Below are 63,962 nucleotides of genomic sequence, written 5' to 3' on the forward strand. Positions count from 1 at the left end.
TGCAAAATATGTATGTGTTAAAAAAATGGTTAGACATGATGAAAAATTATCTTGAACAGGATTTAGCAGGAGTCCTTCCCTTTGGCTCAAAAATCTTCTCAGCTGCAGGTCTTTGACACTGTTTACCCTAATTAAATAAAGCAGTTGTTGTACTTCTAGGGATGAAATAAAAGTGTATTTCAAAACTGTTTATATGATTTAGAATATAAATTTGTATGGGGCTGCTAGATGCCCATTGATAAATTCCTTAAGCATTTTTTTCTAATCTCTGACCCCAGCTGACCACCTATTTTAAAAGTCTTTTTTTCTTCCCATCCTGGTTTGTGTTGAATCTTGTTCACTTCAAGATGTCAAAAATCAGTGAGAGGTAAGGGGATAAATAGCTTAAATTGTAAGACAACATTTAACTTGTGAAAGAACACTTTATCTTTAAAATCACCCTCTAGCTGTAGTGGATGTTGCAGTACCTACACTATTGCTTTGTTCTGAACTCCTCCTAGATTGATAAGCACTGCTTTTAATATTACTACAAGCACCACTGAATTAACCTTTCAGGTCTTCAAGAAGCCACTCAGGTGTTTACTCTAATACCGTACTCTCCCCTTCCCCCCCTTATTTTTTTTTGTTTTTTGCGAATATCCTATAATTTATCCACCATAGGTATCAAAGTATTCTTCCTAATAATAGGCTTGATTGTGCAAATCACTTAGATATGGTTGGCAGATTAGGTATTTAAACAGTGTTTAAATAGAGAGATTGCTCTGAGAAGAGCATAATGAATGTCTGCTTGGTTAGCATTAAAGTATGCAAACTTCTTATAGTCTGCTTCCCAACAAATCCTGCTAATATGTTGTCATCACATCAGGATTTTAAAGTTTAAAGAAGTATAGGCATTTTTTCTAAAATAAAATAGAGGCTTTTTTTATATAGCTTAGCGAGACAGGAAATCACTGTCAAGCAATTATTTCCTATTGCTAAAGGACTTTTCATATTTTCATTCTTCTGTTGCCAGCAATCTAACAACTGTTGTATTAACAGTTATTAAATTTCCAATAATATGTGCCAAACTAAGACTGAAATGAGGAACAATTATGCCATTTTTCAATTATACAGGAAATATTAGGTTATCAGCTTATTATCTACAGATATTTTTTTGAGACCAGGAAAACAACCAAAAAAATCAATAATTATTTGCAAAAAATTAATTTCTTTCTGCACGTTTTAAAAATTGGGGAGTAAAATTAACAGATTTTAAAGCAAGGAGTTATAAAGGACTAATTAATTTTTCCTGACAAAGAGGCATCTTGATGCTAAGCTCAGAACCTGAGACTTACAATGTGTGCCTTGAAACTCTACCTTGCTCTTATGTCTTGGATCTTTGCTTGGCTATGTGCCAGCCTTTGATGCAAATTGTTCAGTCCCCACAGTTCGATATGACCATACATGCCATGGGATTTCTGTATTCATCTTAGGCATTACTCCCAGACATAATAAAACAGTTTTGAGATATACCTCCAGTTTCATTTGTTCCTTTCATTAAGGACTTGCTTTTTCGTAAAGTTTTAGACATGTTTCAAGAAAGCACTATATGCTAAATAAAACTACCCATAAGGATATTTCCAGAACTACCATAATTGTTATTTTTTCAATAATTTCCAGACTAGTTTACAATGCAACACTCATACAACAATGCCAGAAAAGTTCTTAGAGCAGGAGCTGAGAAACAGCTTCAATTAGCTCCTATAAGGTTGAGTGTAAAACTGAGCAGCAACGGTCTTTAAGAAGCAGCTTCAGACTTTCGTAGGGTTCCTGGTCTTTTTCATGGTTACAGGAATTTTGCTGTGGATTAGAGGCAATGCAACAGGAAATACTTGCCACAACCACCAACCACTGGTTTCTATTGCAATGTAAGGATCAAGACTTAGCCAGCCTGGAGCTGATTATCACTGCCAACCTCACAAGATGATGCCCCTCTGCCTGCAAGCTCAGTCTGTCCCCCTGCTGTGAGAGCAGCAAGGGCCCCCCTCCCCGACTCTGGCTGGTGCAAGAGGATAGTTCAATCATTTAACATGCTACAATTTACAACACCCTGTCACTAACCACAGCTCCTAAATGGGCCACAGTCACCTCACACACAGGGGCCAGGTGGGATAATTTGGTGTTTGCTCAGGTCTTTCCAAAAACAGATGTTTGGTGGAATTTTGTTGAGGCAGAAAAATGCAAGGAGAAAACATCACAAGCTGTGACATACACGACAGGAGCATGGAAAACTTCTTGTGTTTACCTTTTTCTCCTACAACATAATTTGTGTTTGTTTATCTTTGCTGCAGCCACTAAAAGCTGAACAGCAAATTAAAATTGATTAAAACAGCAAATTAAAATCTCTGATGACTCCCTTCATAGATAAGGCCTGCAGACATGAAGCTGGTGTTAACTGCTCTTCTCCCTTGACATTTGGTTGGGCAGCTTAATTCAGTTACCGCGGGAGCTGGCAGCTGCCCTCGCTTCCTCAAAAGCTCCCTTGGTCCCTGTTGAAATGGCTGCAGTCAACTTGGAATTTGGGTTTGCAACCTCAGTAATCTCTGCTATTAATTTTTTGCACAATGATGTCTTTTGTCACAGATTTGTTAAAACGGTATTGGCTGCTATTTAACAACCGCGCCCCAAAGAGATCAAGCAGATGTGGATTTATGAAGGTTTAATATTGGGAATGTTTTGCCTCTTCCCCTAGCATTCAAGAGATTTATTCACATACAATTGAAGTATTCAGCACCAAAACTTTATCCTTTTGGGTTTTCCAGACTCTCCTGTCTAGAGCACTTGGACACCTTGTCAGTCAGCTGAAATGAGCTTACTTCTCACTTTTGGTTAATTATTTTCCATGCTGGTTAATTATTTTCCATGCCTAGCCTGAAGTACCTTAACTATTTGTACTGTCATAGAAAGAAATAACAAAATTTATGTCTCATGAATATTTGTACACAGAAGAGTAAAAATTAATGAATAGTTAATGGTTAATGAATGGACAACTTGGAATTTAGCTCCAGATGAAGAATATCTTTTCTTTCTATGGGAAAAAAAGATACCTTTTTGTCTGCAATGTAGTTATACATAATTGCCATTGAATCATCACTATACAATATGTACTATTCTAATATTTGAGTGGGTGACACTATGGACAAGAAATATTTCTATTTGACTTAAAATTAATCAAAAATATCTTTCTACATAGAAACCAAAGAAATGAAAAATGAAATCTTATTTGTAAAAAAAACCCCCAAAACCCTGTAAACTTTTAATTTATCTTTTTTTGTTTGTTTGTTTCTTTGTAGAGAGAACAGATTTACTTTCTTGCTGGTGTGACTGGAATGGAAAAAGAAAATATTTGAACTTACACACATGATTGCAGTACCTTTTCATTTTTATGAAAAAAAAAAAAAAAAAAAAAAGAGGGTCCTACTGCCACTTGTGCTAATTATTAAAGACACATTTACTGAAATAAAATGAAACCTAAACAATTTGACTCTGTCAGTTTTTATGAGAGTGTTAAAATTATTGCACAACCAGTATCCAATTTGCAACTTTCACATGACAAAACCCTTGAACATATAATAAGTCATCTGCTCAGCTGGACAGCTGTTTGAAATGCCACATTAATGGAATAAAGGAGATTTTTAATGTAGGCTCATGGGCTTAGTTCTCACAGTTTCTGTTGCCTTTCTCTTTCCTTTGTGACCAAGTGAAACATTAGTACAGAAATCCTCAAGACTGCACCTATGGAACCCCATTAGATGACAATAGGCACATGGAAGCAGCCCTGCAGTGACTCCCAGCATGCTGTGAGCTGCAGCAGTGCTACAAACCAGCAGTAACATTCATGCTGCATCTCAGCAATTATTTTTAATGGGAAGTTGTACTGACAGCTTGTTCTTGCAACTCAACTGAAATAGAAAGTAGAGCAACAACATTTCAACTGGGATCAAGATCACTTCCAAAGGAAGTTTTCATTCCACTGTAGCTATTTTTTAGAAAATATGGATTTTTGTCAGAAACTATGCAAGGGCCACTCCTTTCTGAGTACACTTACAGTTAAAATAAATGTGATGTAAACTCCTGAAGCCCTAGGAAATCAAATCCACCATCCCATTAGAACTGAAAGACTAAACCTAATGTCAACATACATAAATGTATATGGTATAAAAACTTAAAGAATTATGGATAATGAAATACTTGTAGTAGTTTTAAGCTTAGGCATACTTTGCAAGTCTCGATGCTACTCAACACTCACAGATCTATTACAGAAAGGAGGAATGACCCACATCTAGAGCCAGTCCCGTAGTCAGGGCTGTACTTACACACATGGGGTGAACTGCCTTTCCCCATGGACAGTCAGGGTGTGTACAAACACCTCTGTCTTACCAAACAAGCAGGGCTGAATTTAGTGGGAAAGACTGGGAAGTGACATTGTGGAGCCAGATGGTGCCAGTCCCAATAAAAGGCCCTGAAGGGCATCAAACATGGATTTCACCCCAACAACACTAGCCCTCTGAGCAGTGCCTGGCTTGGGGGCAGTGAGTCCAAAGTCACAGAATCAGAGAATATGCTGAGCCGGAAGGGACCCGCAAGGATTATCAAGTCCAACTCCTGACCCGGCACAGGACCATCCTCAACAGTCACACCAACTGCCTGAGTGCATTGTCTAAGGACTTCTCGAGCTCTGTCAGGCTTGGTGCTGTGATTACTTCCCTAGGAAGCCCGTTCCAGTGCCCAGCCACCCTCTGCGTGCGGAACCTTTTCCTGATATCCAATCTAAACCTCCCCTGATATAACTCCAGGCCATTTCCTCAAGTGCTGTCGCTGGTCGCTGCAGAGAAGAGATCAGTGCTTGCCTTTCCTCTTCTCTTCACGAGAAGTTGTAAACACGGGATGATGTCTCCCTTCAGTGTCCTCTTTTCCTGGCTGAAAAGACCATATCACCCCAAAGGAGTCGCAGTGTCTCCTGGGCGGGCGACGAAGCCGCCTGCTGCGCTGCGCCCCCGGTGTGCGGGCACTGGGCTCGGCTGATGCCTCGCATTGAGGGGGTTTCCACGGGCATCCCGCTGCCACCTACGGACGGGAGGGGAGCACTTCCTCGGGAAGGGGCAAAGAACAGCAGGCAGGGACGGAGGGAAGCCCCTTGCGATGGCGACCAGCGGCCCGCGGCGCTCTGGGTGCAAAGGCGCACCGGGGGCTGGCTGCCTGCCCCGGCAGCACCGGGAGAGGGATCCGCGCTCCCGCGCACACCTGCGGCACCGCCGCCGGGCTTCGGGGAAAGCCGCGCCGCCGCCTCCGCCCGGGCACCGGCCAGCGGAAACTTTCTCCGCGCTCCCTCGTAAACACGGCCCGGCGTCCTCCCCCGGACGCTATTTCGGAGCAGCGCCGTGTGCTCCGGCCCCGCACCGCCTCCCTGCCCTGCCCTGCCCGCTGGGAGGGCGGCCGCGCACCGCTCTCACCTGCAGGAAGGGGTCGGGAAGCGGGGGGCGGCCGAGCCGGGTGACCGAGCGAGGCGGGCAGGGCAGGGAAGGAGGGGAACATCCCGCTCCCTCCTCCACGCCGCTGCCGGCAGGGGAGCGGGGCCCGCCGGTGTCCGCGCTGCGGGCGGGGCGGGACCGGGCCGCCGGGATATTAATAGCCGTGTCCGGGCGGGCGGAGGGCAGAGCCGCGGGCACCATGCAGGGGAACGGGCAGCAAGCGGGGAAGGGCCACGAGGACCACCTGGACGGGGTCGGGGCGGCTGATGGCGGGCTGCAGACTGCGGCTGTGCCCATGCTGCCGGCCATGGAGGTGGCTGAGGAGCCGGAGAAGCCTCCGGGCGGCAAGAGCAAGGATCCCAACACCTACAAAGTGCTGTCCCTGGTAAGGGCCGGGCTGCCGCGGGGCCGGGCGGGCGGACCGACCTGGCTCTCACCTCGCCGGCGGGGGCGTGGGGAGCGGTGCGGCTGGCAGGTGTTTCGCCCATCTCCAAGCTTCGGGAGATGGGCACGAGCCCGTGGCGAAAGCTTAGAAGCCTCTCGGCGGGGTGGGAAGAGGGAGACTGCCTTCGGCAGCACGGGCTCCTCGGGATGCCCGGGACAGCAGTGCTACGGGACGGCTCCGCTTCAGGAGTCAGCCTCGGGCAGGAGTGTGGCACTTGCGAATAGACAGCGACCTGCCTCACAGAGGGATTCGTAACTCTTGATGTATTTTACTCTTTTGATGATAGTCAGCGTTGAATCTTTAAATTTTTTTTTTGTGGTGTCAGTGGTTGTCTTGTCTTCCATCATGTGGTTTTAGCTGTGTGCTGTAGGGGGGACACCAGAGAAGACAAAACCTGGTTAAAGTAGGAAAATATGGCTAGAAAACCTGAAAAGAGTTCAAAAACCGAAAGGACAGAGGAAATGTAAAAACTTGCCTTTCTCCGAATTTGAGCTACCGTGGGTTGAAAGTTTGTCTCCAAGTGCTGCTGGTAGGCACTTCTGGCCCTTGTTCAGAAGCCCCAGCAGCCAAAGCCATTGTTAGCAGGTAGGTCACTTTCCAGTTTTAGCCACGCTCCTGTATTATAATTATCCTCCCCACAGAGATGTGAAAATAAGACCTTCCAACAATCATTATGAGGCTAAAATCATTATCAAGGTGAAGGAATTGTGGTGTTCTTGGAAGGAAGCTTTAGTGGAATTGCAGCAGATGTCACTATGTGTATATATGCATAAGTAGTCCTTTTTCAATACATTGAAGCATAAATGTCAAGGTGCTTATCCAAATTTACTGATATCTTTGTAACCTGGCTACCATTTCAAATGATTCATCCACCCATATCATTGTGACTTCAGGTTGGTCATACTTTCTGACATAGCAGGAGATGAATTATGTTTCTAAGTTTGTCAGAATATTATAAGAAAAATATGTAAATTAATGCAAAGGTCTGTGGTAGTTTCCATGCAGAAGCTTTTTTAGCAACTTTTCTAATGAGTTGTCCCTGTAAATAAAGGTTGTGGTTAGTAGCTTGCTTCACTACTTCATTGTTTTCTGGGGAGGTTAAGGTTGTGCCATAAAAGCCGCTGCAGCTGGATGGTGAAAACAGCTCTTTTCAGGCTTAGAAATTAGATACTAGTAGTGGGAAATACTGTTATCCTATTCAAAACCTATTGAATAACATTGTTGTCTTGAGCTTTTTAGGCTCTAATGCAACAGAATTATTAGAGATGCATAGCCACTTAGAGACTGGACTTGAGCACAAGTTAGTGTTTGCAATTACTTATTCTTCTGAATTAAGTTCTTATTCTCCAAATGCCATTCATTGAGAACTGGCAAAAATTTCCTCCTGTGCTCATGAAAGTGTCAGAGGGAAATAGGTCATCTATATAGAAATAATTAAAAAATTCTAAATATTTTTGGCCATGCACTATTTTTTGGGTGACTGCAAACACGGATATAGTGTACGATATTCAGTGAGAACTTGGAAAACTTTCTAAGTACTGCAGGTGATACTGGATTGAGTGAAACAAGAATGTATTTAACCTAAACATGTCAGAAAGGGGCAAACTGGAGTTGGAAATGCTAGTTTATTCTTTCTCAGAAACCAATGTATTTATAAAGCATTGATAATATCCAAATATAATAAAGAAGTGAGTAGACTTACCTCCTTGGTGTTTGTAGTTTTTTAGTAATGTGAAACTATTAAAGTGTCCAGATGTAGGTAAATCTCATTTGCCTGCATTTATCCTAGCTGTATGTGCTATTGCTTCCTTTATTTATGTAGATAAAAAAAACCCACAAACAACTACTTTCAAGTGAGATTATGTTGAAATTTTATAAAAACTCATTAATGACTTTCTGCTGATTAAAGAATACTTGAATCAGTCTTCTTATTTTTCTGGAAAGCTCAAACTAGACTGCATTCTCCTTTTCCTTCACAAGAGCCACCTGCAGATGTCTGTGCAGTTTATGAACACAACCTCAACATTCCCAGCTCTTGTCCACGAGCCAATCTTACCCTATCACAGAGCAGATGTTGCTGCTACACAGGGAGGCTTCCACAAGTGGTGGAATTTACTAACCCACAGTGCTTTCCTAAGCATTTTAAGCCGCCTTTTTATTTACTGTCTTGCCACTTTTTTGAGCTCAAACTGCTGTCCCTCAAAGCCCACTAAACTGTCTGTCTGTAGTCTCTCCAAGCTGTTGTGTAAGTGAGCAGTATGCTGCTGCCCAAGAGCAGCATAACCTTTGCTTACGTTTGAGGTTTTCCCACTTGCCAGGAACTCAAGCATTGCATTTTGGTCTGATTCATTCATTCCATTAAAATAAATTTTTTCCATGCCAGTCTAACAGCTGAAACATTGAGAGAAATAAAAGAAATAATGTAAGAGAATGTTTCTTTCCAACAGCTTCAGGCTTTTTTTCAGAACTGGAAAACTCATTTAAACTGACACTTTTGTTAGAAAAATTCTAAAGGAGTTTTGCAGCTTGAGAAATCCTAAGTAGAAAAAAAAAGTCACAAAAAAAATCGAGGTAAGGTCCAGACAGAGACATTGAAAGTGTCTTAGTCTCATCGAAAGAGTAACTCAAGCATTTCAGAGTGCATGAAGATAATAAATTGTGAAGTTTAAAAAAAATGCTGTGAAATACACTTAATATTTTTATAGTGTGGGGTTTTTTTTCCCCCTTTTTTCATTAAGACTGTCCAGTCTTTTTTATTTGTTTGGGGTTGTTTTTGAGGCATGTCCCAAAAACGAACCAACTTCCAGCTTTGGGCAGGAGATTGAGCTGAAAACCTCTTCAGGTCTCTTCTAGCCTTATCATATCATAGAATGGTTTGAATCTGAAGAGATCCCTATAGATCAGTTTCAACTCCTCTGTCATGGGCAGGGACACCTTCGCTAGGCCAGGTTGCTCAAAGACCATCTAATCTGGCCTTGGACACTTACTGGGATTGGGTATCAACAGGTTTTTTGGGCAGTCTCTTCAAGTGTCTTGAGGCCCTTACAATAAATAATTTCTTCTTAATGTTTAATATAAACATACCTTCTTTCAGTTTAAGGCCATTTCCCCTTGTCCTATCACTACGTGCTCTGTACACAAGTTTCTCCAGCTTTTTCATTGGCCTCTTCAGGTACTGGAAGGTGCTATAATATCTTCTCAGGGCTTTCTTTTCTTTAGGTTGAATAGCCCCAAATCTCTCCACCTGTCTTCACTGAAGAGGCGGTCTATCTCTCTGCTTATCATTGTAGCCCTCCTCTGGAATTGCTTCAGGAAGCTTTAAGAATCCCTCTTATGCTGAGGGTGCCAGAGCGGGGTGTAGCACTCCAGGTGGGGTCTCACAAGGGAAGAGTAGAGGGGCAGAATCCCCTCCTTTGACCTGTTGGTCACACTTCTATGGATACAGCCTAGGAAGCAGTTGGCCTTCTAGGCTGTGAGTGCACATTGACAGCCTGTGCCCTGCTTTTCATTTACCAGCAGCCCCAAGTCCTTCTCTGCAGGGCTGTTCTTAAGGAGTCCTTCTCCCAGTCTGCACTCACCTCAGGGATTGCCCTTACCCACGTGTAGCACCTTGCACTTGTTGAACTTCATTAGGTTCTCATGGTCCCACTTCTCAAGCTTTTCCAGGTCCCTCTGGATGGCATTCCATTCTTCTGGTATGTCAACTGCACTACTCGGCTTTGTGTCATCTGCAGACCAGCTGGGGATGCTGGGTCACGCTGAGCTTCTCATCCGCTAACAGCCCCAAGTCTTTCTCCTCAGGGCTGCTCTCAAACCATTCTGTGCCCTGCCTTTGCTGGTACTGGGATTGTCATGCAGGACCACACACTTGGCGTTTGCACAGTCCCACCTCTCAAGCTTGCCCAGGCCCCTCTGGATGGCATCCCTTCCCTGTTGACTTCATTACACACCTTGGTGTCATTGGCAGAGTTAGGGTGCCTTGAGCCTGCTGCCCATGTGGCTGACAAAATGTCAAACAGTGCTGGTCCCTATGCTGACCCTGAGGAAGGCACTCCTCACTGGTTTCCACTGACACATCAAGCCCCTAAGCATAGTTCATGAGTGTGCCCATCCAGTCCACTAAGTGGTCCCCCTGTCAAATCCATGTCTCTCCAGTGTAGAGACCAGGATGTCATGTAGAACGTGCCAAATGCTTTGCACAAGTCCAGGTAGATGATTTCAGTTTTTATTCCTTCCTTCACCACTGCTGTAATCCCATTTTAGAAGGCCACCACATTTGTCAGGCACAATTGCCCCTTGGTGAAGCCACAATAGCTATCACCTATCACATTCTTATTTTCCATGTGCCTTAGCATAGTTTTCAGGAACATCTGCTCCCTGATTCTGTAAATCTGGTTTCAGTCATCTCAGTCATCCATTGGCTGCTAAGTTAAGCTTTTATGAATCATAACCCCCCGTTTATCATAAATAAATTAGACCATCTCTGCCCAAGGGAGAATTTCTGTTGCCAGTTCATATTTGCCATTGCTGCAGTCAGCAGAGAGTCTAAGTGTAGAAAAAAGGATCTATCGGATGTCAAGATATTCTGTAAGAGTCCGGAAAGGTTTTCACCACTTCATTTGAAAATAACCCATAGCTGCTGACTTTGTGCTCAGGCAGGGAAATATGGGTGTACTACGTCAGGATTTTGGAGACAACAGTAGGTCTGTCTGGTTTTGTTGTTTGGTTCTTTTTTTTCCTCCACATAGATGAAGATGTGGGAACAATCTTCTCTTACAAAGTTGTTGGGAAGATTGTATGCCTGTTTGGTTGTTTTCTGGCTGATGGTTTTCCTACTAAAGAAGTTTGAAGGTATCAAAATATTAGCATAGATTAGTACTTTAAAACAAAATTATAATGCATATCTATAGTCTATTTTTTCATAAAAAAGACAGAATAGGTATTTAATTACCCAAGCCTTGTGATTTGGACCATGGTTATTGACTTCAGCTGACTTCAGTGTGGGAATTTTTATGGGCATCAGTCAATTCTCAAGCATTGGATTGAAGGATGCTGTTGTCTGAATCCAAGAGGCCTGGGTGCCATGTTGAGTCTTTAATCTTTTTTTGGCCCTCAGCAAACCATTCTGTTTCAGCTTTTAAATTTTTAAACACAATGAGTAGCTAAAGAGAAAAGGAAGTAATAAGAAAGTGTAGTATTTGCATTTTTGAATAAACTCAGTGAGCATAGCCTTATCCCAGTTCTGCTGTGTAATGGCATATAGTCAAATCAACCTATATAAATGCTTTCTAATATGGTAATATGTGGATACAAGCGGTTGCTTTTGTTCCTAGAATAACAAGAAGCATAGTGTTGTTATAGCTACTTCCAAAAAATCCATAATCTAGCCTGGCCATGTATATTTCATTTCACTGTTTAATGCTGGTAAATGGGTCAGTTCTTGAACTTCCTTCTGGCTGAAATATGTTTCCATGTTGTGAGGTATCAAAATTTGGTAGTTTGCTTTTTGTTTTTTGAGGGGCTATATTCAAGAGGTGCCGAGGTAAATAATGGCCTCTTTATCAGCCCTGGTCTTTGTTTTGGGAAAATGGACAAAGGATTCAGGGCTGAAGATGAGGCTGTGATCGATATTGGTATACTTAGTAAAGACTTATAATGAATAGCTGAAATTGTTTTACTTGATCTTAAAGGTATTTTCCAGCCTAAATGATTGTATGAAACCTGATTTGTCCTACATTCTTCTCATACTGCTTGTGGTTCTGCAATTATTTGACACTCCTTATAATCTTGATGCTTTACAGGATTTCTTCACTTACTCTTTAAGGTCATTTTGTCTTTCTGTGCAAGTTAATATTGCTGTCATGGTGGCAGTTGTAACAGTATCTGCCAAAGAAAAATGGATGTGAGTATAGGTTTACTTGGTATGTTTTGTGGTATAATCAGTACCCTGTAGAAGCCACCCCCTCTGCACTCTGTTCTTGTCACAACTCTCATGACAGTAATCTGAACTGGAACAGCTTTGGCTTTATTCTAGAAAAGGGACTTCTGGAATAGGAAGAGCATGAAGATGGCTCAAGGCCGTATTTTCAGATTCAATTTTGCTTTTATTTATGAGTCAAGTGCAACTTGTTTGGAAAACAAATTTTAGTTGGCATAATTACTGACAGTTTCTTTCCTTTCTATGCAGTCACACATTCATATGTGGTTGCCACTAAAGCAGATGACGTGCGGTGGGCTTTGTTCTGTATTCTTAGTCTGCTGCGTTGAATAAAAGAATTGTGTTTGAAAGTACGTTTACTTTTTTCTCATAACATGAGTTTTCAGTCCTGTTTTCCTTACGTTTTTACAAAAATCTACTTGCTGATTAAATAGCAGAGTCAGCTGCTATCTGCTTTTTGTCAATTGAACTAGAAGTTTTATTTCCCTTTCTTTTTGGCTAGTATGTTGTTGCACTTTAATTTTTCTCTAAATTCTCCCACGATCTTAAGTGCAGTGAAAAAGGTAACAGCTGAGCTAAAGCTTTGATAACAACAGCTCAAGTGCTAATGACTTCCAGGAGAGAATGTACCTACACAGCAACAAATAAGAAAAATATTTTAGATTCCAGCTGACTAGGTGACAGATGCTAACTCTTCTGTCTTTTGGTATGTTTTTGTTAAAAACACATGCTTGAATAGTTTTGGAAGGTATTTAGAGAGCTATAGTATGATGATGTTTTCTGCTGAAAATTCTCTGCTGAGTGAAGAGTTATCACTCTCTGGTGAACTCTGTGAAGGCTTTTACAATACATTACAGTGGCTCAATCTACCTTTAAAACATTCTTGTCCTTTGAATTGGTTGCAATAGCACACAATAGCAGTCCTGAGGACATTCAATAGAAAGAATGAGAGTAGACCTCCTGTGAGCCTCTTTGAGAAGAAAAACAATAATGCCTATGCATTTTCCTAGTAAATCCTTTTACCTCTGGAAAAGTTTTGGGTGTTATTTACAGCATTTTCATCCACTGACTTCAGAATTATTTAGTCACCTCCAGTGATTTACAGCAGCCAGGACCTGAGAGCCCCAGCGATTCTCCGCCTGCTGGCCTCTGCAAGTGGAATGTAGATCAACAGAAGCAAGTCTTTGTAGACTGTAAAAATATTTACAAATGTGGAAAGAAGAGATGCCTGGTGCAAGGAGGTGGCTCACTTGGTTCAGTGCTGATTTACTTTTTTTTTTTAGGTGATTTACTAAAGTGTTACCTAAGTAGCTGTGCTGGTGTGAGTGAAGTATCTACCTCCTTTCAATTTATTAAATTTTATTAAGTAATGCCTGCTTTTGATTAAAACTGAGCTGTTGTCAAGGGGATTATGCTGGTTTAAAAATAATTTTTATAAGCATGAGTAAGTGTTCCGCTGCCCCTTGCAAGTGTAGATAAGTATAGGTTTTTTTTTTTCTTTGTACAGTATGCTGTCTGCATTTTTAACAGGGTCCTTTTAGAGTCATAAGGTGACAATATTCTTGATTAAAAATCGTAATTTATTATTGTGTTCTTTATATTTTTGCAGGTGAAATTCTTTCTCAAAGATATTTTAGTGTTAAGGTTCAGGTCAGTAATCATCTATTCTAGGTGCACAAAACAGTGAAAACATAGCATGCCTTTTGCAGATCCCAGTGGTTTTGGAAAATTCCATGGGTTTTCTTAATACTGGCATTACAGACCCTGTCTAGACATCATCCCTTCATGGATACGTATGACACAACTGTGAGAACCAATCGTGGAGATTAGGATGGAAAAACATTATTTTGCATGGTTTCCTTGATAATTGCATAGTTGATAATGGATGTGTCTTAAACCTTGGAGTGACAAGTTTTGTTGGCCATGGAATACCAGGGATGAAGGAAGGGAGATGAAAGGAATTGGGCACATGGCAGGCAAAGAGTGAGGAAGATCAACAGAAATGAATGTAATTCAGAATGATAATTCCTTAAAAGAATTATCAGTGCATTCTTTGCCAAAGAAAATACAGAATAGAGGGAGGAATGGGAGAGGTGGACGGAGCTAGAGAGGAATGAAGAGAAAGGGGCAGTAGCATTAACTGTGTAAAGGAGGACTAAAATATGATAGGAAAGGTGGCAGTATCTAAGGCCAGTGAGAGATTTCTTTTGTTTCAGTAGGACCTGTACTGCTGAGGAGTCTCTTTGGGATCAGGTGTATGTAGTCTGCATGCTTTGCCGACTCCAGCCCTTCCAGCAGCTCCCCAAAATTACTGCTGAGAAATTCTCTTCAGCTGCAGCTCTAGAGATGAGTGAGGGAAAGGATTCTCATCTCTAACCATGCTATCATATTTCCATTTACCCAGCTCAAAATGAAAGGCTTTTGAAATAAAAGGCTTTTGAAATGTTCTCAGGATTGCAGTTTTCCAGACTTTCAACCACCTATTCCCAACCATTATAATTGTTTACAAAACAAAGCTTTTATTGCTTCCTCCCACGTAAAGGAAGCAGTGATGGGACAGAGATTCATCCCTAGATGACAATGTTTTTGTGATTCCAAAACAAACATTCTAAAAATTATTTTTAAACCAAAAAAGGACACTTTCTTCTCTGCAGTTGTTACTGTGTTGCTTTAAAAACCTTTTCTCAGATGCTATATTAGAACTGAATCTGACAGTTTGTGCTAGTAGCCTCATAAGATACAGATCATAAAATGTTAATTTTCTACTTCTGTGTATTACAAGGCCAAGTTCTTTAATTTTACTTCTCTTCCTATTAAATGTTGGCTTCCCATATTCTTTCTTAATGGCACCTTATTCTCAATTCTTGCTTTCTTTTTTCAGTGGAAGAATACAGGTGAGAGAGAACAGGTAATGTTTCTTCCTATGGTTTAAAAAGGCAGATTAAAACTTCAAGGCAGTGTTCTGTTGACAGTGTGGTAGTAGTGAGAAAATTGAATTTGGTGCTTGCTGCAGGATGCTAAACAAGGTCCTTGCTAGTAAACAAGCATGCATGCAGCTACTTGTCTTTGTATGGATTAAAAAAAAAAAAATCTTTATGTAGCAGGCTGCAGTATCTCCAACCTGACCTACCTGTATGTAAAGCAGGCCAGGTAAAATTAGTAACCTGCTTTCTGTGGTGAGGTTTTCTTAACGAGTCAGAGAAAGGTTTGGGTTGGAAGGGATCTTAAACATCATCTAGTTCCAACCATCCTGCTGTGGACAGAGACACCTTCTACTAGGTCGCTCAAAGCCCTGGCCAACTTGACCTGGAACACTTCCAAAATGTCCAAAACCTCTCTTGACAGCAGAGATATGTTGCAATGTAGAAAGAAGCAAAGTAAACTGGTTCATCTTTAGGGTGCAGCCGTGAGATGCAGTGAGTATCTGGATCTTTAGAAATAGTTAGAATATTCTTCATCATCTATAGAGTTGATAATCTTAGGGCCTTTTCACCGACAATAGGTCAGCTACTCGTGTAACAACTCTTGCTGTGCCTAGTCAGGACTGCTGCTGCTGGCCAGTATTAGCTGCTCCTTGTTGTTCCAGCAGAACATTTTGCCATTTGTGTGGATAATATCCGTGTGACTGAAGTCATTCAGGCTCAAGATAAAGCTTCAATTCAAAGCCTTAAACACTGAGCTGCAATTGCATGAGGTTCCACTGTGTTAGATTTGGCTGTCCCAGAACACTGTCAAATGTTTAATGTGTAAACTTACTGCTTTTGTAAAAAGTCTTTATTAAGTGTTAAAGAAGGAAAGAAAGAATTAAAAAAAGGAGGGGGAAGCTTTAGTGTTTTGCAGTAAAATATTTTTAAGACAGAAATTTAAGCTAGTGGGACTAAGGTTAAGAAAACAAAGGATTAAATGTAGTGAGTTAAGAGTTTCAAGATCTTAGAATATAATTGCATTTAGTATTGCATTTTGTAGTATTTTGTACCCAAAAGAGTACTCATATGCCTCAGTGAACATAATCCTTTTGTTTTTGCTTATTGGAATTATGTTCATAGAAGCGTAAAACTGACAACCTGGAATATAAGAAAAAACTGTGATTTTATTACATTTGGTGCCAAAATCCCAGAAATTATTTGTGAAAATTTTAGTGAAGTTTTACCAGTTTTACATTGAGAAGTATTATAATGCTGTCACTTTTGAGTGGGTTTTATGTAGGTTTTATTTCTCATTAATTTGGTGTCATGATTAAATTCCTGTATTACCTACACTGAAGCTCCATAAGGGAATATTAACAGTCCATTTAGTGGCATTGCAATGTGTTTTCTGTACAGGGATGCCTTAGGTGGCTGAAGTCCCATAGGTCATAGGTCTAGGTAGCTATTTGAAGATATGGGGATAAAGCTGTTACAAGTAGAGTAGCTGTGGATTTTGCTTGTTTTAAAGCATGTTTGTACTTACATCTCAGAGGACATTCTACTCCTTGATCTTAATAGCAGGGCCTGGTGGGAGCAGAGGAGCAGTAAATCTTCACATTGAAATAAAATGTTCTCAACCTGGATTTTAAAGAAGAAATTAATCCATTTGTAATTTAATAGTAACAATAACAACAACAACAACAACAACAACAACAATAATAATAATAATAATAATAATAATAATAATAATGTTAAAAGGACAATAACAGATCTTGCCTTCTCCACTGGTTTTGCTGGGCTTTGACATCTTGTTTTTGAAGTGTCACCTACTTCCCTGTGCACAAGCTCTTATCTAGGTGATATTTTATATGAGGGATTTCAAAGGTCCAGAACAATTTATATAGAAGACAACATAGTTGATACTGATGTAACAGAAAGTGTTGATGCTGCACGTGTTAGTATTCTGATTGAAAAACAAAAAAGAATCCCAAAACCTCCCCCCCTCAAAAAAAACCAAAAAACAAAAGAGAAAAGAGAAAAGTACAAAGCTCTGTACTTGTGTTCATTCTTGATAGCTAGGTTTAATGGAGACTTGCATCTTTCTGTAAGTTTTTTCATATCCAGGTGACTAGATGATGCTAGATTTTTTCCCCCTCTTCAGTCTTTTAATATTTTCCTTCTTTCCCTATCAATTCAAAGACTGAAATTGAACTGAAAAAATGCTTATTTCTTTGCTACACCTGATGTTGAATAAGATTCCAGTGACTTGCCTGGTTCAGGATTCTAAGCCACAGCATTATCAGATCCAGTCTATTGTTCCATTTAAAAATAAATGGTATATATGAAATATTTTTTCTATTGATTAATTTGGTTTTTTAATAATTTTTAGTTCAAAAATTCAGAGTAGTATCTGAATTCCAATACTACACATTCAAGAAATTGCTTTCTTACTGTCTTTATTAGCTGCTTAGTGAAAAAAAATTGCAAAGTAAATTGTAGAGTTGTAAAAAGCAACGCAAATAGTTTTTAATTACGGAAGTGCTCATAGTACTTAAAAAATAATAAACTTGAGAAATAATTTGGTGCATTTTAAAATGGAAGGAATTTTTGCTGCATCGCCATATGATTCAGGTGTCCTACACAAGGCCGACTCAACAGATTTTGCTGATGGGAAAGGAGAAAAAAAGGGACAGAATTGTTGTAGCCATGTATGTGAAGTTATTAAGTATTGCTTCAATGTGATTTTTCTGCAGAAAACAGTGACTAGAAAGTTGATATGTACACATTTTCCCTACCCAGAGCTCCCCAAATCCTTTTGTGTAAGAAAGCCTGCAGTATCTTCTGTTTCAGGACTTCTGGCAAAGTATTTTATTACAATCTACACTTAAATAGAATAGCTGTTGTAACTGCATTCTTGGCTTCTCTTTAATTACTGTATAAGTGCTGATAGCATGCATACTTTTTCTAAAGAGTTTATGGAATAAATACAATACTTAATGAGGTTAAAAGAAATCTGTCTCTGCATTTGAGTAGGCATTAAATCCTGCTGTAACATGCTGGACAAGGACAATACAGTGTTTGTTTTGTAACTTCAGTGCATCCAGAATTCATAATGAACACAGCTGTAGTTTCTGGTCAGTGCAAGACCAGAATGTCTTATTGTGACATCCCACAGTCACTTACCATGGTGTGGACCCAGATCTAGTATGAACTGGATACTAGGAAGTGGGAAAAGGTTTTCCTGCCTAAGAAAATTATAGGTATCACTTAAGGGCTATACCTTCTGTCTATGGTTAATGGCAAAACTTCACCTTTTTATAGCAACATATGAGGAAGGAAGGAGTAGAGTAAAAAAAAATTCTATAAAATGTGTAAGAAATAGAAATATATCATCATGAAAGAATGATATAAAAGAAATCAAGAAAGACATGATGATATATGTCTATGTTAAACGACTTGAGGAGAAATTATATACATAGGCCCAGCTGTGACAAGCAAGTTTATACTCTGCTAATTAATTGCAAACATCATAATTACTTTTGGAAGTGAAAACTACTGGTGAAAAGAGTCAAATTATCATGTTTATGAGTTTCAGCACAATTATATAGCATTACAGAGAAAATGAGTGCTTTCATAATCATTCAGTGGTAATTTAATACTATTTCTTTTCCTTCCTGTCCAACAGGTACTCTGTGTCTGCATGTTAACAACAATCCTAGGATGTATATTTGGCCTGAAGCCTAGCTGTTCAAAAGATGGTAAATAGTATGTCTTTTATATAGTAATATTACTAAAAACTTCCTTTTTTTTCTTTTTGTGAATTAGTTTTCATACTATTAGAATGCTACCCTTCTTGCTGCAGCAGGAGGATTGAATGCATTGCTTGAAGTAGTATCAGTAAGAATGGAATAAAAATACCAGAAAATAAACCTCAGGTGTACTCAATAATTGTGTGTACTCACTTGAGAGGTAAAGTGATCCTGGTACTCAGTGTCTGATCTGGCAGCTTCCATGTATCCCGCCTGTCACTGTGGTGAATGGCTGGCTTTTTTCAGTTCACCATTAAAAAAACCAAAATGAAACAACAAAACACGACAACTTCTATTTCATGTTGTCCTAGAACATTTGTTTTTCATCTTTTCCAGTTGATTATGTAGAAAAAAAAAAAAGTTATTTTTTTTACTGGCTAGAATTGTAGCCTCAAAACATTCCTGGTGGAATTCCTATGTCTGTTTTCTGTTCTGAAAAATATGTGTTTTTTTCAATGGTGAAGTTTCTTCAGGTAGAAGGTTATGAAAGATTTTTTTTAAAAGAGATTAGGCTTATTTTGAGAACAAATATGAAGAGTAATTTATTTCAAAGCTGAACATAAAATGATTTTCAACAGAAGTTCAGTTTATAAAATTTCTGTTACAATATATATAGGTTTCTTTTCATTTTACTACAGCTCTGCAGTATTTTTTCATTAATACCTCATTTTCCTAATATCACACACTTCAAGATTCTTCAGAAGAGGAGCCATATTAGGGAGGATTTCCTTCACTTTCTTCTGCTTCTGGTGATTGCTCAGTGTGACCAAATCAAATTCTTAAGTTTTGTTAGGTTTGTTAATCCTTCACATCACCAGTTTCTGGTTGGATGGTGGTGGTGTTTTTTTTTTTTGTTGTTTTTTTTTTTTTTGTTTTTTTTTTTGTTTTTTTTTTTTTTGTTTTGTTTTTAATGATGATTCCCCTGGTCTCAGCAACCTCAATGTAGTGGAAGAATGCTTTGTCTTTTTTTTTTTTATATTGAACAAAAAATAATCAGTAAGCAGTATACTCAAGTTTATATCTCTTGTGTCTGCTTTGGAACAGTCATCCTTACGTCTTGAGGTCTTACATATTCTGAGGGACTGTACTCACATCTTCCTGTGGCACAAAAAGGCAAAGATAGTTACATCTAGGTTTTATTTCATTGGTTTCTGCCAATACTGAAACACTATGTTCTTGCTAAAATTGAACTGAACTGTTTGATCAATACGATGAAAAATTATTTTTGTTCGGCAAGAGGAAATAAGCATTTGGTTAGATCAGGACTTTCCTTTTCCTGTCATTGTTTTTGCAGCCATCCTGTACACTGTGGAATCACCAGCTGTGTCATTTCACACGCTGGGTGTATTAGTTACTTTTGCATGTTGACTGCTTTGGGCTCAGCCATTGATATCTAACACTATCCAATATTACAGTGAAAACCTGCAAAGGCCGTTGCTTTGAAAGGACCTTTGGAAGCTGCCGTTGTGATAAAGATTGTGTCAAGCTTGGAAACTGCTGCTTAGATTACCAGGAAACATGTATACAACCAGGTAAGGATGGAAGAAACTGAGGGAGCAATCTCTTTTGTGCTTTGACAGGGTCCAGCTCAGCATGTAAGAGTGCAGCTGTGGTCAGGGCTTATTTCAGATGGGCTGTGAGTGCAAAGTGGGGCTACTGAGAAGCAGAGGGGTTCTGATGCCACTTTTCTCTTTTTATGCTGTGTTGCATTCCTGGATGGAGTTACAGTGATAATGCTGGTACTGGATACTCCTGTGGAAACATCAGAGCTCTGGTACAGCTGCTGTTTCACACAAACAAAGGCTGTATTTCACCCAGCTGGACTACTTAGGAGCTGACAAAGCCAGTAGGCTGGCTTTCCCATAGCTCTCCTGTGAGAAGAGAGGCTGCAACAGACTGTGCAGCTGCCCTCCCCCTTGGAAGGAGAAGGAACAATGGCAACTCGAGGTCTTAGCCAGCTTTTTGTTTGCTGGTGGTGAGACAACAGTGACCCGCATTGTCCCTGGCATCAGGGATTACTCCTACGTTCTTGGGCAAGCCTGGAATAGAAGTGCATTCTGCATATTGCATTTGTCAGCGCCTGAGTGAAAAAGGAGGAGGACAGAGCAGCTCTGTGAAAGCTGCCATCTCTCCTTACCCAGCTGCTCAGGTCCTCAGCCTTGCTACTCCCCAGCCTGAGTGTGAAGCAAGGGTCATGAACATGATTCAAGGCAGCATGACAAAACAGATTGCACTGGTGAAGGATTGCGAAATGAGAAGCAGCTGCCATGATTTGCCAGAAGGCAAAGGTCAAATAGACAAATGTGTGAAAAACACCTTAGAGAAATTTTACAGGGAAAGATGTGTGTGTAGAACAAGGACAGCACTTGACTGTTTTCTCTACTTTGGTTTTTGCCTTTATGCTTCAAAAGCAGCATTCCTTTCAGATATTTTTTTTCTTATTATTCCTCTTTATATACATTTGATTCATTTCTCAGTGAGACCACACCAATACATTTAAAATTCCAATGTGGACTTTGAAAACCAAATAATTAAACTGAGCTCAAATCCTTGCTTCAATTGACTGCTATTGAAAGGTCAAGTTACACATATATAGTTGATATACCCAGGTATATAGTCACATGGGTTTTACTCTGTTTTATTATATCACTCTCTCTGCGTATAAAAGTTTTTTAAAAACAAGCTGGAGAGTCTGTCTTATTACTAGAAATATGAATGAATTCATTGGTGCTGTGTTTTTTTTTTTTTTTTTTAATTAGCCCTAACAGTGGAGAATTAAATTCTAATTTCCCAATAGTATCATGTAATTAGAACCATAATAGATTTTTTTCTCTCTCATGGCAGTAAAGATCTATTTGATACTAGTGGAATTATTGAAGTACAGTAACCGAAAATGAGATTCACTTCCTGACAATGCTTTTAGGGATTTCTAATTGCTAGTAATGTATGGAAATCCTTGAGTATCTTCTGCTCAAACATTTAGATTTGGCTTCCATGTCTCTGTTAAGATCTTCACTTAAGTATTCACTCTTAAGTATTCACTCTTAAGTATTCACTTAGCATTCACTCAGCTGGTAAATTCACTGGTTTTTATCCTCACTGAATGTAAGGGACTTATTTATGTTTATGACTGCTAACAAATCTTAGAATCACAGAATATGCCGAGTTGGAAGGGACCCATCAGGATAATGAAGTCCAGCTCCCGGCCCTGCACAGAATCATGCTAAGAGTCACATCCTGTGCCTGAGAGCATTATCCAAATGCTTTTTGAATTCTGTGAGGCTTGGTGCTGTGACTACTTCCCTGAGGAGCTTTTTCCAGTTCCCATCCACCATCTAGGTGAAAAATCTTTCCTGATACTTAACCTAAAGCTCATCTGACTCAACTTCATGCTCTTTCCTTGAGCCCTGCCACTGGTCATTAGAGCTTGGTACCTCTGTTTCCCCTTATGGGAATGTTGAAGACTATAATGGAGCTTTTCCTCAGTCTCGTCTCCCGGCTGGACAAACCAAGTGACCTCAGCTGCTCCTGTTAAGGTTTCCCCTCCAGACCCTTCACCATACTCATGGCCCTCCTTTGGGCACTCTCTAATAGTTTAATACTTTTCTTATATTGTGGCACCCAGAACTGCCCCCAGCACTTGATGTGAGCCCACCCCATGCAGAGCAGAGCAGGACAAGCCGTTCCCTTGCTCAGCTGGTGATGCTGTGCCTGATGCCCCCCAGGACACAGGCCCTCCTGACTATCAGGGCACTGCTAATTCATATTCAACCAGGACATCCAGGTCTTCAAAAGATACAATGTACTGGAATATGCCAGTCAGAGAAACCAACATTGTTCTTTATTAAGATCAGCAGTGGAGCTGAAGTGTGAGCTTATGTATAGAATCTTAAATAGTGGCAGTGATGCCTATGCCTAAGAGGTGCTGAAAGAGGCTGGACTGTCTGATGATGACTGGTAAAATCCAATGTGACTTCAAATACAATAAATAAATAAATTAATGCTGCTCAGTGTTTTCTAGGCATTCCAAATTCAGACTTTTTTTTTTTCTGGAGGAATTTTTGGGAACTTTTTTATAGTATGAGTGTACCAAATTAAACCCATATAAATTACCATATATCAGGAGATCTGTAAAATGGATTCTTTCTGATATGTGGTATTTATACCCATATGCTGCATAATTGTATTCAGATGACTATGTTCATGGCTATTTAGTCCTGGGTGTTTCTATTTCCTGAAGTGCCAAAGTTTGCAATAATATGCGTGTATGAGATAACTCATTATCTCTATTACATCTGTGGACTATTTCTCAGTGAGTAGAGATTTGAGACTGAACTTAACACTTGCTTTATTAGTTCTGTACTTACAGTAGTATTAATCATTATGTTCTCCTTCTCTGTCACCTGTTTTTTAGCCCACATATGGACCTGCAATAAATTCAGGTGTGGAGAAAAGAGGCGACTAGAATATCGTTGTTCCTGTTCAGATGATTGTGTGGAAAACAATGATTGCTGTGTTAATTATCAAGCTGTTTGTAAAGGTAAATATTATCAACAAATTACTATCCTCTTTCATATGTATCCATATTTGTATGTATATATTTCATATGTACTCATAAAAGGAGCAAGAACATAATATGACTTTAAAAGCATCTGGTAACATGAAAAAAACCTTGCATCTATCAGTAAGAATGTACTATCTTAAAAAATGAATTGCACTCATTTGTTTTAAGGAGAGGCAAGCTGGGTTGAAGAAGAGTGTGAGAACATTACTGAACCTCAGTGTCCGAAAGGGTGAGGAAATTTTATATTTGCATAGCTTTGCTCTTTGCTTGCGTTTCATTTTTGAGATTGTTTTCCCTGCTGTACCTTCCTGGGACCTGCTTGCCTTTTACACACACAGAGAAAGCAGCTGCCAGACAGAGATGAACACCTGTTCAGCCAGCATTTGGTGGTGCTTACCAAATGCATCAGGTTGCTCTATCTCAGCACTTGCTTGGCTTGCAAGATATGCCTATTCCTCAGCCCTGGTGTTTCTCCCAGATGTGTGTGGCCTGGGCAACTCAGCCTGGTTGCCAGTCATATTATTGACCTACATGTGCTACAATACTTACCATTCCAAATATTTTGGGACCCATCCAGCAATCTTAGACTCCTGTCTCCCTCCCTTGTCTCTTTAAAAGACCTTTCCAATACCTTGCACTTTCCAGCCTCAGGACTGCAAATTGTGGGCAGATGTGTGTTCCAGCTCCACTAGGAGTGGGACAACACTATTTGCAAGCTGTCTGAATTACTTTCTTTAAAAGGTGTAAAGTGCCATGGGATCCTTGTATTCTCTGGCTCAGCTCCACATTGGGCCTACTCCTGCAAGTTATGTATACAGTGTGTGAGGAATGACTCATGTGGTTTATGGCATCAGCACTCAGGCTTGAATAGTACAGCAAAGCTCCCAGCCAGGAGAAAAAGCTTGTATTACTTGAACTGTTTTTGCTGTGGGATCTTCTAAATAAGTTTACAGTTAAAGTTGGCTATAAACTATGATTGTATGTCTAAGCTGTCAATAGAAGTGACTTAAATTCTAGATTGATTTATGTGCCAGTAGTAAATACTTGCTAGACATATTATGGGACTTGTTATGCGACACCTATATTCTTGTCTGATAAGTATAAAAAAATACATACATACTTTATTTTCATTTTGACATTATAGTCCAATGGGATATTTCTAGTAAAGTAAAACCATTTTATTTTGTTCTTATGTCATTACTTTTTTGACTTAAGATATTTAAATCATGCTATATTTATTCATTGGAGTTATAATACTGTCAAACAAAATACAAAATATTTAAAATATTTTGTATTGAAATATTTAAAATATTTCATACCAGTTGAGTACTCTGATTCAGAGGACTAACTGTTGCTGACATACCAGAACCTTCATCAGGACAGAAACTGTAGCTTCTGTCCAGCTTGTAGTCCAAGTTCCCAGTAATAATCTATGTAGGAAGGTGATAGCCTGCTGGTTCATGAAGTTTTTGTTGTTGAATTTTGTTCTGAGTTCAGGAGCTATTTGGGACTTCTTGCTTGCAACTGAGTCTAGAATGATGATTTCTCTGACACAGGGTTAGGAAGTGTTGCCCCCAAGAGGTTGGTAGACAAAGAAGAGTCCTGTGCAGATCCACACTCAAAAGTTACTGACGCAAATGCCGTAGGGCAACTCCTGTTGGTTAACTTGTTTTTAGGGTTTTTTGTTTGTTTTTTTCTGTTCAGCTCATGAAAGGGATACATAGTTCCTCCTCTAAAATTGTTTTAATCCTGGTAAACCCCAAAATGTTGCAATAAAACCCAGCCCAGGAAAGGGTGATGTGTGGTCAAAGTTGAATCAAACAGTGTTGACTAAAGGTTCATCTTGGACTATTAGCGCACAAGCCTCTCCCAAAAGTAACAACTCTGTAAACAATCCACTTCTTCCTATGCTGTGTGGTAGGCAGGATTGCAGGTGAATTTAATTGCAGTGCTCATTTTGAGACTTCAGGATATCAATTCTGATTCTGTGCATATTAATACAGTGTATTTTGTGGGTTCAGATTGCTTTTTTTATTCTGTTTTAGTTTTAGTTGGGTTTTAGCTGTTCGTGTGGTGCAGAATAGACAAAAGATGACACAGCATTCAATGAGCTGCTTTATCTGAGAAATCCCACAGATTTCAGTGAGATCAACTGCTTACTGATTTCACTGATCGACTACTTAAAATTAAGTGCACAACTAAGTCTTTCCAGAACTGGGTTCTATATTGTTTAATAGGATTATAAAGTTAATAGGCTGTAAGTTCTCAGGAGTGATCTAGTCATTCCCACTGTTCTAGTAGTGAAATAATACTCAAACAATTCAAACCTACTTAAGCAGTTTATGCTAGTACTTACGTAGATGGCTTTACTGATGACTTTTTGCTGTCTTTTTGTCCTCATGTCTTTTTCTGTACTTCAGGTCTATCACTATTTGTCCTATCTTCATTAAGCTGTAAGAGCATCTGATTACTGTCCTCTTTGCTGATCTCTCTTTATATCTGGAGATTGCTCTTAGGCCTGCTGTTGAGGCTTTCTGTACATTTAGTGGAAAAGAAAGTTTTCCTTCCTGTGCTTTATGGCTGTATATGAGCAGTATGAATGTACGTGGGATAAGAAATCGTCTATGTATTATATTAGGCTTTTCAAGGGAGCTTTCTTTTCCTTCCTAGTTTGTTTTCTTTCTTTTAATTATGGTCTATCCTGCCTGCAGTGAGGGAGGTCAGCTTGGCAATGTGTTCCATGGTTCTGGCCTCTTGATCATCTAGACTTATGAACCTGCTAGACCACGGCAAGCCTGTGTTGCCTGCATAATGCCTCCATAGAACCCAGTTTATAGGAGGGGATAATTGCTACTGCATTTCCTTCAGTTTGGAATCAGGATGTGACTGTGGCATACCTATTTGTCCAAGAGCTGTGAAACACGCTTGTTTTACTGTTTGGATACAGCCAGCATGAATCACAACAGGACCAAAACTTGAGCCTCCCAAGCTTGCTTGCTCATGACAGCCCATTCATTAAGTAGCTAGTGCAGTCTTGGCTACTGACAGGAAAAATGTGTGGAAGTGGCTGATATACCTCAGAATGGAGCTTGGGTCAGTTTGTCCGGGGATTTTACTGGAGCTGTTCCAAAGAGAATGCAGTTTAACATGGTCTGTCATGCTTTGCTTCCCTGAACACTAGGGCAGTTCACTAAATAGATGAGTTTTGGCATGTGTAGAGTATACAAGACGTGAAATGGGCAATTGCCCTCATTGTGGCAATGGCATATTTTGCCAAGTTTAATTTTACATGTGCAAAGGGGTCAGTAGCTAGATTTGCAGACAACCAAAACATGTATTTAACAGTTGGTTTACTTGTAAATGCCAAACCAGAAACAGTTGCGTAAAGTCCCTTTCTAAGTGCTTGTTTTAAATTTGGTGGGGTTTTCTGGTTTTGGTTTGTTTTTTTTTTTTAAGTTAGACTAGTTGGTAGGTAATATTGAACAGCGTTTACCTCAAAGTTCACATTTTATTGCACAGAACTTTGCAGTGAATATTTTTAGACCTCTGCACTGAAGTGAATAAATTCATTGAGAAGGGACATGGAGAAGGTATTTGCAAAACTTGTAGAGATCAGAATCTGTGGTGCAAAAAATTACTTGTAATATGGGCAAAGGTAGTGCATAAAGTGAATTTCTTGTTCCCACCTGTGCCATATAAATTAAAAAGTAGGCTACAAACATTCATCTTAGAAATGCAGCTAAAGGTTTTATTCTGTGGGGTATAGGGTAGGCTATGTAATAATTCTGATTAGTTACATCCTTTTGGCTGAACTGTTGTCCAAATTGTTGATTAAAATTTTTTTAGGATGGACATGTTTTGATTGCCTGACTATTCCTTAGTTTAATATAGTTACATTTGTTTAATTGACACACAGCTTATAAATGTTTCATTTGCAACTGACTTCAGATTTTTTTTGTGGGATACATCACTAAAGAAATTGTCAACACTTTATAAATAATATTTGTCTTCTAGCCTCACTCTTTTATTTTTGGAAACTAAAGTATAACAAAGTTAAAAAAGGTAAACATAAAAAGGAAAAATGAGCTGGCAATAAACCAATATTTTAATACTATAAATATTAAACTGTTTTATGACAGTCCATATTTTTAATAGTTATTGCTGCACAGCAGTGTTTTGTTTTTTTTTAAGTCTCACGTGCCCTCATGTCTATAGGTCAAACACAGGATATGTTTTCTTCAAGAATGAAGTTACTGATATTATAGAAGTTACTATTCATGTCTGTGATGCAATGTTTTAAGTGCTTACAGTTGGAGAGAAATTGTTTGAACAGGACTGAATCTGGGAACAAGTCAAGACTAGAAAACATAGGTCCTGTGGAGACTGGAAAGGGAGATTTTGTTTTTATTGGTTCCAGTGAAATCAGTATCTGAATTTATCTGTCAAGTTCCTGGCAGAAATGCTGTTACAGTGTTTCCAGTCTCAGGGCCACATTTTTGAGTTTGGAGACTGCTAGGACTTCTGGAGCAGTAAGCAAGTTAGTTTTGGTTGTATAATCTTTGTAAAATGAGAGGATAAGTAAGTGTTTTAGTTGCTGATTTAACATACCCTGTGTATTAAACTTGCTGACAGGTCTGTGCACTGTACATATACATAAAAAAATCCTTTTTTATTAGGCTACAGGTTGTTCAGAAGGAAAGTGAATAAAGGAAAGTTTGGCTTTGCATTGCCTTATTTAATTCCCTGCTCTTTGCTTGGGGTGGGAGGACGGGTTTGGAGGGGCTGAGTGTCGCTTCAGTGGGACTGATTTCATGATAAGGAGTACCAAACCTACCAGATGGATCACTTGAGCATCTTGGCTTGTTCATCTTAAAGGTGTGTTTGAAATCAGACTGTCATGGCTTTCCTGTGCATGCCCTGCTGCAAACCTCAGCCTCTTTGGCCGCAGACTGCTCTGCCAACCTTTGAGCCGAGGGACTGCACAGCTCACCACCGTGCCAGCAAAAATTCTGCTGAGGAGGACTTCCTTGGCCTGGCTTGTAGCCCCATAATGAGCATTCCCACTGTCTGGGGAAACTTTCTTGAAATTGGTGATAGGAAACTGTTTCTCAGAGTCTGTCTTTTAATATTCAATTTCTGTTTGTTCAGATTTACCAAGTCTCCAGTGTTACTGTTTTCATTGGATGGCTTCAGAGCTGAATATTTGCAGACTTGGGGTGGACTTCTACCTGTTATTAGCAAATTACGTGAGTAGTTTCTTTGTCTAAGAACTATTATGACATCTTACCTGAAAAAAATCACAAATGCAGCTTCCCTCACTCTTTAAAATCATCACTCTTCCAAGAACTTTAGGTGTTGGAAAGTGGGCGGGCAAGAAAGAGAAGGCTTGAGGAAGGGGCCCTTTAGATTTTCAGTGAAATCTTATGAGTTATAGCCCCTGTTATATTTAGGAGGTGGATTTTTTTTTTTCTGTCAGATTATTTTATTTATTCAAAATAGAAGTAGATCCTTTTTAGTCTATAGTGTGAATAATCTTATATTTAGGTGGAATGGCATTGAAAAATGAAGAGCATTTGATTATATTTGGGAAAAGAAGACAGAGAAGGAATAGACTAAGAAGAGATGATATAGAAGGGCTGGTAGAAATGTAATGAATCCAAGAAAGCCTTAATTTAATGAACATTTCCAGAAGAAATATTCCCCAGCTTTTTTAGTGTCTTACTTGATTTGGAGGTGTCTAAATAATTTTAGTTACTTTTCCTGTTTCTGTTTTGGCTGTGGTCTGTTGAGAACTGATGGTATTTCTTGTCTGAAAAATATGCCAGTCTTCTTGACATTCATAAATTACTACCTGGGGTTCCTGGTTTCAGTTTGACTAAAAATAAATCAGTAAAAATACTTGCTTTTTTACACAGTGGTTGTTACAACTTGAAGCATTCCAGAGGATAACAATTCGCAGATGTATTTGAGGTTTTGGGTTCTTTTTAGTTTTGTTCCATGCTAGAATAAAATGAGACATTTGCAAAGTTTTTATTAGATGCAATTATAAAAAATTTAAACTGGAGATTTCTGGGACACTTCTAGGAGAGGCTGGCTAGTACAAATTATTCTAGCTCTGCCTGAGATACAAGATAGAAGTGTCACAAAGCATCTGTAGGGCTTCCAGTCTGTGACACTTACACATGTAAAATTTCTTTATTCTTTGGTGTGGATAGACTATAGTGTGACTTCTCTCATTTATTTCTATAATTGTACTTCTCTTTGCACTGAAGCCATGATTAATTCTGACCACTAGGAAATACAAATATATTTGTATTTTCATCGAAGTAATTTCACTTCTCCACAGCTACAAGGTTTTTGATGATCAGAATGTATGTACTTAAAAGATTCTAATGCCAGAATGCCTAATAATACATGTTTTATATCCAACAAAATACATGGCCCAGTGGGAGCAAGTATTAATTATGCATTATACTTGCAGTTCTAGAGTACTCTGGATAATTTTTTGGTAATATGGTAGAAGGGCTTTGCTATACAATATGCTACAGGATCTTCAGTTTTCTTCTCTTTTCCCTTATAGTAACAAATTGGTGAATTGCTCAAATAAACCAAATTTTCTTTAGTAAGACAAAAATATTCTCATTAATGAAACTTGGTGTCACTGAGGTGTATATCCACTCTGAGGGCCTGTGGCTTCAAATCTCTTATGTGCTTTATGTTCTGTGTGTCCAAAAATGGTGGAAGCAGTCATATTGTAAAAATAAACTTCTATATGGGTGAGTAAATACTCCTGCAGGACTTCACTTTTCAGAAAAGGACAATGAAATCTATTCCTCTGTGTAGACAGGTAACAATAGTGATGAATAAATTGCTTGACTATTGCTGTAAAATTGTATGAAATAATTTTGGAGTTCATAGTTGTCCATTTATAGGACTATTCAATTTTCAAAAAGAGTTTAAGAATGACAGCATTTACAAAGCAGTGAACATCTACTCTCATTCAGTAACTACCTGGTTCTGTGTTAAATTAGGACTGTGCTAGATGTCTGGATTTCATCTTTAAAGCATCTGATGACAAGTGCAGAATTCCAATAGATAAAAATATTGCCATTATTTGGTTCTGATATCTCCTTGGAGAAATCTGTCGGAGTAGATGCCTGTAAGACTGTCATAATTTCACTTTTACCATGTTTTGTTATACATTTGCTCTCCCTGTTATTTGAAAGGTGGACAATTCAGCATGGAGCTGAGAGATTTTAGTGAAGCCAGGCATAGTCTTGCTGTGCACATGTAGAGTTCAGAGAAGATATTTTCATATACAGTTATGCTGTGATATTTTAAGTTTTGGATAAATGATCCTTTTGTCTTAAAACATCTTTAGCTAAGCCAATGAGCCAAAAAGAATAAGAATAACTCTGATGGGAAGTCCTAGCAAAAACCCCCTAGGATTTTTGACAAAACTTTTAAGTGTATTTTGCTATTAGTTTAAAAAACAAAACAAAACAAAAACAACCTCCCCAGACACCCATACCAAAAAGCTAAGATTTTGTAAAACAGTCTAAACAACAGATTTGGAAGGAGTTGAAATGTGCTAGGTATTTTCAGTAATAAAAGAAGATACAAGTGATTATTAGTTACTTACAGAACACAAGTGTGGGAGAGGATGCTGGTGTGACTGGAGAGGATTTATTTTTCTGGCCTGGCTTCTTTTATCTTGATCAGCTCAAATTGATTATTTCAACTGAAATCTAATTGAAGCCCCAATCCAATTAGATCAAAGTGCCTTGATACAACACCTATGTTATGAAGCCTTTAATTTCTATTCTACTTATATTATATATAATTACCCAGACTCATAGTGAAGATGAAGCAGTGGTGTTCTTATAGGGTCATTAGTTTTGTTTCTTTAGCATCTTTTGAAGCAGTTTTGCCATTTTTAAAGTTGCCATGAAATATTTTTTTTTTCATTCTGAAAATTGGGACCAACACATTTACTGATGGAAATTTAGAACCCTTAAATAAGGTTTACCCAGTTGTTTTTCCCTTGCTAATGGCTCTTCATGCTAGCAAATACTGTACACTAATCTCCCTAAAGCCATATGAATTGTATATTGAGATAAAGAAAGCTTTGACATTCATCCTAGAATAAGAGCTTATTTTTTATATTTTAAAAGTCCCAAAAACAAGAAAGGAAGACTGCAAATTAAGCAATGATTTGACAGATGGCTTAGATAGCCAGGCACCACTGTGTCAGTAGCCACTTCACCTCTCCTCTGGGAGCACCCAGGGTTAAGTGTCTGGTTGGTCTCAAGCTGCAGACTGCATTTACTGCATACCAAGGCAACTTTGGAGGGTGTGATTTCTTTCATTTTCCTTCTTATCTGGACATGCTTTTCACAAAGTTTGTAAGCTTTGCTCATGTGACCATTGCAGTCAGCCAGTAGGCATATTTTGTGTTAGTAGGCTTTTAATCAGCTTGAAAATGAATATGGGAAGAACACTTAAGTATTAAGTCCACAATTTTGAAGAATGAAAACTTCCTGGAAATATATTCTGTTTTTTTAATAGCCATACATTGTCATCAGAGAAGCTTGCAAGATTTTTAATTCAGTAATTTTGATTACTTTCTTTGTTACTTCCTCTAGAGAAATGTGGAACATACACTTCCAGTATGAGACCAGTGTATCCATCAAAAACCTTTCCCAACCATTACTCCATTGTCACAGTAAGAATTCTTGTATATTATATGTGTCCCCTACTGTTCATTATTAAGTTTTCTCCAAGGGAATAGTATATTTTGATGCATTATTAAAATAATTTGATTTCCCTTCAGAATAGGAAAAATTATGTATTCTGTTTATGTAATTTAGGTTAACAGCTATTATATAACAGTGCAGCTAAGTGGCCAAGTCTAGTGTAAATAAATCCAGTCCTTCCAAGAGTAGCTGTGAAAAATCCCATATAGCCAAAAGTTCACATCACTTTACTACTCCTCAGTTGTGTATTTTGACTAAATTGCAGTTTCCTCTCTTAGAGTGGGAGCAGCCTGACTGCTTTAAGTTGCCAGCCTTATTCCACTTCATTAAGGTAGCCTGGCATGATGGAAAGGATGATATGAAATGAGAGGAAAGATTTGAGCATCATGCTGATAGTGGCTCTGTGCGATGGACTGTGCCTAAGCCTGCACAGAAATGTCACAAAGCTGATCTTGTAAATTCGACACCACTTGCATATAGGAGGAAAAAGAAAAATGGAGGTTTTCAACATAAATGCAAGGTTGGAATCCAGGACATCCTTTTTAGTTTCATCATGCCACAACTAAAGTTCAATAAAATTCTAGGATCTGCACTTTCTTATCTTCCTAGTTTGTCATGACCTTTGATGGGAGCACAAGTTCAGGAATGAGGTGCTTAATTGTGTAACCCTCACAAATCTCCATGACTAAATATGCAACTAAGAGTCATTAATCATGCCCAGCAGCCATGTGAGGTGTACAGTACAGAGCTTTATCTCAACTCCTCATTCTTGTGAAAAGTAGCAAGGTGATGGAGTCTTATCCCTTATAAATGTAAAAAGGAGATAGTCTGATTAAAGACAGAGCACAAAGTCTGCTAAAACTACCCAACACCTCATGCCTGCACTTCTTTGACTACTCATGTAGTGGTTTTCTAGAGCTAGAGCTTTTGCTCATGTGTTGGAGGTCTAGCATAAGTAATTGCTTTATCTTTGGTACTAAAGATACAACAAATGTGTGAACTCTTAACAGTGTCTTTCAGTTTGATCCCAAAGGACAGTGCCTAGTTTTTTTTAAATCTCACAGAGAAGCAAATAAGGCTTGGAAGGTAGGGCTTGGAAGCAGTGAGAGAAGCTGCTGCTAAATTTGGTTCCTGGGCTACTGGTGGAGTAGAAGTCACCAGCAGAGTGGATATATTTGTCTAAAGGACATGTTTGAGTAGCTGGAAGGTTATTTTTCTTTAGTACATTGCAACAAGGCATACTCTCAATTGCAGGGGCTGTATCCTGAATCTCATGGTATAATTGATAACAAGATGTATGACCCCAAAAGAAACGCATCATTCACCCTTAAAAGCAAGGAGAAGTTTAATCCACAGTGGTACCAAGGCCAGCCTGTAAGTATTAATACCCTTCTGAGAATGTACATCACCCTGTTATGTTACTTAATATGGCTTGCATGCATAGTGATGTTGAAAGAGTACAGAGGGTAATTCTAAGTCAGCCAAGAAGTGTTACTCAGCACCACTAGGACTTACCGTACTAGAGCTGCAAAATAACAAATGAAACAAAATGTAACAGCTTTTCTTGAACTTAAACAGAATTCTCCTGAAGGAGAATGCTGACTTAAAATAGCTAATATAGCTACCAGATTTTCATCTGTTTTTAACATGAGTGGGCTTGCATTTAACTTCTGTGAGGAAATCAACAGACCAGTAAGTCTGAGTAATAAGAAGCACTAATAAAGGTTTATGCTCCACTTAAATTACATGTAAGTCCAAAGATGTGGTTTTAAAAGAAATTGTCTCAGCTCAATCATATGTCTATGTCAAAATTGATCAGTTTGGCATGAAAATGAAGTGACATGGAAAAATTTGAGTGAGTGCTAGCCTGAAGAATAGCAAGGGACTAGATATAAGTATTTAGGATGTGGGGAAGAATGGGGGGTTTTTGGTTGTTTGTTTTTTGTTGTTGTTGTTAGTTTTGTTTTTGTTTGCTTGTTTTTATTTTTTTTTCCTTGAGGAAAGAACAAACAGGTGTAGAACTTGCAGGCCACTGAGAATAGAGTTAGGCACAAAACATGCAGAAGGCATAAATCTGTAAACCTTGAGAGCAGCAGAAAAGAACTGACCGAAATGCTGTTTCCATATGTCAAGAGTGTGTGGGACATAGGTCCTTGGAATATTGCCACCCCTTCTTTTGTCACTGTTTTTGAGACATTTCCCCTTCCTGGTGTTCAGCCATGGTTCTACCACTGCATTTCTGCCAATGGTTCCTGCCTCTGTCCTGGCTCTCGTGGCGTTGCAGCAGCAGGGCTGCGGGTGCTTGCCGCAAGGAATCAGCCTGCAAGGAGTGCCTGGGCTGCAGGAGCGATGACAGGCAGGCTGGGCTGGAGTGCTCCATGAAACATTGGTTCTGCTCTCGCTGCAGGGTGTGGAGTTGGTGAGGGGGCCGTGGGCCTGGCAGGCTCTCGGCTGATTCTCAGCGCTAATGATGGTGAATGTTCTCCGGCAGATTTGGCTCACGGCCATGTACCAAGGGCTGAAAGCAGGGACCTTCTTCTGGCCTGGGTCTGATGTAGCAGTGAATGGAACCTTTCCAAACCTGTATGAAATATACAATGGGTATGTAAACGCCTGTGCCTCAGGAATATTTGACTTTAACAATTGCAGTGGGACGGATGCCAGAGAAAGCATAATTTTTTTCCCTACTTTTCTAAAGAACTTTGTACAATGGGGCAAAAAGGCTAGGATCCAATTAATTTTTTTTTCAGTATAATGTAAAACCTTTGTTTAATTATATTTTCATTCCTCAAGAAATGTTTTAATGGTAAGATGTGTAAAAATCAGCTTTAAGCATAACGAGCTTTGAAGCTCTAGTGCTTTACTCTTTCTGTTTATATAAACCTTTTGTGGCTGGGGTAGAATATTTCAATCCTAACATCTCATGAGTGAATGGATCAGGCCTTGATGTGATATTGTCCATGGAAACTAAAGTTTTACTGTTGACTGTGGTAAACTGCTCCAATTTAAAATTATTTTCATTGCAAATTTTGAAAATATTAAGGCACTCACATTTTAGTCAGTGATTGCTCTTCACTGAAATTAAATATTTTCTGCTTAATGAAAGTGTTTATCACAATTTTTTTAATAATCTCAAATGCTGCCCAAGAAATCAGGCTTCTCATTTCTATCTTAGGCTAATTTTCTCTTCTTACACCCTTCATACAGCATGGAATTTTCAATTCTGGATTTGCTACCACTATTTTCTTCCCTAGGAACTGATGATGCACTGTTACTTTAACTTGTGTTAAACACTGTAGTTACTGTGTTGATGCCTAGTGTTGTTAAAGGTCAGTGTGCTTATTGTTGGTCTACTTCTGTAATTGATAACAGACATCTACTTTGTAACATATATGAGAAACTTTTATTCAACCTATTTAAATTTAAAGTACCCAACCCCACTCCTAAACCAGGACTTTTTAAAAATATAATACAGGAATAAATGCCTGCAAGTAGCTTTGCACCTTGAGGCCAATTATTTGCTTTGTATAATAAGCATAAGCACCACTGGGATCATTATTCTAATCATATTGTGAACAATATTCAAGGGAGATTCGGATTAGGCCAAAAACTCCTGTAGAGTCAGGCAATTAGCACAGACAAATTTGTATTCTACTAAAAAGCCTGTAATGATTTCTTTTTTCTGCTAATATACAGTGATTTCTTGGTAATGTATGGCTAAAAGATTTAGCTCTTTAGAAACACATGGTTGTATTATTTTGATGCAGCTCAATCCCCTTTGAAGAAAGAGTGGTGACTGTCCTTCGCTGGCTGCAGCTACCTGAAGATGAAAGGTAGGTACACATTTGTCAGTGTGAGCTCCTGTTTGAGTGGTATTGCAATGTAGTACTTTGTAAACACAATTCCTGTTTTAAACAATGTCTTAGGCTTTATTCTAACAATGTTGAAATGTTATTTAGTGCAAACATGTTTCTATGACTGAAAACTTTTTAAATTCAGTTGCATGTCTCAGTTTAATGTATTCGTCCTCTGAATGACAGCATTGTTTCCAATATGTGATCTCCACTGTTGAAATATAATCTCTTCAAACTGTCTCAACATGTATGTAAAATATTACATTTTTGGTACTGTTTGATATAGACCACACTTTTACACTCTGTATTTAGAAGAACCAGATTCCTCGGGCCATAAGTTTGGACCAGTAAGCAGTGGAGTAAGTAGTTTTGTAGTTTCTTTTTTTTTTTTTTTTTTTTTTTTTTGTTTGATGCTTTGCTCTATTGCTCTAACTCTCTAAGTTCCATAATTCATGTTAGGTTAACTGAGATCATCTGAAGTATGCTTTTTAGGAAAAAAAAAAAAAGTGAATAGACAGTCCATCCATGATTAACATTGATATAAAGCTTATAATACCCTACTTAGTAAGCCTAATTTTTATTTTCTTTATTTCAATAACTTTTAAATTTACCAGTGTGTTTGGGTATGTCTTGTATGTTCTTTTATCTGCTCCTACTTACTAGTGGTTCATGTTGATTTTTAGCAGGGGAGAGGAATGGGAACAGAAAATTTGTATCATTTTAATTTAGCAACAACAGAGGTTTGCGTAACAATATCCAAGTTGTGGTGGTTAAGTATTCATGTTACAATTGTCATTCTTTTCCCCCAGTCTCTGTGCTAAAGTTAGGTGGATTTTTGGCTTTATTTCCCTGCAGTTATAATTTAGGCCTTCTCAGAATGAGACAGATAGAAGGAACATTGGCCTCATCACAGTCTGTGATTTATTACATAAGAAGTCTTTGAGACTCCTATTGTCTTAAAAAGTACCAAATAGCTTTGCGTTTTAAAATACCAAAGTGAAAAATTCAAAGCAAAAAGTTCTTGGAAATTCAGGATCTTTGTAAAATTCTCCCATCTTTAACAGTCAGGTAGTTTAGGCATCCTAAGTAGGTATTTAGGTTCAGTGGTGATAAGAATAAAAGGGCTCTTGCCTTTTCAGCTGTGAGTAGTTGCTATTCATGTAAAGAAGTAGCAGACATAATTGTAACTGCAGTATAGGGAACTTGATTAAATTGGTTATCTTTTTCTTTAATGAGTGGAACTGAAGTTCTGTATGCCTGGAATGCTCTGGTGAGAAAGACTCTGCAGATTTGCATATAGTCTCTGCAGGAGCACCTCTTCTTTGTTGATACAAAGCAGGACAGCTTGTACTAGCAGTTCAGTGAGGTGACAGAATTACTTCATTGGAAAATACTTTTTTTGACCTAGCAAATATTCAAAAGTAGCTCCAGTGCTCTACCTCTGCAAGAGAGCTAGGGCCCCAGACCCCTGATGACAAGCAGTGCTAGACATTGTTTGGCTTTTTCAGTTACTTTAAAGTAGTTTGACTGGATATTAGTCTCAGAGCACAATTTCAATGACTGTTTTCTCCAATTCCCAACAGGAATTTTGTGGAAGGGTATGCAGGCTTGACTTCCTCTGTTCTATCCAGCACAGCAGTATCTACATCCTTTGTCATTTCCAGCTGTCCTTGGTTGTGCCCAAGCACAATGCAACAAGCATACTCAATTTCATACTTTAAAACCACCATCACTGGTTATAATCTGTGAGATTTTTTTTGTTTGATGCTTTTTTTTGATTTTTTTTTTCCTTTTGTTAAAAGCAGCTGCAACTGAAATAACACATAAAAATGAGTAGCCGTGTCATGGTGCAGTATGCAGAAAAAAAATTGGGCTAAGTGCTGTATAGTGTAGATATAGCAAATCTTCTGTAGGTGGAGGTAACTTGGAACAGTGTAGGTGATATGCAGTCTGCAGGCTCTCATTTTTATTTAGACATATTTAACAGTGTTTGTAACACTTACTTTGCATTTCTGTTTTTGTCCTGCAGGTCATCATGGCATTACAGAGAGTGGACAAAATAGTAGGGATGCTGATGGATGGTCTAAAGCAAATGAACTTGCATAAATGCCTGAACATTATTTTTATATCAGATCATGGTAAATTTGATTTTATAAAATATATCAGAACTTTAAAGACCTATATAAAATAATATTCTGAATTTATACTTTTATGTTTCTGGCAAGGTTAACAAAGCAAGTAATACCTATAAAATATGTTTCATATTATCAAGATGATATGAAATATAATCACTGTGAGAGATAGTCAGACTATTTTATGAGGGGTAAAGAAGTGGAAAACAAGAGAGGAATTAAATAATTTTCATATTTTATTTCTTATTCCTTTTGTGACTATTACCAGATGATAAAAGAAGTAGAATAAAAAATGTGAACTGTAAAAAAATATATTTAATTTTCTTCTATCTTTTATCTACACTTCACAGCAACAGTTTACAATCTGCTGAGGAACTAAAATACAAAGCATAGCTTCCTTTCCATTATCAGTTCCCTTATATGTTTTTTGAAGGCTGTGAATATGAAAACTTGGATTTATTTTTCTAGCTTTTCTGTATATCTGGAATTATTTCTGTAAGTTATGTATTTAAGTAGTTTTTTCTACTTCTTTTCTTGACAAATGAACTATAAACAGACTTTCATGCAGCACAAAATTGACTTGCAAAACTCATTGCCACAGGGAATGATGCAAGCCAGGCTTATAAAAATTATGACATTAATGGAGGGTAAACCTGAGGGGAATTATGTGAAGTAGGAGTTTAAATGCAATAAACTCCTGGGAGAAAGACCAGTCAATAATTCTGTGCTTATTGGTTATTTCTTTAGATATGTACTGAACATTATTAGGTCAGATACTGGGCTGAATTAATATTTGGTCTGACCATTACTACTGTTCTTAGGCTGTTAAGAGTTCTTTTCCCTTTAAAGAAGAAAGTTTGTCTATTTATGAAATTGGAGAGTCTGTCTCAATGCAGAATTGGCTGATAGTGTTTATCTGTGCTTGGGTTTTTATCTTCTATACATGAGTATTGTGGTCTTCTTGGGTCAGATGCTTTGGGATTGCTGATAAAAAGACCAGAGAAATTACATTTCTGACTTCTACTACTAAAGTTACATGTCTCCTTAGCAAGGTGACTCTACACTAATATTCCCACTTTAAAAGAAAATGTATTTCCTTTTACAGGGATGGAAGTAGGGAGCTGCAGAAAAACAGCATATCTGAACAGCTATCTGGACAATGTTCAAGATTTCATACTTGTACCTGGTCCTGCAGCTCGCCTAAGACCAAATAATGTTCCAGATGAGTATTTCTCTTGTATGTAGTTGCTAAACTAACTTTTGTTATTGGGTTAATATGTTTTTGTTCTTTTCAAATACAAACTTATGATCCACATATTGCATTAGTAAACTTGAGTGAATTCTAACTGGGGACAACCTGGACAATGATGAAGAGGAAATACCGAGTATTGTGTGCACTTGTGTTTTTAAAGAGCATTTGCAGACTTCCGAGTCTGAAAGAATATTTGAATCCCACATTCAAATACATAGAAACATGTTATGGGCTGCCTCAGAGTTGCCAACAGCAAATGCCTCCTGCCTTGTAAATGGCATCCCTTCACATAACATCACCTGTGCATAAGACAACCCAAAAATCCTCCCTTCGTGTCTCACCTCATTTCCTAATTTATTAAGTTTGTATAAATTGTTACTATCATTAATATCTTTTTGAGTATTATGTTTCTTATAAAAAACTGGCCTAATGACTTGACAGGAATTGAGTAAACTGCAAGTAAACATTAATAATAAAACTGAGTAAGAATCAATGAATACTTAAAAATTTTATATTCTGATTTGTTAAGCAGTCTTATTTTAGGCAAATATTTAATCCCCAAAATTTTTGGTACTTTTTAATATTGACTGCAGGACCTTTCTTCATATTTCATAGTATTTTTTGGGTGGGTTGGAATTTTTTTCTGTTGAGATTATTGTTCTCAATGCCCTTTAAAACTTGTACCTCAACCCCAGTAACTTTACTTCACTTCTTGATGCTATTCTAAACTGTTTTAAATGTTTACTTGGAGAACATGGGAGTCAAATGCAGTTTCAGGTTCTCCCTGGAGAAGTTCTGGAAGAGAAGTGGCGCATCTCCTCCTTTGAATGTGTGCACTGTTACAATGAAATAGCATAGCTGTCTGTGTAGCACGGTGTGTATCTGTGCAGGAATTATGAATGGTTCTCTTGCTGGGGTAATCCTTTAGGTGCTTGAGTCAAGTATTGGATATCAGAGTCAGGACAGAGGAACTGTGAAATGTAGTGGGCCTGTGTTACACAAAATGTCAAACTACATGATGTAATGGTCCCTTTTAGCTTGAGCCTAAGCATCTGAAGCTTAGCCAGCTGGTGCTTGGCTTTCTATTTGCTAAACAACACTGCTGTCCTGGTAGTTGCATTTGTGTCTTTTCTTTAGAGGCTTGTTAGCAAAGAAAAATTCACCTTGATTAACACAGCATTTAGTTATTTTTTTTCTGAAAACTTGCTCTTCAATTATTTTTCTAACTGTGGCTAATATAGTTTAAATGTAAGTATAGTTAACTTTTTACTAATAAAATTAACTGAAGTTTAACTAATATAGTTTAAATTTAAAGCTGTAAATAAGTAATCAAGCGGAAGAGAGGCTGAACTAAAATTTTATAAAAGCAATAGCTTGACAGTTTTAGGATAACCTTGCTCTATATGGTTTTCAATCTGGAAAAATAATTTCTTACACCCAGAAATTTACTGAAACTTATAATTTTTATTACGTGGTGGGTATATTTTCATTTTACATCTGATCTTTTTAAACTTAGGTGACTAATACTTACATATGATTCTTCCAGTTAATTATGAAGGCATTGTCAGAAACCTCACGGTAAGTGATGTCTTATCTGTTGCTCTAGCTTAATTTCTGCTGACATTTACAGGTATTTTATAGCATTAGCTGTTTGCTGGGCAACTTACAGACTATGTGTACTTTGATTCAGTGACAGGATGAGGGGACATAATCTTATACTGCACCAGGGGAGGTTTAGGTTGAACATCTGGAAGAATTTTTTCCGGTTGACAAAGTGATATTCAGTTGTAGTTGTACTCAGTGATCTCAGAGGTCTTTTTCAACCTAATTGATTTTACGTGTGACCTTTGCTTAACAACAACAACAACAACAACAACAACAACAACAACAACAAAACAACAACAACAACAAGAACAACAAAACTAGTTCCACACAGGGGAAGATGAAATTTGAATAAGGTGACATATGGCTATTGAGTTTGCATTAACTAAAGCTTTGTCTTCATTTCACTATATTGTGTGTTTATTCCAACTGGAGAACTTGTGTATCTGGATCATACTAGCTGAGGGCCACATCAGTGTAAAGCTCAGTTCTATTGCTAGGATACACACAGGATTTTCTTGCTTGTACCTTTTTGATAAACAGCTTTGAGAGAGGATATTGAATTTTTTGGGGAGGGTATCAGGGTATGCAGTGTAATGAATTTGCTTTTTTGCTCCATTCCTGGCTTCTGTTCTCATCCCTGTACCGTTGTCTGTTTGCCTCTCATTTGTACAGACACTGCTGTTGGTGAGAACAATGTTGTTTGTACAGATGACTTCAGTAGTCAAAAGTTCCAATATTAGTAGAGATTTTGTTTTGTGGGTATATTTTTTATTTTTAAAATCATTAATGGATCTTGGTTCATAAAAAAGTTTATTTGTCCCTGTGTGATCAGTCTAAAATCCTTAAATGTTTGTTACCTTCTCTATTACAGAGCTGTAGACTTTTTGCACTGGACAATCTCATATCACTTTTGAAAGTACCATGATGTTCATGTCCTAGTGTAATTCTTTATTAATTCTATGCAGTATGATTTGGTTCTATAGAACTGTAGGCTGTAAGGGAAAAAAAAAAAGCAAGTTTTGTCCATAATGCAGTATTAAATATCTTCTAATAACTATTGAATCCAAATCCAGTCACTATTTGTGATTTAAGTATTCATTCACATGTCTCAGATCTTATGGCTCCAAACCCAGTGGAGTTACATTGTTCTTAGGGGAAGTTATTGCAGACCATTTGCAATTGATGTGCTTTATAAGAACTGTGCGTGACATAAAATATGCATTTCACCAAAATTTCCTTTTGTTTTAATTTAAACATTTCAGTGCATAAAACCAAACCAGCCTTTCAAAGCTTATATGAAACAGCTGCTTCCCAAGCGTTTCCATTATTCCTATAATGACCGAATTGAACCGCTGCACTTTTATTTAGACTCCCAATGGCAGCTTGCTCGGTAAGTTTCAGTTCTCAGTACCCAACTGTATAACACATCATTTACTGTTTTCTGTTCCAAGTGCTTAGAGTTCAGTTATAGCTGTTAGAGTGCGATATTCCTGTTTGTCGTAGCAAAGGGACACTGCAAAGGAACAATGCATGCTTTTTTCTGCAGGTTTTGGTGGCCTGGGGTGGGTTAATTCTAAACTGGCAGCTATTGATATTCTCCCTGCTGGCTATGTAGGTAGTGGCAGGTTAGAAATTAAGGCACTCACTCTGAGATACTTGAGGACATCTTGCCATGCTGTAGGAATTTCCCAAATGAGTCCATGAAAGAGCAGGTAAATAATTTGTAGGTTAAATCAGTCTTGTCAGTCATTGAACTTACTGAGTCCATGGTAGTTAATTACTTTGTGTGTTTTTATTAAATAATTTACAAGTTGCAGAACAGTGGTATCTGTTGCAATGGTATTAATTTTGAACACCTCTGTGATACTTCAGGGCTTCCATCATGGAAGAGTTTTTCAGTGCAATTCTTCAGTAAGTCCTGTTGTGTAACAATGTCATAGACATGTGCAAGTTGTGCAAATGAGGTTTGGGTTAACAGAACTGTGTGTTTACATAGTGTGTATGGACCTAGCACAGGTTGGTTGGTTGTTTTTATTAGACTGTAAAATTCCCATCTAAATGGTCAAAATTAGATTAGTGTTTATTTTTTTAATATTGAGAATATACTTACATAAAGTACTGTGAAGTTGTTACTCAAATGACAGTGAACTGAAAAATCTGTTATTCTGAAATGAAATTTTTTTTCATATGTCATGTGCTTTGACTTTAAATGACTGATAGACACATGAAAATTCCAAAGGGATAACATTTGCAGAAAAAATTACCATTCTGATTTTAAAGGCTTTCTCCTCCCAAGCACTAGACTTCTCATTCCCTATGGACAATCCTTTAAGTGTCTTTAAACAGAGAAGTAAATATGTCATCACTGAATGTACTTTATGCAGATGTGATTTGTGAGTTATATAAACTGTGTTTTTTTAATAGAAAACCACTTGAGATTAAAAACTGCAAAGGTGGATTCCATGGCTCAGACAATCACTTCCCCAATATGCAGGTGAGGTTTAAGCTTATGTTTGCTCTTGTTTTTACTTCCTTCTATTTCCAAATACTGTATTGGCTGGCTATGGAGGTTTTTTTGTTTGTTTGTTTGTTAGATTGATTTAACATCAGTGGTATTATTTCATCTGCAGTTAAAGAAATAAAACATTTATGGGACTGATATTGTGATGTGCTGGATAACCCACAAAAATAAAGAGAGTCTTGAACTTCTCTTTAATGAGAAATGGGAAGAGATCTCAGGGAAACATGAAATCAGATCCTCGGTTTCGTCTAAATTGGGGAAGTCACTTAACCTATCCTCTGTCTTAGTTTCTGCTCTCAATAAAATGAAGGCAAATAGTCTTGATTTCAAAAAGCTGTTTTCAGAATTAAAATCCACAAACCTTTGTGAGGTACTTGGAATATTGCAATGAATATGTGTAAACACTTTTATAAAGAGAAATATGTGTATTACGTGGACTTTGTAGGTCTTCTCAGAAAACTTGTTTTCAATAATCTTGTCTCTTAAAAGCTTTTTCTTTTTCATGTGTTCTAGAATTATATAATGTTGGCATCAAACTGTTTTTTTAAAAAGTCTTATTTTGTATCAATTTACCCTTCCAGGCTTATATTTCTTCCTTGATTTGACAATGGAAAACCTGTTGATAGTGTTTCTAGTACTGAGTTGCAATCAGCAAGCCATGTGATGCCAAATGTGTTCCATTTCTCTCTGCTGCAGTTTGACTGTGTAAATTTTTTCAGTAGATTGACTCTATTCAAACTTTTTTGCCACACTTGGAATTGTCAGTTCATAGCACCCCTAACAAGTCTTAAACCAGATATAATTTATCCTTTCTGTGGCTATCATTATAGCAGCATAACAGTATTTCATACTCTGTAACCAAAACCAACAGAAAGGAGCTAGTGTGTCCCTGCCTCATCTGGTTCAAATTAGGCTGGTTGAGTACATTACTAGCCTGCAGATTCTAGTATCAACAGTTGCAAAATAATGCCCTGTGTTATGCTTTAATCTCAAAAAAGGGAGTTAAGAGTTGAGTTTTAGCCTCTGTTTTTTACCACACAGCTATGAATTCTGAGACAATTGCATTGTTTGCAAAGAGGTTGGAGATTTTTTTGAGGGACGTGCTATACAGTGTAAAATATCCATCACTCATTCAGTATCTATATTCCACAGATGTGTGCAATGTGTTTATCCTCATTAAAAATAAGCTGAAGTTTTAAACAGAAGTTTTAAAACAATGTTTTCGGCAGCAGCTGAGCTTAAGCATTTGTTGCCCTTGCCTCTTTGTTCATGCAGCAAACCCTGCAGTATGCAGATGTAACATTTGTGTGGCTGCAGTGTCAAGTAGGTTGGGGAATTGAACCAGAAGGAAAAGAGCTAGCAAGGAAAAAAAAAAAAAAAAAAAAAAAGAAAGATTTTTGAGCTGGCAACATTCCTGGATCAGGTCCAGCACAGCTCGGGAAGTGGTGCAGGAAGGAAGAACAGCTGCAAACCAGACGTGGAAGCCTACGATCCTACCATTGCCTAAACCACTTAAAGCACAGCTACCAACAGATGGTTTTATAGCCCCAAGTTAAAAGCTTCCAAATTGTTTACATGATGTGATATGTGATGGTTACTTTGGATCAACATTTCCATTAAATATTTTAAAGCATTTAAGAAAATACATTTTAATTTCTTCAAAAGCAGACGTCATAAATGGCTAAAAGCAACAATGAGGCAGAATTGGGTTTCCTAGTACTCTTCTACTACTTTTAAAAATTATTCTTATACATCTACTTTTTTTTTTAAGAACAACATATGCTTTTGACTTGATACATACTATGTTGGCAAAAAGATAAAGATTCCAAGATTAAGTTCTTGGGAGAAAATGCTCTCTGAGTATAAAGATAATTTTAATTTCAATTTGTCTTAAACAGAATTCCACTATATTTTTCTCTGTAAATCCTAGGCTATCTTTATTGGTTTTGGACCAGGATTCAAGTTTGGTACTCAAGTTGATCCATTTGAAAACATTGAAGTATATAATTTAATGTGTGGTAAGTACAATGGGTGGGGGTCAGTTTTGTTCAGTAAAATATAATGTCTTTTGGGCATTGTAAATCTTCTAATAACAAATTGTTAAATGTCCTCACAAACTCATCCTTAAGAGTTGCTGCTGATTATCACACATCAGTTTTTCTGTTTTAACTAGTCATCTCTAAATGACTAGGATCTACTGGTCTGGCTACCTTGTATATCTCTTTTTCACTGGTTACGCTGGAAAAGCTCTGGCTTTTCCAGAGCTGGTGGTGCTTTGACCAACCACTACTAAAAATGGCTACTTCACAATCTCTCTACCATCATGAAAGGAAGCTTCTTTTCCCTCCTCTTTCAATCACAATGTTACTGTGACTCCTTATTCCTGTGTCTGTTCTTCATTCTGTATTTCCTGGTTTCTCTAAAAGTCTGTCACTAGAGCACTTTCTACTTATTTATTCCCCTTGAGGTCCTCACCTGTTTTCCATTGTTTCCTGCCTACTTCCCTCTCTGGTTAGAACCTATACTGCTTCTAAATAAAATTTTGGCTTAATATAATGTAACTGTATTTTCTTTAAAATTACATTAATCTTAGATGATGCATATCTTGTGTGGGCATAATGCGAATGACACAGCATGTTAAAAAATTGTCATCAGGTGTTGATAATTTTTTTGAGAGAAATGGAGAGGTAGTGAATGTACAACTCCACCAATTCCCCATATTTCATCCTGGGAGTCGTGAGAAGAAAAGCATACTAAAGATTTTGATCCAGAAAATACTTGAGTACAATGCTTGAGGTTGGTGGCTGTATTCACATGACATGCTCAACCTTACATGAAGACTGGTACCATATTGGACACCAGCTAAGAACCTGTATGGTCCCTTTTAAAGAGGTTACATTGCTTTTCTTTTTGGGTGTTATGAGCAGCAAGCAGGGAAGCTTTGACTCATCCATACTTGTAAGCACAATATAAACAGCTGCGTATTACAATCTTTCTCCCCCTGATGATATCACTTAAATTCTTTCATAGATTTGCTTGGTGTGAAGCCAGCCCCAAACAATGGAACTCATGGACGCCTCAACCATCTATTAAAGCACCCTGTTTACACCCCCCACCATCCCAAAGAAACAAGTCATCCTTCTGCATGCTCTGTGGTGGGAGAAAGAGCCTTTTCAGTGAGCCTTGGCTGCTCCTGCAGGGCAGGGGTAAGCACTGAAATGGTTAGTGGAGGCAGAAGTCTGTGCTGTATTTAAAAAGTGAAACTTTGCATTCTCCAGATAGTTTTACAGTTCCTTACTATTGGTTTCAAAATCAACTCTTACTTGAGGTTAGTGAGTGCTATCCTGTATTTGTGTATTAATTTTTTGCAGATTGCTTATGTTAAGTTACATTAATCAATGAAGAGCCTGGAAAAACCTCACAGAAGCTTGATGGGGAAAGCATTCAGTTCTTGGCTTGCCTCAGTTATGTTGTTCTGTGAATATTGTGTTTGGGCTGTGATTTTCAAGCCTGTAGACTTGCTTGTGGCAAAACCAATTTGTTACTGGAAATCCCCTGTAGTTCCTCTCCAGTACATGTCAGTGAGTTCTGTGTATACATAACTTGCAAGACAGAAGTTACATTTAAGTGTGGTACCGACTCATAAGGTGCTTTGTAGTATCTCACTGCTTTTCTTTTATAATTATAGGGCTTGCCAATAAGGGATTTTCATCAACGTTTAAATCTTACTGAAATAGAAGGTAAGAATTTCAGATAATTATATAAAATTAAAAAGCTAACAACAACAACAAATTGTTAGTCATCAAACATGTTATGTTTTTAAACTTCTGAACAACTCTCAAGTAAATGATGTGGAAAATTCTTTTCAATACTTGCTGGAGCTATAGTCCTGCCTGGAGAATTTGTGGATGCCTCGCCCCTGGAAGTGTTAAAGGCTAGGTTGGATGGAGCTTTGAACAACCTGGTCTAGTGGAAGATGTCTCTGCTCTTGACAGGGTGGTTGAAACTAGATAGTCTTTTTGGTCTCTTACAGCCCATACCATTCTATGATTCTCATGTTTTTGAATACAGTCTTCCTGAACCATTTGTTCTCAGGTAAATGTGTATCCTTATACGTGTGTCTTTATGGCATATGTGTTATCTGTTACTTTTGACTTCTCTAGTACTGAAGTAATGAGCATTCCAGAATGGGAAGCAAGAGTGTTGTATGGGGACATACCTGATAACAAATCAATACAAATAATGATACCCATAATGGCAGCATACTTTTAGTGAGGCATGAAGAGTATTTTACATGTTTGTTATGTGGCCTTGAGTTGTTACTTCTTTTACTTATACTTTATTTCCATTCATTGGACATGCATGTGCCATGTTTAAGCTACAGTTTGCAAGGCTGTAGATGTGCTCATGAGTCATAAAAAAAAAGAAACTATTTTGAGCAGGAAACAGGTAAAAATAGTAAAGTAAATTTTGAAAACTGTAAGGCAAAATGGAACCTAGTCCCAGATGTTAATGCCTTAATGGATGATATCAAGAAGATTAGGGTGTCAGGAATAGGCTGATAGAGACCTTGCGGTGTGTATGTGTGTGTGTGTATCCATGAAACCTCAGGGATTTTATGCAAATAAGCTACGTTTGGCAACACCCCTCTATAGCTCACTATTGTTAAGAACTGGACATAAATGCCAGTTACTGGCAGGGTCCAGTGTTTGCTGCTTATCCAGAGCTAATTCAAGGCTTCTGTTGATTTGTGTAGTTTGTCCTGAAACAAAGAGTGGATAGAGCTTTCTTGAATCTTTTCCACTAATGACAGGTCATAATTTTAAAACATGTCCCAGAACCCTTTTAAAGTCTTCCAGTATTGTAATGCTCATGAAAGCAGCAAAATCAAATCCACTTAGAATGACATGATGTGTTTTCTCCAAAGTGGGCCAGGGGTTTTGCTGAAACAGACTCTGAGTATTCCTGAGGGCTTTGCTTAACCTGGCTTTGAAGAAATTTGACAAGGCCAGACACAATAGCATATTTCAGTTCTCTTTTGTAGAAATAGGAACTTAAAGCTCTAAACCTACATTTTTGAAGCAGTAGGATTTTGTCTTGAATTATCAGTGAGACCTGGCATAGCACTGTTTTAACAGTAATAATTTCATTATTAATTGTATTGATTAAGAACTAATTACATATTAAAGCATTTCACAGATGAAATTATTATAGTAACCAGCCCAGAAGTGCCTTAAGACTGTATACAGTTCATTAGTTACTTCAGTTTGCATGTTCTCTCATTGATTGTCATAACTTGACAGTCTGTAAGGACAAAAAATTGTAACTGCATCTTTACTTCTGTAAAAAAATATGAATTGTTTTTCCCTTATGGGTGAAGAAATAACTGTCGTAATCTTCACTTTTCTTTCATGCTGTGGAATTACTGTAGAAAAAGCCCTGCAAATTCATTGCTCAATTTCTTTCCTAATTTAATACATTTGCCTTAAAACTGTATAATTATTTGTGGATGGTAGGGATGTATTTAATGGAAGATATACTTTGACACCTTCTTTATAATTTTAGTCATGTAATGATTGAAAATACTTGAATTTTCAAAGGCAAAGTAGTGAGTCCTTGCACAGCTGAAAATCCAGTCCAATACTTCATTGTATTGTTTATTTAGATCTCTGTGTTGCTTAGTATTTTAAATGCATTTTTACATACAACTACGTGGTTTCTACTGAAATAGTAATTTCAAATCACCAGATTGGTTTCTCTCACATATAAATGTTACATAAAAGCAGATCCTACATTTTTAAATTGAAACACAAAGTAAACAAAGACTTTAACTTTCCAACTTAAATTTATCTCCTGTTTCTAGAGGCAAAAGGTTTTGGTTCGAATATAAGGTACATTTGTACATAAGCTACATTTGTATAAATTTTGTAGTATAAGTTTAAATAATTTCTTTTTACTGGCTTCAAGACTTAATTTATTATCTAGTATAGAAACTATGCCCTTGATATAATGATGAATTTTTTTTGTCCCATTCCTGTGACTTCTATTTGCTCGGCAATTGAAAATTAAGGCAGCCTTAGGTGTATAAAAGAGGAGGATACTTAACAACCAGTATTAATTGAAAAGCAATAAGCACTATTTCTGTTGCAGTTGAGAAGACAGAGGAACTTAATTTACCCTATGGGCGGCCCAGGGTTCTGCAGAAAAAACATAATTACTGCCTCCTTTACCATTACCGCTACGTGAGCGGGTACAGCAGGGACTACCGGATGTCTCTGTGGAGCGCGTACACTGTTGGCAGAGATGTAAGTATAAGAAGAAATATTAGAAGCAACCTTGAAAAGTAAAAATCTAGAGTGTCAGTTATTCCTGAAGGCTTCTTATGTCTGCTCATGGTAAGAGTCACCATGGTGGTGGAGTCACCATCCACAGAGGTGTTCAGGAAAGGATAGGATTTAGCACTTAGTGCCATGGTCTAGTTGATGATCAGTCAAAGACTGGACTCAGTTATCTTAGAGGTCTTTTTCCAGCTGAAATGAGTCTGTGATATTATCTCCCAGGGAACTAAGTTGAACCACATAAGATATAAAATGAAAATTTATGTGAGGTTTGCTATGCTAATAAGGATTGGCTTTGACTCTTGCATTTCTCAGATTGGAACAGTTTGCCTCCAGATCCATCAGGAAGTGAAGAGTCCACCGCTATTGATATAAAACCCCTAGGAGACTGCACTGATAGCATAGGTCTGCTACAGCAGCCTGTCAGTGCTGTCCTTAAAAACTGGCCTCAGTGTGGGTTTCATAGTCTCAATGTGGCAAGATCCTTTTGAAAAAGTAAGGACCATCTTGAGCTGTACATGCCCTGGTATGTTCCTTCTCTCAGATTATAATCCTAATTGGGGAAAAAAAAGAGATCAGTGGAAATAAAAGCTGGTCTTTGTGGTCCTGAACCTGTGCTTAAGATACACATGTTCAGAGTAGAGTTGATCTGATGAATGAAAGTTTTTTCAAGTTGGCCTTTCCCATTCAGAGAAAATTTAGAATCCAGATCATGCTTAAAAGGAATTAGGATAGTAGAGAACACTTTTAAATTTGATTATCTGGTATTCATTGGTTTTAAATAATGACTGTTATAATTAAATTTAACTAAACTTTGGCAAGATTTACTTGATCCTAAATGTTTTGAAAGTAGTGGGATGAAGCAACCAGTTTCTCTAACAAGTGGCTCACACATCCAGCTGTCAATTATGTGAGTCTGTCTATCTGTCAGTAAATCAGGTCTTTTATGGGGACCTCTAGAGTCTCTTTTAGAAGATGCTATACTTGACTAAAATGCTGCAGTTCTGTTCACTTTATTTCCAAGGTATATGAAGTGGATCGGAGGGCTTGTTTTCCACTGACATAAGGGGAACAATTCTTGCATCTTAGTTAAGCCCTTCACACTCTTAAAGGCAGCTGCAGCTAAATATTTAAAGTTCTACAGTCCCTCATACCAAGAGAATTATTTTAAGTCAGCTTTCACAATGATACTTTCTTCTTGTTCAATAGGACAAATGGGTTTCTTCTACAGGAGCTGCCTCCAACTGTTTACACAAAGATGCTCGTATTTCACAGAATCATAACCAGACCTGTTTGTTTTACAACAATCATCCTCATCTAACTTATGGATTTCTTGCTCCTCCAAGTAAGTACTTTGTCTTCATTGTATAGCATGTCTGATTCACATGAATTGTAATGCAGCAGGTGTAGTCTTTTGTAGGTATTCTTGATACCTAATTAGAATGTGAAGCAGTAATTGCTGAATTGTTGCAGTTCACTTCAGCATATGGGAAAGGAAAGCATTTTAGATGCTTCAGCAGTTGGTGAGTTGTCCAAGGTCACTTAATACTTCCCAGAAGTTTTGACACTTACCATGCTTCTAAAGTGGCATCTCACAGAAGAAACTGGGAGGGACATGTAGACATTGAGTAAAGTCCAGCAAGCTGGTAAAATGCAAATTCACTCTGTATACTTGGATAAATTGTTTGTGAACTGTTGCTGACCTGATATGGAAGTATTTTTATTGACTCTACTGTATTGAATATCAAGTAGTAGGTTATTTAAACACCCACTTCAAACACAGTTTGCAAAGGTTCAACAGAATCCTATATTTAAGCCTAGATTCTGCAGTCAGGGAAAGTTGGCCTGACACTCGTGAATTTTATTTCTGTCCCCACAGTTCAGAAGCCTGTCCTGATATTTTTAAATCTCATTAAATTTGCCAACTGTATATCTGACAAGTATAATTGCTGCTGCTATTAAGATGATTTACTTTAGGTGGAATCCAGCAGGTACTGAAAGTCAGCACTTACACCCACATCGGTTTTGGAAAATGAAGTTAGGTCAGCTCCATTTCAATGTTATTACACTGATCACTAAAAGCATGAAAATGCAAGTTTAAAGTAACAAATCCATGTAATTAATTGCCCTTTTTTTTGTTTCAGATTTTATGATAGATGCAAAGAAACCTCACTACGATGCCTTGCTTACCAGCAACATTGTGCCAATGTATCCTGCATTTAAAGGTATTTTATTTTATGTCCATAGTTGAATAGAAGACTGCTGGTATTGTGCTGGCTTCCAAACTGTGCAAATGACCCCTGGTTCCCAGGAGAGATGGAATATGAGATGGTTTGCTGAGAAAAAATATGCATATTCCTGGTGAAAAAGAAGGATAACTGTGGTACTTCTCCTGGAAAAAAAGAGATATCCTGTTTTGTAATGGAATACTGTTCAGTTCTTAATTGTAATTTAAAATATTATAATGGTTAGATATGTCAAAACATGGTGCAGTGAATGCTGCTGCCCAGTTGTATGCAAACTTTGTCAACAGCAAACACCTGTAGGATTTATTTTCCTAGCTTATCATCTCTGTCTATATTCTACTGTGTTTCAGTGTTATGGAACTACTTCCATCAACATCTGCTGCCTGAATATGCTGCAGCCAGGAATGGAGTCAATGTAGTCAGTGGTCCTGTGTTTGATTATGACTCTGATGGGCTGTATGATACCCCAGAAAAGTTGAAAAGGTGAGAACCTTTCACATTCTAATCCTTTGTTTCTTTCCTCCAATACTGATCTGTTAGTAATTATTATACTTCTTCAGAAAGACATGCAAAAGGTCTTAAGCAGAAAAGTAAGTTCAGAAAGCAGAAAGGAGCATGAAGAGAAAAATGCACCTTCAAAATGTGTCATCCTAAAACTGAAGGTGGAGTTTAAGAGAAGCTGTTGCATGGGAGTGATGTCTACCAGCCTGAAAACTTAGAACATTGCCATTGCCTCAAGGAGAGGACAAGGCAAGGGCTTATCCCTGGTGGCATGGTTGATATTTCCTGAGCTGGCAGTGTTCTACTACAAGTTGTGGGTTACACCAGTTAGCAGAATTGGCTCAAGCTAGCAGGAAGAGAGGTTCCTGGACTCAGGCTGAACTCTTCATCGCCTCTGGAGTTTTACACATTTTTATGGCAAATCAATTTGTTATACCTCATCAAACTTGTTATTTCGCCTACAAGCCAAACTTGGTTTTCAAAAATAGTAATCTGTAATTTTCCTTCCAGACCTAAGCTTTCTTTGGAAAAAATAGGTGAATTGAAAAAGTTGAATATAGCTGAATGTTTTATTTGATCTTCGTGCAAGTATGATTTGGTGGATTTACAGAAAGATCTTTTGTATTTCAGATACCCTGGTAATTCAGAAGTTCCAGTTCCAACCCACTTCTTCATTGTGCTGACTAGCTGTAAAAATACTTCTGAAACTCCCCTAGAGTGTGAAGGGTCTCTAGACGCCTTATCTTTCATTGTACCTCACAGAGAAGACAACAGTGAAAGCTGTGCAGTAAGTAGTCTCTTTGGCCCCCATAAACATCTGAAGTCAGGCTGGAACTTGTCTTGTTGGATATCAGTGATTAACTGGTTAAAGCCTGTGAAAATGGTACAGTCTACATGCTCATTTTGAGAGAGAAGACAATATTTTTTGTCTTCTATTTATGTCAAAGTCTGTGAATATGATCAAATGGGAAAAGAGCTAGTAGAGTGGGGTCAGAGTATGCAGAGAGCATCAATGTGATTCATACAGAGACTTCTGTAATGCAGCTATTCAGTCAACAGCTGAGAAGGATGAAGAGCTTCTAAGAGGAGCCACCCATAACAAAAGGTCAGTGCTAAGGCCAAATGCATTCCCAGGAGAAGACACAGATGTTCCTGAAGAGCACTAGTTGCTTCTAGTTCAGGTACCTTGGCATTTTGGTGAGAAAACACATAACTACACTCCATATACACCAGAAAAAAAGTGTGGAAAGTGTGTAGACCAATCCTGCAGCAAGGAATTAAGAGTCAGACACAGCTCTCAGAAATATTTTTATCATGCTGATGGTAGATAAATGCTGGACCTAACTTGCCATTCCCCAATATCACCATCTGGTGCAGCTACAGGTTTTGTATACTTGAGGAGCTAACAGCAAGAACTCTATTCAGACAAGATTCTAACTATGTATAATCCTTGCACACTCTGTTTGTTAGATGCTTGCCAAGAATTATTGATTTCTGCCTTTATAAAACATCAAAATGACTTTTTTTAGTAGATTAAATGCGTCTCACGAGAAAAAAAAAAAAGTTACAGCCCCTTTTTGTTTTTCCTTCTCTGTCCCAATAGGATGGCAAGTCTGAGTCCATGTGGGTTGAAGAGAGAATGAAGTTTCATACAGCTCGGATCAGAGATATAGAATTAATTACTGGACTCAGCTTCTATCAAGACAGAAAACAGCCAATATCAGACATTTTACAGTTAAAAACATATTTACCAACTTTTGAGACAGTCTGATTTTTCCTATGGAATGTTGTTATTCATGTCACAACTGATTTGTAAATAGACTTTTTTTAATTAACAAAACTTTTTTTTTTTTTAAATAAGCTGGAACTTATATTGAGAACTCTTGACCAAATTGCCAGTAGAGAGGAGAGTGGGTGCCATATTTGTATCTCAGGGACTCCTGATGGACTATGCTTGTGACACAGGATGGCAGCAGCCACTTGGATGTGGTGGAACCATGTCCGTTATTATGCTAACACCATTTGGTCATCATAGTCATAGACATGAACACAAATGTTGTCTTGGATATGCGCTGGAGAGGGAGAATTTTATAAAGCATGGTTTATGATCAGTATTCTACTTTAAAAATGCAGACAATTAGCAAATACAGTTCTGGGAAAGAACTACATTCTTGGTGACCCTTGAAATCTAAACAACAACACTCTTCTCACTCCAGTTTTCCTTGAAGTGTGAATTGCACCCTGAGCTTTGGGTGTCATAAAACAATGCAGTGTTATGGTGCAAGAAGCTATACTGGGGTCAGTAGGACTGGTAAAACCTTCCCCCACAAGGAAGAGACGCTTGGCTACAGGAGTGCCGTGGGCTGGGAAGACTTGGCATGTTCCTGCCCTCTGATAGCTCCAACACCGACAGAGAATTATATGCACAGTTTGTATGTTATTCATGCATCCTTGGAACGGGTGGGTGTAGGATGCATCAAGTCACCTGTGAATGAGAAGAAATTATGTCAGGAATATGTCTGAGCTCCCAGAAGTAATTATCTTACTTCAAGCTAAACTTAGATTTGATGAAAAATTTTGTTTTATTGAAGTAAAGATGTGTTTCTCTGTTTGGTAGGTGTTCTTGTCAGCTGTGGTTTTGAAATCCCATTTTTGAATGCAGATGCTGTCAGAGATGCAAATTCTGAAGAAGCATGTAATGGCCTTTCTTGGAAACTTTCAGGCTACACAAACAGCTGCTACAGGCACTCAGGAGTGTAGGAACTCCCTCCTTTTCCAGTACACATATTATCACCTTTGTAATTCTCCCACTCGCTAAAGCTGATGACCCAAAATTGGCTCTGTTATGTATAAAATTTGGCATAGCCAATTTCACATTTATGGTCTTCTCATTTAAAAAGGAGAAAATATATCACGCACAAATATGTCAGAAGAATGAAGAGCCTGTAACTGAGCAGAGAGGCATTTGACCTTATAGCTTGACCAGGACATGTTGAAGGCTGGATTCAGAGCCTGCTGAAGTCAGAGGAAGGTTTTCCATTAACTTCAGTTTGAGTGGGCTGAAGTTCTGGGACCATTTTTTCTTTTAACCAAACGTATTTTCTTGATCTTAGGTTACAAGCATGAATTTTTTTTGTTCTCAAGTAGTTTCACTGTGTGAAATCTAAATGTGTTGTAGCAACCTCACATTACGATAGGACTGTGACAGCATTATTCAGTGTAACTGCTTTGTAATTTTGCCTGTGACCAATAAACCCATCAGAAGTACTATGCTGTTTGTGATCTTTTCTGTACCAAATGCTACCAACTGGTGTGGTTGTAGAGCACAATTTCACTTTAGAATTGGAGGATAGGAGTTACTTCATTTTTTGCTCCATGAATTGAAGATAATTTCTCCAGCTGTAATGTTAATTACATTTATTATTAGGAGAGGAAGGTAGGGAGAAAGATAGTCAAGATATTAAGGTGGTTTTTTTGTTCTTCTTGTTGTTGTTTTTTTTTTTTTTTACAACTAGTACTGTCTCCTGAATACAAATAGATATGTTGACATCTTAAGGTGGTGCCAGTTTCCATTAACAGGCAGGGCCAGCCTAGTTCCTGGATAAAAATGGAACCAGTGTGTCTTCAAGCATGTAGGTTCTGGTTTGACCTTTGATTTTGGAATGGAGAGCAGTTGTGAAAGCTATTATGGTCATCAAGACAGGGCAGGAGCTAAGTGGGGTTTGGGATGTGTCTTTGCCAGAAATCGACAAGTCAAATTGACAATGAAGAGAGTTATTATCATTTAATGTTATTGTAAATATTTCTGCTAATTTAATTTCTTCTTTGATTTTTAAAGATATTGTAATGGTGGTGTCAAAGCATATGAATAAATGCTGGTGCTAGTCCTGGTGTCCTGGGGTTAGTGCTACCCCAGGATGACAGACACTTGGTTGTCTTTTTGAAGTCTGATGGGATCCAAGGAGCATCGTACTGTCACCAGCAAACTCCGTTCAGAAAAACTTGACAGCTTCTTCCACCTGGATGTAAAAGTTTTTTGTTTCAGCTGGTGTATGGTATCAGAGCTTGTCCTGGTTCCATGGACAGGGTTAATTTTTGTAGTAGCCAGGAGAGGCATGGCCAGGACCATGAGGTTATTCCGTAGCACCTCACACCACACACAGGGTGGAAGGAAGGTTGTTTCCTTCCTGCTGCCTGGTGGTGGGGAGCACTCACCTGCAAATCACTCACCTGTCTTCTGCAGTCTGTTACTAATACTGTTGTTGTTACTGTTTGTTTTCTTATCTTGTTGTTTCCAGAAATTTGTTCTTATCTCAACCTGCAATCTTTACCGTTTTTGCCTCTAATTCTCCTCTCCATCCTGCTGCAGGGATAAGGGGAGAGAGGAGAGAATTGGGGAATGAGCAAGTGTGCATGTGGTCTGGAGTGTTTCATTGGGGACACTAAATTGGGGAATACCATTCCTAAACCATGACAGAGTTCCACTAAGCATTTTCAGCAGGTAAAACTGAAATGTGACGTGTGACATGGCTGCCAGTAGTACTCAATATAACTGCTTAGTTGCTGTATGTGGCCTTCTTCCAAGTGAAAAAGGCAGAGGAAGAGCAGACTTCAGCTCACTGGTCTGCATGTGCCTAGGAATGAAACATGTCACAAGATGAGTTGTGCCTTGAGAGGTCTTTAGGTGGTACAGACTTGTTTCACTGGTTGCTACTGTCAGTAACTGACAGGTAATTTTCTTGACTAATATGTTATTTTCTTGACTAATATGTTTCTTGCTCTTATTGACCTCAGAATCTGCCATGTTTAAAGAAAAGAAAGCAATCTAACTGTCTCTATTTTCAGACAGGACTGTTCTTGTAAACCTCTTCTCAACACAGCCTGAATACACTAAACCACTGTGTCCAGCCTAGTGCACAACAGCTGTCTGCTAAAAGCACCTGCCAGAGGCTGCCCTGTGCCATCCGGCGAGTGGGTGGCCTGGGCTCCTGCCTTGCCTTTGAGGAGATTCAAAGTACAAAATTATCCCTTTAAATACAAGGTTATAAACCATACTCAGCAAGCTGGGAGGAGCTACCCATCTGCTGCATGGGAGGGCACCCACTTTTCCAGGAAAATGAGATTCATGGGGACCAGAAATCAGAAAGAAATATAAAAGGAAGCCTCAATCTGATTCTGTGGTTAGGATGCTAATCTAAGAGGCAAAGATCTCATTTTTGACCTCCCTCCTTTTAAAGTCTGCTGCAAAGCTCAAGCTTGTTGCTGAGGAGGTACCTGTACCAGAGTTGTCCAGTGTACCACTCCAGAGTGGATGCTCAGGAATAAGAGCACTGTGAGGAACTTCTAGTGCTGCAGGGTCACAGGGCAGCTGCTGTAACACTCTGTGCCCACAGCAGCACCACTAATGAGCTCAGGAAACCAGCCCAGGGCTCATGGTGAGCTCTATATTCAGCACTTTTACTGCTGGGCTGTGGTAAACTGTTTTTGCTCTTCTGAGGAGTTCAGGGGCAGAGTCAATAAGAGTCCAGCAACCTATTAAAGCATAAGTTGCCAAATATTTGTGTTTGTTTGCCAGCAGCAGCAACATCTACTCACCCTCGCATACCTTGAGGCAATGTCAGGAGGTGTTGGAGCACCATGCTGAGGTGGCTTGTGTACCATGCATGGTATGTCTACCATAGCTCAGGAACCTCTATATTACAGGAAACCAGTCCAGGTTTGGCATCCTGTGACTCAGACTCCCTGGAAAGGAGTTGAGTCCTTTGCTGAACCACTGTGAGTCATCACACTAGGCTTGAGCCTCAGGAAAGGCTGCTATGGAGACCATGGACAAACTTGGAATAATTATGGAAGCCTGGAAACAGATTTTAGAGGATACCATTGCAAATTATTGTATTCCTCCTCAGCCACAACATGTGTCAAATTTATGTTGCCATTTATTGCATGTTTAGTTCTTCCTATTTTTAATTTACTGAAATAAAACAAAAATGAGATTAAAGAGTTTTGAATCACCCCAAAACTCCAGACTGATTTCCTGATCAGAAGACAGCAGAATTTCATTTTGATCATATCCACAGGGCACATAGGCATGGCTGACAGTCATAGAATCAGAATCAGTCTGGTTGGATAAGACCTCTAAGATCATCAAGTTAACCCAGCACTGCCAAGTCCAGCATGAAAGCATGTCACTAAATGCCACATCTACACGTCTTCCAAATTCTTCCAAGGACAGTAGCCACTTCTCTGGGCAGCCTATTCTGGTGCTTCACAAATCTTTCAGTGAGGAAATTTTTTGAATACCCGAAGTAAAACACCCTGGTGCAACTTCATGCTTCATGTTTTCCTCTCATCCTTTCCCTTGTTATCTGGGGGGAAAGGCTGACCCCCATGTGGCTACACCCTCCTTTCAGGCAGTGTAGAGTGATAAGGTCTCTCCTGAGCCTCCTTTTCTTCAGGTTAAACAGCCCCAGCTCACTCAGCCACTCCTCACAGGACTTGAGCTCCAGACCCTTCACCAGCTTTGTTGCCCTTCTCTAAACTCTTGCATTTCAGTGTCTTTCTTGTAGTGAGTGGCCCAGAATTGACCACAGGATTCAAGTCATGGCTTTACCAGTTCTGAGCACAGGGGAGATGATCCCTGCCCTGGTCCTTCTGGCCACACTATTGCTGATACAGGCCATGATGCCATTTGCCTTCTTGGCCACCTGGGCACAGCTGGCTCATGTTCAGCTGCTTTTACCAGCACTTCCAGGTCCTTTACATCAGGCATCTTTCCAGGCACCCTGCCCTAAACCTGAAGGGTTACATGGGGTTTTTGTGCCCCAGGCGTCAGATTCAGTGCTTCACTGTATTGGCCTTGCCCCATCAATCCAGCCTGTTCAGATCCCTCTGCAGAGCCTTCCTGCGCCTCCAACTGATTGACATTCCCACCTAACTTGGTGTCATCTGTGAATTGACTGAAGGTGCACTTGATTGCCTCATGCAAGTTATCAGTGAAGATATTGAACAGAATGGTCCCAGTACTGAGTCTGGGGGAACACCATTCATGACCAGCCACCAGCTGGATGTAAATCCATTCACTGCCCTCTGGACTCAGCCATCCACACATTTTTTTACCCAGCAAACTGTACACACCCACCCAAGCCATGAGCAGCCAGGTTCTCTGGAAGAATGCTGTGGGAGATGGTGTCAAAGGCTTTACTAAAGTATAGGTAAACAATATCCACAGCCTTTCATAAAAGGAGATTGGTCAAGAAGGATCTGCCATTTTAAAGCCCATGCTGGTTGGGATGATCCCTTGGTTGTCTTGCACATGTCATGTGATTGCATTCAAGATGATCTCCTCCATGACCTATCCAGGAACCAAGGCCAGGTTCATAGGCATGTAGCTACCCAGATCTCCTTCCAGCCCTTCTTGCAGATGTGTGTCATGTTTGTTAACTTCCCATATAGCTGTTATGAGTCTCTGCATTTGTAGCACTCTGGCAAAGCCATGCTTTAGCACCAGCCTTGGTCTGAAGCTTGACAGAGAATTTCTTTATGTCTCTTCAAATGTCTCTTCTGGAGGCCTTACCTTTGACATCCTGCATCCAGAGATTCGAATTTCTCTGTGGCAGAAATCATGCTGCTTGAGGGGGATGAATTAAGTTTCGTGGCTTGGCTTCTAAGTCTTCTGTTGGCTGCAGAAGATGGCACAGTCTACCTATAAAAAACAATTATGCTCTTTGTCACAGTCCTGTAATGAGGTCTAAAGCTGTATTTAGTCCCTTTACATGAGGAAGGAAACAATGTGCACTTGATTCTGGTGTTCAAAATAAATTGTTTATGGATGTTATACTTGTTTATGGATACATTATACTTCGAATGAATAATGAACACAGATGCATTTGCTGGTGATATCTGGCCCTCTTCTGGCCTGATCTGGAATAACTGGGAAATGGTCTGCTACGCTCAGTGTAATTTTTCTAAGGAAACATGGCCCCAGGACAGTAGAAATCCAGGCAAACCACGTGAAAAGAATGGGCTTTCCTAGGCTCCTAGCTCAGAACATATTGATGTCTTTTTAGACTCAGTACTAGGTTTTATGTAGCTCCTTGACATGTACCTTCCTTAGACACAGAAAGTATGGAAATTCCCACAATATCCACAATTACTCCTTTACAATGATAATTTGCCAAAGGATAATCCATACCAAAATAAAGCTTCAGAAAGATGAATAATTTTGTTATTAAAAACATGATGGAGAAACTGAAGTATTACAAGAAAAACGCCTACATGCAAGAAAAAGCCATGTGGAATTTAGTATCAGAGTCCACAAAAATTACAGAGCTGTAGTTGTTTCAGGAAGAGTGCAAGTACTCCATTACTAAAAAGGCATAAAAAAGGGGCAGTGCTTTGGGTGTTGGAGGGAATAGGTCTATCAACAAGAACAAGCCCACAGCTTATTTAAAGAGAAAAAGTAATAACCAAAAGGCTGTTTTGGCCCAAAGAACTTGGATAAACATGTGACAAAGAAACAATTTCCACTGTTAATTTGAGTTGGTTGATGGCAGACATTTTCCTAAGGCCTCACCTTAGAAACAAGACATGCGTTGATTTTAGCCTCCTCCTTGGAAGATGTTTTTTTTTTCAGATGCATGATAGACACTTCATGTAGATAATGATTTTGGAGTGTGTGTATGATAAAAAATTCAAAACCATCCTGAAAACAACTAGAAGAACAGTGTTAAGACTGAATCACAATGTAAAATATATATATGGGGAATATAGTGCTCAGAGGAGAAGTGAACAGGAATATGTTCTTAGACCTGTTCGGCTGAGCCACTACCTTTTACGTAAAAAAAAGCAGAAACATTTCTGTGTAAAGCGAACTGTGTAAGCAAATGTTTGCCCAACCTGGGTTCTCAAACGAGGAACATGAGAGCAGTACTTGTGCACAGGTAGTTACAGGATGTGACTCTTGGTAGGGATTTGGAAGTTAAAGAAATAGGTCAGCTAGGAGCAGGCTGATAGTGAGCACAAAGCTGGGCTATCCACAATTCTGCCTTCTTTCCAAGGAGGGGGATGGCACTAGGAGACTGAAGAGGTTTTCTGATATCTGCCTGCCTGAGTGGTACTGATATCTCAAGGCTTCTGCATTCTGTGCCAGGCCTGAGATTCAGTGAGCATTTCCAGTCAGGTTAGTTGAAAAAAGCATTGACAAATGTCTGAAGAAGGCCCCTTCTTAAAAGTTGTTCACCTGGGCAAGATGATCTGAGGAAATGTGTCTCTGAAAAGCCTCAGTTCTTTGCTCATGCAGATGAGGTGCAGAGTGCTGTTAAGGAGCAGAGTAAGGAAAGCAAATCTCAGGTGAATCTCTGGTTTTGAGTGACTAAGAATGGCCAGTCCATCATTGCTACAATTGAATAAAGTTGTTATTCAAATGACTTGTAGAAAACATATTAACTTCTGAAAGAAGATTATGGGCCTTGCAAATATACAGCATTTCTTACCATTTTTTGAGTCTCAGTAGTGTAGCAGTCCATGTACCAGACAGTTGACAGCTGCAGAAGACACGATCCAGAGAAAATGGCACAGCAGCTCTCTGGCCCATTTGTACTTCCAAACCCATTTCACATTAATAGGTCTCAAGTAGGGACCTGGATCAGAGTTTTTTACAGTAGGTTTGTGCTAGATCCAGAGCATCAGAGTCAGAGACCTATTTAGCAGAACAAATCTACACAAAATGGATGTGGCTCACTGTCTATACAGGTTGAAGAAGTCAGGAGGGAATTTGTCCCTTTCAACAATTTAACTCAAAAGCTTATTGTAACATAATTAGTCATCTGGAACAAAGGAGATGTAATTACATAAGATAATTTTATGGATCTCTGACAGATCCCCAAAGCCTGCATGTGAATGTATCCGCCTAAGGAGCAAGAAGCAAGTTTTGGTCATCCTAAAACTTGAACCTTGGAGTGTTGATTAGTTTTTAAGAAGCATGCAAGATAAAAAGCAAGACAATTAAAACATACTAGCACTTAATACAGACTTTAATACATAAATCACTCTTTCTGTGTATTTTTCCAGGTACCTGCTGATGAAAATTATTGTGATGTATTGTGACATATTATAGTGATTTGTTCCTCCAGGGTGGGGTTTCATTTCCTATATCTTCAATATAGATAACAATGCTGCAATGATATCTAAGTAAAGCATGGTGCTCGGGAAGAACTGTGTAGCTGTTACTTTAATTCACTTTGAGAAAATAAGAAAGATTTCCTGTATTTCAAACAAATCTACGTTTACATGACGTCACATCATCCCTCGTAACAAAATAGCACAAATTTGAGTAATCAAACACCTTCCACCAAAAAGAGCAGGAGCTTGTTGAGCCTCGTCGGTACGGAGGCGAGGTTTGTGCCGGGGCAGGAGGCGGCTGCCGAGCCGCCACGCGGTGTCAGTGTGATGCAGAGAAAGAGCCCCGCACTCGCCGCTGCGCTCCCGCGGGAAGTCTGACACAGCTCTGAGCCTACCGGGACCTCACATGCTGCTTGTAGTAATTTGGTGCTTCGGGAGTTGATAGTCTGATACGGCCTTATGTGGGGTATTAGGTGCTAGCTAGGATAAACGTGGAATATACTGCTGTACTTCCTACGCTATATACAAACAGCATCATCTATCAGAAATTATATGCTTCAAAGTCACTTCATCAATGAAGCCACTTTTATCTGAATGAATTAATGAAATAAAGTGACAGACCAGCTTTTGCCTCTTCCTTGTTTTGGAAAAGCAAACAGGCAAAATACAGGTGCCAGTGTTTCTTTATTTTCTGTGCAAAGGCTGGGATGTTTTTGTGCAATCCTACTGGCCTACAACTTGTTCTGGTGTGGATGTACAGAGCAAAAGAATATTAAAAGACTGGTTTAATGAAGTCTTATAAATAATCATACAGAGATTTTAGGCATAACTGTAAACTATTTGGAAGAAGACCCTACTGCCTCTGACAACCAGAAGTAACCGTACAGCATGGAGATTTTATCAGCCTTTTGCTTGCTTGTCTCTGATTTGTGCTGAGAGGGCCATTGTATTTGTCTGTGTGTGGTTGTTAACAAATATACGTATTGTTTCTAACAAATTGTTTTATGATCAGGTCTATGGAGAATGCCAGGCAGAAGCCAAAGAAAACATTACATAAATAGTCTCTAATTTGCTTTTCAACTGCATAAAATTAAAGCACTCTCAAGGACAGAAAAGTCTTTCTTAATTTCTGCATGTAGAAAGTCCACTATTCCTTCACACAAACCCCAAGCTTTTACCCAGATAATCTTTGCACTCTTAAGACTGATTGTACTTCCAAGATTTGCCATGCTCATTATATTCTTGCAGAAGTCAGAAAAGCCTGAACTAAAAATCCCCATTGCATACAGTTATCCAAAGGGTAACATGAGCATACTGACATCTGTAGAGTAGAAAACTGTATAAGCTGGCACACATATTATAACTGTATCTTCATAAGAATAGATAATGATGCAGGCAGCTACAATGGGGATGTTTTCTTGTGTGTGTGAAAGGTTAAACCTCACAGAATAACCTTACTTGAGATG

At 38.6% G+C, this 63,962-nt stretch overlaps 1 protein-coding gene across 2 annotated transcripts; it reads left to right on the top strand.

Annotated features, from left to right (window-relative positions):
* The first annotated feature begins 5,633 nt into the window (after positions 1-5,633).
* ENPP1 (ectonucleotide pyrophosphatase/phosphodiesterase 1) lies at positions 5,634-55,644 on the top strand. 2 transcript variants are annotated; one of them, XM_085575181.1, is made up of 25 exons: positions 5,634-5,895; positions 18,485-18,557; positions 20,024-20,140; positions 23,023-23,148; positions 23,341-23,401; positions 28,321-28,418; positions 31,818-31,897; positions 33,183-33,302; positions 34,420-34,529; positions 35,696-35,761; positions 36,069-36,141; positions 37,812-37,920; positions 39,020-39,151; positions 40,713-40,744; positions 42,034-42,161; positions 43,196-43,265; positions 45,223-45,310; positions 46,323-46,513; positions 46,981-47,032; positions 49,443-49,597; positions 50,840-50,975; positions 51,775-51,855; positions 52,227-52,359; positions 53,008-53,164; positions 53,981-55,644. In XM_085575181.1, exons 1-25 carry the CDS (start codon positions 5,710-5,712, stop codon positions 54,146-54,148), a joined length of 2,742 nt encoding a protein of 913 aa, XP_085431307.1. In that variant the 5' UTR covers positions 5,634-5,709; the 3' UTR covers positions 54,149-55,644. The 2 variants fall into 2 exon arrangements, with proteins under 2 accessions (XP_085431307.1, XP_021396368.3); XM_021540693.3 differs by having other exon boundaries at positions 5,637-5,895; positions 46,323-46,498.
* The last annotated feature ends 8,318 nt before the right edge of the window (positions 55,645-63,962 follow it).

This window comes from Lonchura striata, chromosome 3, assembly GCF_050655825.1.
Source record: "Lonchura striata isolate lonStrDom1 chromosome 3, ASM5065582v1, whole genome shotgun sequence".
Taxonomy (NCBI): Eukaryota; Metazoa; Chordata; class Aves; order Passeriformes; family Estrildidae; genus Lonchura; species Lonchura striata.

What these genes read in the sequence shown, in the direction of transcription:
- ENPP1 (XM_085575181.1), top strand. Translation starts at nt 5,710, where the DNA reads ATGCAGGGGAACGGGCAGCAAGCGGGGAAGGGCCACGAGGACCACCTG. An exon ending in GCCTAGCTGTTCAAAAGATG is followed by an intron (nt 18,558 to 20,023) that starts GTAAATAGTATG and finishes CCAATATTACAG; the next exon opens with TGAAAACCTGCAAAGGCCGT. An exon ending in CAGGGGTAAGCACTGAAATG is followed by an intron (nt 46,514 to 46,980) that starts GTTAGTGGAGGC and finishes TTATAATTATAG; the next exon opens with GGCTTGCCAATAAGGGATTT.